At 46.1% G+C, this 60,948-nt stretch overlaps 1 pseudogene; it reads right to left on the reverse strand.

Moving 5' to 3' along the window:
- Positions 1–30,675: 30,675 nt before the first annotated feature.
- LOC129148153 (transforming acidic coiled-coil-containing protein 3-like) lies at positions 30,676–36,013 on the reverse strand (annotated as a pseudogene).
- Positions 36,014–60,948: the final 24,935 nt, after the last annotated feature.

Genomic DNA, 60,948 nt, shown 5'->3' on the forward strand with positions numbered 1-60,948 from the left:
GGTGTTTCACACTCAGGGACTGTGGGCAGATGGCCTCAGGTTCCTCATCCGTGGGCCTGGGAGGTGTTGAGCTGCATAGTACCTGAGCTTTCACCTAGCTCTGCCATTCAGGACTCCAGGAATGAAAAAGGCAACGGTTCCATCTATAAGATCCCAGCCTGGCCCTGGCGGTGGCCCATCGCTCGGTGCCCATTCCCCATCCTTCTGCCTTTGGGGCCTCATTGTCCTTTGAGGGACCTCTGCCCTTCTCAGTTGGTGGTTTTAGATGGGGCTGGCATTGCCCCCAGCTCCAAGGTGAGCACATGACCCAGATCTGGCCAATCAGAGTGGCTCAGCCGTGAGCATGTGACTCAAGTTAAGCCAATGACATTCAGCCCTGGAACTTTGGCTAGGACCTCTGGGGAAAAGGTTCTCCCCTTCAATCAGGGTTACTAAACTGGTAAGGCAAAGGACACCTGGGTCCAGCCATGCCTAAAGGCGGCGCCTGGATTTTTCAGCCAGAAAACGACCTTTGGCCCAGCCCATTTGAACTCAGTTTTTAAGGCTTGCGATCAAAATAACCCTGATTCACACTCTGGATCCTATCCCCAAGGGAAGACAGGGAATTAGGGGGGAACCCCCTCTCACATCCCAACACATAGGCCAGGACATTAGTGGCTTCAACCAATTCCAGGAGGTCAGAGCTGGGAGAGCCGCCACACTGCGCAGAGGAATAAACTGAGGCCAAGAGCGTGGACTGGGCTTCCCCAAGGCCACACCGCACATGGCCAGACCAGGACGCGTGCCCGGTTCAGAGTTCCCTCCTTTACGTGCTGGCAGCGGAGCCTCAGCCACGTTGCACCATCCGAGGAGCATGGAACAGCATCCCTCAGACACACACCGAACCCAAATGGCCTTCCTCTCCCAAACACACCATCTGAGCTGCCACCCTTAGGGACCCGTCCCTCACTGTCTTCTGTCTCCGAGGTGTACTTACAGAAGCATAAACCCAGAGAAGGAATGGCACTGGGCTTTCTGGAGGCGACGCAACGGAGGAGGTTGTAAGTCATCGTTGGGTAACTTTACGGATAGGGAAACTGAGGCGAGGAATGGGACCGGGACCGGCCTCTCCACTCTCGCGGGGATTTGCAGAGCTGGCACGTCTTTGGGAATGACACCCAAAGGGAAGAGGGAGGTGGGAAGAGCCCGGGAGTCAGATGGTGCCAATCCTCCTAAGTCACCCGAACTCACATGGGTCTGTTGGAAGCCTGAGGGCCACAATCTGGCCAGGCCACAGGCTCCTGCCCAATCCCCCCCAACCACCACCACCACCTCCCTGCTCCTCTGAGAGTCTAAAGAACCCAGCAAGCTCTAGTTACTCTTTCTTTGTGGGGAGAACCTCATAGTTTGCCCTTAAGAAATGGGTGTTGACATGTCTTCACATTATTAGAGAACATGGCCAGCCAAGACGTAAACCACCACTTTTATTTATGGTATATTTCCCGGAACTCAGAGAAATGCCATGCTCATCTGCATAGACCTCAGACCGAAACATAATGCATCATAATACTTCCAACGGTACAGTCCATAAAACTCGCCCTCCCTTATAAAAACAATACAGGGAATCACTCACTCTCTACATGAATTACTTAAGAACACCCCACCCCCTCGTCCACATCCTTTCAAAAAGATTTCTATTTTCCTGGGAAGAACTGTTTCTATAGGGCGCTCTTTGCAGAGGCTGCTGGAACAATTACAATGGGCAAGAGAGAAGTTACAGCGAACCGCTCTATGAGAGAGAAACCCATCCCAGGTCACCTTGGAGCAGAATGTGTTCTACCCGTGAACTGTCACCTTCTTGTTGAAGTTCCATCTTTCAAGGTGGGTGATAGAAATAGAGCAATATTGTAAACAGCCTAAGGACAAAGACCATATCTAGTTTCCTCAGCATTGTACCCAGGGCACATAGTAGATGCTCAATAAATACCAGTTGAAGAGGGAGGGAGGGAGGAAGACTGGGAAGGAAGGTGGAAGGGAGCCTGCATAGAACGTAAATGCGTCAGTGACAACTGCTACAATAATGCCGCGTAACGAATGATCCCCAAAACTCAATGACTTAAGCCAGCTCCTGTTTTTATAGCTGCTCGCAAATCCGCAGGTTGGCCGGCAGGTCTTCTGGCCTCAGCTGAGCTCACCCACATGCCTGACGGTCAGCTGGCTGTTGGCCGTTGGGCTGATGGCCTTAGTTGGGACAACCGGGCTCTCTCCCACATGCATGTGTCTTCCATGTTCGGGCCTGGGCACGTTTTCTGGCTAACCCAGGAAAACATGCTGACTGCTGAAGTCCAAGAGAGCAAGTGGAAATAGGCAAGCACTTTTTCCAGCCTCTGCCTGCATTGTTGCTAATATCCCATTGGCCAAAGAAAGTCACATGGTCAAGCCCAGAGGAGGAGGGGCCAGGAGTTATAGGACAGAGGGCATGGGTACAGGTAGGGTATTAACTGGGATCATCGATGCAACCAGGCTACCACAATACTGGTCCCCAATTCCCACCAGCCCCCGTGCACCCCAAACCCAACCACATTCAAGGAGCTGTAAAGCCCATGAAGAAAGAATAGAAAAACAGAAGCCTACTGACCCCATTGTCCATTTGGGGAAAGTCAGGGCCCAAAGCCAGGCTCTCCTGAAGTTCTGTGACAGTTATTTAAACCAGCGGTTGCATATCTTAATACCTACAGGGGACGGGCAGGTAATAATTACTGAACCGGACCAGGCAGGGGAGGAATGAACCAAACAACACTCCCTGTCTCCCAGGGTGGCTTGGCCGCCACGCAGCTCAAGCCAGCAAAGGCCTCCCAGCAATGCAGGCCCAGGGCTGGGGCTCCACTAATTATTTCAAGAGAAGCTGCAAATAGGCGTTTTGAAGTGAAATCGTATTTTCAGGGTAGGCGCTATTTTTTTTTTTTTCAATTGAACCACATTCTGGGGCCCACCTGCCTGTGGGCCTGAGTGTACCAGCTCTTATTTCAAACACCGTGTGTTCGGGATCTCAAGCCCAGTCTTGAGCGCCATGACTCTGCCTCCCCTTGGGTGAGAGGTCAGGTGTTTTCAGAGCAAACGAAGGCTGGGGCTGTGTCTGTCTTGCTTAGCAGTTTCTCCCCGGCCCAGAGCAGGGTCTGGGATGTAACACCGGTTGGAAGGAAGAGAAGGGAGGGAGGGTGAGGGGAAGAAGTAAGGCAGGTGTGTGGGGGAGAAATGAGCATTTAGGGGGCATCTGCTATACATTATGCAAGCATTTTATATACATACGATGGGCTTATGTCTCCCCAAATTCATATGTTGAAACGATAAGCCCCATTGTGGCTGGATTTGGAGATGAGACCTTTAAGGGGGTCATTAAGGTTAAATGAGGTCATCAGGGTAGGGCCCTAATCAGATAGGACTAGTGTCCTTAAAGAAGAAAAAGACCTCACTCTCCCTCCCCTCCTCTCCCCTCCCTTCTGCTGTGTGCCCAGAGGAAAGGCCACGTCAGGACAGAAGGTGCCGCCTGCAAACCGAGGAGAGAGGCCGCACCAGCAATCAGTGCTGCTGATCCTGGGCTCCCCGTCTGCAGAACTGTGAGTACATGCATTTCTGCTCTTTAAGCCCCTTGGTCCTTGGTGTTTTGTCATAGCTGGCTTATACAATACACAGTCCCGTTCCATTGAAAATGTAGAAAAAGCCCGGCCACTGTGGCTCCGAGGTGGAGCATCGACCTACGAACCAGGAGGTCACAGTTCGATTCCTGATCAGAGCACACGCCCAGGTTTCAGGCTCCATCCCCAGTGAGGGGTGTGCAGGAGGCAGCCAATGGGTGATTCTCTCTCGTCGCTGATGTTTCTATCTCTCCCTCTCCCTTCCTCTCTGAAATCAATAAAAATATATATTTTAAAATAATAATAATAGAATAAAAGGTAGAAAAAGACCCGACTTAAGTAAATCCCCAACCCAGAGAGAACTGAACACCTTACATTGTGTATTATTTTCCAATTTACAAGCCCCCCGGGGTGGAGGGACAAATCTTTGCCTCCATTCCTCAAACGAAATGATTGGGGCTCAGAGAGGCTGAGAGCCTTGCCCAAGGTCACACAGGACTTGGACAACACTCTTCCGGGGACATCCCAGCATGTTAGACACCAAAGATGTGTTGAACGAATGAGTCCCATCAGTGAGATCATCTGGTTCAGAGGTCATAATCACTCTGGGTTATACCGCCCCCTGGAGGCTGCCTTGGGTTGGGTTCTCCAGAAGCAGGTCCCAGGGTAAGACTGTCAAAATGATCTGTTTGGGAATGTTCCTGTGACAAACTAGTAGGTACAGTCACACACAGGGCAGCCTTTGCTCAATTCTCTAGGGAGTGCTGGGGACGGTGTGGGTCCCATGTTAGAGGTGACCAGGCCCGAGGCAGGGAGCTGGAGCATTTTTATTATTATTATCCCTGACTGTGACACTACAGAGGCATTCAGAAGTGTAAGGAGGTGCTATTTGGTTGGCAGCGATTGGGGGGTGAGGAGGATGCTGGCATACAATGCCCAAGGGCCAGGGATGCTAAACACTACACAGCACCTCACCCAGGCCCACTCAACGGAAAACTGCCCCACTCCGGATGTCAACAACGCCCCAACAGATGAGCGCTTACCAACCTCCAAGTCCTCGTTTGACAGTTTTGCAATTTGAGGCCCAGAGAGGGACAGTGACTTGCCCAAGGCAACACAGCAAAAAAAAAAAAAAAAAAAAAAAGACACAACAAAGCTGGAGACAGGGGCGCTGGTCCTTTCACAGCAGAACCTTGAGTCTTAATTCCTCCTGAAACCTAAAAGAGAGCATTCTCAGCTCCAAGTGCAAAATCCCTCCTGGATTTCTCGTGGGGGTGAAGAGGGATGAGGCATGGATCCCGTCCTCTCTGGGTGAAGCGGGGAGAATCAGACTTGAAGACATTAGAAGCCAGTGCTCAAAGCAGATGTGCACACGAAGCTAAGGGAGACGGAGTTTTCACCAGACAAATCGCGCCCCGCTCCGTTTAGACATTAAAACGAACTAACTTAATTTCATGCCATATGCAAATCCTCACCAGCTGTCGGCTCTGTAATCACAGGAGACTTAATGTAATAGCTAAACAAGAACAAAAACGCGGCCGGTACAGGCTCTGGGCAAGTCCGCCAACAGCGGGCGTTGTGTTCCCCGGAGCTCAGCTCGGGCAGAGCATCCACGCAGACATCTGGGCACCCGCACGCCTGCCATCGCCGGCACAGGAACGCCTGCCGGACCCATAAATAACGGCCAAGGCCTGATCAGGCCCTGCGTGCCCTGAGCCTCTGTGGACCGTGAACATCTCTCTCCAGACCCCACAGCTTCTCTCCAGCGGTCAAGGTTCAGATCTGTCCAGCCATCTGGCCCGAGCGCTCAGAAGTAGCCAAAAGATGTCCCTGGCTGCCTGGCCCCAAAGGGGTGGGGACGGCTGCTCGAGGGGTGAGGGGCGGGGGTGGTCCTCCATCCTGGGCACCCCACGTTCCTCTGACTGCTCAGGCCAAACATAACAGCAAGCCTTCATCAAGTGCTCACCCTGGGCCAGGAGCCAAGCTCACCACCCTCGGTGAATTCTCTCAGTGTTTTCCAAAGCATGCCTAGGTTGTGGGTTCAATCCCCCATTGGAGTTTGTACAGGAGGCCACCAATCAATGTTTCTCTCTCACATCAATGTTTCTCTCTCTCTCTCTCTTTCTCTCTCTTCCTCCCTTGTCCTCTCTCTCTAAAATCAATACACATATCCTCAGGTGAGAATTAATAATAATCCTACCTAATAATAGACAAATATGCAAATTGACCGCACCTTCGCTACGCCCAAGCCATGCCCACCAGCCAAGCCATGCCCACCAACCAATCAGGGCGAGTATGCAAATTACCCCAACAAAGATGGCGGCTAATTTGCATATCAAGACAGCATAGAAAGAAGCCAAGAGCTGCAGAAGGGAGCAAAGCTGCGGAGAAGCAAGCAAGCCGGGGGGGGAGGAGAAGGGAGGAACAGAGGCGGGGCCGGGGGAGAAGGGAGAAAAGCCGGCAGGCTGGCGGAAAAGGCGGGGTGGGGGACAAGGGAGGAGCAGAGGCGGGGCCAGGGGAGAAGGAAGAAGAGCGGGCGGGCTGGCAGAGAAGGGAGAAAAGCAGGTGGGCTGGCGGAGAAGGCGGGGCGGGAGACAAGGGAGGAGAGCAGGCAGGGTGGGGTAGAGTGCAGCAGGAAACCCTATTGCAGGATTTTCCCTGCAATGGGAACGCTAGTAATAACAATAAACAAGGAAAATACCTAGACTAGCAGAGGTGAAAAGTGAGATCGTTTCTACATGCATTTTTTTTTTATGGCGGAAAAACAGGAAACTGACCCAGATTAGAGCTTCAGAGGAACATCTTCATGAAGTAAAAGAGGCGGCTTTTCAGTGAATCTCAGAAAAAGAAAAGGAAAAGGTCTGTACCAATGCGATCGTCTTAGCGCGTGATGTGGTGCCGGCACTGGGGGGGCCCTGGCTGGTTGTGCTCAGCATCCTCCCACCCCCACCTCCGTGGAAAGCATGCCGGCCATGCTGGGTGTGACACGTGTCCAGCCGTGCTCCACGGGGCCACTCTCCCACTACCGTCTCAGAGCAGCTGGAAGGGCTGGAGGTGGGACAGGGAGGGCCAGGCTCAGAGGCCTTGAAGGAGCCTGCTCCCTCCTCTCCATTTCCAGCTGTTGTCTGTCAGAGAAGCCATGGGGAGAACCTTAAGGAGGCAGAGGCTAAAAATGCTGAGAGAATTGCCAGTCACAAAAGACCAGCTCTTGTATGAGTCCATGCCTAGGAAATGTCCAGAACAGAGCTATCTGCCGGGGTTCTTGTCCCAGCCTTACAAAGCGTTCAGCAATCTGGAGAAAGAGGCTGATGGGTAGATGATTAAGGAGTTTGGAGACGAAAGATAGTTTTGAAAGATAGCATTGGGGGTCAGAGGATCTTCAGCTGAAGGAGCTAAAAAGACTACCTCCTTGTCTAGGACCCTTGCTTTTATTAACACAATTTGTCCTAAGGCAAGGTAGAGATATACACTTCAAAGGGTAAGGTTTCAAAGGGTAGAATTGACAGAAGCATTGTCAGTTTGGGGAATAGCCTGCAGCTGTTCAGGTGTCTGGCCAACAGGAGGCAATAAAATGCCCTGAGCTGTCTGGCAGCAGACAATCCTATTCAGGTTTGGGGGAAGTGCCATTTAGCTGTTCCAACAGGTAATTACCATATTTTACTGCGTATAAGACGACTGGGTGTATAGAAGATTTTCCTGGGTTAAAAAGTCGTCTTATACGCCGGAAAATACGGTACATTTGACTCAACCCTTGTTGAGCTCCCCAAGTTTCACCAACCTTTTGGTGAAACTCTTGTAAGTATGACATGCTGGAATTGGTTCCCGGCAGCTATCCATACAGACGGAAAATAGATCACCAGCGGCCGAGGGAGGACCGTGTTGGAGACATGGGGAATGATCACTAAAGGGTAGGGGATTTCTCTTGGGGGGGTGATGAAAATGAAATCCTAAAATGGATTGTGGTGATGGTTTCACAATCCGGGGAGTGTAATGAAAGCCATGGAATTGTCCTCTTGCAATGAAAGAATTGTGTGCTAGGCGAAGGATATCTCGAGAAAGCTGCTATTAACAAACGAACAAAGTTGCCTTGGCTCTCAACTTAGTCCTCGGGCTCCTGAGCTCCCCCAAAGCCGCCACCGTCTCTCTGACTAGGGCTGCCCTCACTTTGAGAATTTCTTAAAGAGCATTTTCTCAGCACCTGAAAGAAAGACCCTTTGATGTCCCTCGAAAGCCCTCCTAGGAATTCTTATCTATTTAAAAGAGGGGAGCGCCATTAAAAGCTTGGCGTTCTTGGCTAGCCAAGCACCCATGTTAATGTCCTTGTCTCGCGTTACTATGGCAACAGAAAGCTCCAAGGAGAGCTTCTGGGGTTCGTCCAAAAGGGACTGCAATCTGGACCCAGGGTGCAGTGCAGCTTGTCTGTGCAGTGGCTCCCCGCCCTGTCCGTCTGGCCGATGGACCTGCCGGAGGGGCCGCCTGGCTGATGGACCTGCGGGAGGGGCCGCCTGCAGCCCTGGAGCAGGGAAGTCTGAGAAAGTGGGGGAAGGAGGGTGCAGAAAGGGCTCCTCGAGGGCTGTGCTCCATGCAGCCAAGTGGCCACCCTGAGCCTCCATCGCCTGCAGGTCACATCTTCAGAGGCCGCGATGTTAAACGGCATCGGGAGCACCTGAGCCAGTCTCCGAGGCCCCAGGGCCATTGGTTTTGGCAGAAGAAGGCAGTGTCTCCGGCCAGTGAGAGTGACAGGGCCTGAAAGCTTTCATTCAACAGCCGGGGGGAGAGGCGGTCAGCCACTGGGCGCCCACTGCTCTCACAGGCACGCCTCAGGCCTGCAGACGTCATAGGGAAGGACTGAACGCGATCCCAGTGCCCACCAGTCGGTAAATGGGAAACAGGTTCTAAATGGAATACTACACAGCAGTGTAAAATTAGTGAGCCAGAACGAAGTATGTTACAGTGGATATCAATCTCTAAACCATAATGCTGCCCCCCCCCCACACACACACACCAAAAACTGCGGAAGGATGCATGGTGTACATATAACATGTGAAAACATGCAGAACATTGCAATACATTATTTAGGAATATACACATATGGGTAAAAGCAAGAGGCCATTCATGGATAGAATAAGCATCAACTTCAAGGTCGTGGTTACCTCTGGATTGGACCCCTCCGGCAGGTCCAATGTCAGAGGGGAAGGAGTGGCATTGGTAAGACCATATGTGTGTTTTTTTTTTAACTGGGTGGCAGGCACACAGGTACCCATTGTATTGGCTGTGCCTTCTGTGTGTCTGAAATATTTCATCATTCCATAGAAAAATATCTATGTACAGTCGTGCATGGGTATTTTTCTTGTTATGTGTGTCTTCTGTTATATCTATAATGATCCGTCTTGCTTTTAAGGGATAGAGTAGTTGGTGGTTATTTAGCAAGAAAAAACAGCAGTTATGTTTGATTTTTTTTTTTTTTTGAAAGTAACGACTTGCTCTGAAAACACCACTTAGGTGCCTGTCTGAGATCTTAATGGATTGGGGACTTAACGGAACTAAAATCAGTTCAACACAGTATGATGTGTGCAACGTCCTGAGTCCAGAGCATGAGCCATCAGCCCAGCGGCACCCACACCAGAATTCTATGACTTTCCTGGCACCCTGGTCCAAGGCTACATTCCAGCCTGGCATGTTGCAGATGTTGAAGCTGATTTGTTTTCAAAGGACATTGGTTCTTTCCTGAATGAGTAAAGATATTATGTATGTGGCCCAGGAACTCCCTACACTGGGAAGGCTGCCTTCTCCATTTTGCCAGAATTTTCACAGCAGGTCACGTATGGGATCTAAAACTCAAGGCCAGGAGAATTCACACACCTTTTTTCTGGCCCATATTTTTCAACCCTGAGTACCTCCTTCAATCTGAGTAACTTTCTGGGCTGGCAGATAAAGGAAAACGAAGGAGAGACTTTCAAGGCCCTTAACCAAGCTGAGAGAGTTTCACTGTCTAGTGTCCCATCCCCACCCTGCTGACGGGCTGTCCATGAGTCACCCAGAATTTTGCACCTGGATTTATGAAATCCATTTTCCCTGAGACAGACTAAGCAGTTTATAGAGAACCAGTATCATTAGGTTAATGATTCCTCTTAAATTATTACCCACACAGACCAGATAATCCCACAAAGGGCGCATTAATGGTGGGGAGTCCATTGCTGGCTGTTCACAGTCCCTGGGGTGACCTTGGCTTAGGTAGATGGTGCCCCCTAATAAGAGCTGGCTTATCGAGGTTGAATCTCCACTCCGTAATAATCCTCCATCAGCCACTTCGGGGATCCTGCTACAGCGTGGGTGTAATGCCCCAGCCCAGATGAACATCACGGCTGGGAATGATTTTCTGTCTCGTTTCATTCTTGGCCGTGACTTTTCATTTCGCATTGGCGCCTGATTTATTTATCTGTTTATGAAGTGACCCATTTGGTTCGAAGCGACAGTGATGGGCATTTGATCAAATAGAGCCGCAAATCTCATCTCCCACCGTCCTGCATTTGTATTCCATCATTGCTCAACAAAATAGAATTAAGTTGGGGAGGAAGCAGGCACTGGCGTGCATTATGCATTGGCTTCATTTCATTGGTCTTTATGCTCTCTCGTGGGTCGGCAGGTTTTTTCCCATGTCACCAGGTGTGTCCCCAGAGGAAAGCAGTTCCATTTCTCATGCCCGAGGAACTGCATTCTCTACTCTGATTGGCGTGGGTGTAGAAAGTTGGCACAACTCTCTAAGGGACATGGATCTCATGAGCATCACATTGTCTTTAGCCAAGGTGGTTCCCATGGGGCAACACTTTTCCGTAGACCAGTGGAGCTCTGGGAATTCTAACCTCCTTAGAATCAAACCCATGGGCTCGCCCTGACTGGTTTGGCTCAATGGAGAGCGCGTCGGCCTGCGGACTGAAGGGTCCCAGGTTCGATTCCAGTCAAGGGCATGTACCTCGGCTGCGGGCACATCCCCAGTAGCGGGTGTGCAGGAGGCAGCTGATCGATGTTTCTCTCTCATCGATGTTTCTAACTCTCTATCCCTCTCCCTTCCTCTCTGTAAAAAATCAATAAAATATATTTAAAACAAACAAACAAAAAAACCCCATGGGCTCAGTTCATCCTATAAGTCCTGCTGTTCCTCACCCAGCCAGGCAAGGGGTGGCATAGAGCAGACAGTATTAGTAGCATCATCATTAGCAAAGTGATCAAAAATGAATTTATCAAAGTTCTTGCCAGGTGCCAGGCACTATGCTAAGTTTTTCCATGTTTATTCCCATTCTGTATATGAAAAAACTGAACACAAGACAGAACTGGCATTCAGTTCTCATCTGTCCACCACCAGAGCGAGGCTCTTAACAGCTGTGTGTTTCTGATTCACAAGAGGCTTCTTCCTTCCCTGCCAAGGAGGAAGAGAATGTAATTCATATCTACTGGGCATACATGTGCTAGGAACCTTTCCACCTTGTCTCATTAAATTCTTAAAGTCCTCCTGAGACTCAAGTATTAGCCCATCTTGCAGGCAAGGAGGCTGGGGCTTAAAGAGATTAAGATAATCTGACTCTAAATCCAGGATAATAATGCTACCCAGCCAAATCCAGGGTCTTCAGAGGAAAGGTATGGTGGCAAAGCTTGTAGAGCCGGGGGTCCAGGTGAAAAGTCCTGAGATGACCTTCAGGGCATTCATAAATTCTTATTATGCCAAAAAAAAAAAAAAAACCACAAAAAAATTACATGCATGTGTGCATGGGATTATTTTCTAAGGAAAGCCGCATATCTCTGATCAGACACTTAAAGGTTGTCTAAACCCAAAATAGATTAAGAGATAATGGCCTAGAAGACTGGAAGCTACACTGAAGACGGTTTCTAAATCCTTGTGACTTTAAGTGATCAGATACAAATACTGTATCTGCATGAGCTACTATGAAAAATACAAATATTGATGCTCATCAATAATTTCTGTATCGCAGGGGTTTTGTGCTGATTAAATGAGCTAATCTATGCAATACGCTTATAGCAGCGCCTGGCACTCAATAACGGGTTGCTATATTCACTGTTGTTTTTGCTTATAGAGTTGTGGATAAAAGGAAAGGCTGACTCAGTAGCTTGAGGACTTTGGCATTGAGAATGCTTCTTTTCTTCCCCCAATAACACAGCTTTGACTCTTGCAAATAAGCCACGGGTACATGAATCTAGGTAGTCTCAAGTGTTCTACTTGTCTTGACTTCTTAACAATTGCAGCGATTGTTGCTTCAGCTGCTCTGCCATCAAAGAGCCGCAAATCAGCTCCAAGAGTGTAGGAAGAGCTCAGAGACTTCTAGCCAATATAGCAGCTGAGCTGACATCAGAGCCTCCTCAGCACTCTGAACACACAGTTCTGGATGCAGCATAACATCAAAAGCTTCAAATACATTGCTTGGATCAAAAACAAAAATAAAGGAAAAGAGAATCCCCGGTGTCAGAAATGACAAGCAAACTAAATGAGCCTGATGTGCTATCAAAACTGCACACACCTAGAGAATCATCATAGCAATGCCTGGAGAGGAGCTGCACCCACAGGATGGGAGCTGGTAAAACCCAAAGCAGGGAACCCTCAGGGGCTTTCCGCTCGTGTAAGGGACGCTAGAAAGCTCTCCTCACTTGCTTAAGCACATGGTATGCAAGTGAGTTGACCAAGCCCAGACCACAGGTGGTAAAAGATTCCCTGGGAGAAATGTAAATATCAAGGCTTTGCCATTGAGCTTCTTCAATCTTGGCACCCTGGGAATCCCAAAGAAAAAAAATTTCCACAGAAGATGAGCTCACATTTAAAAATGATAAAACCCATAAGGAAACCAAGCCCCCAGAGTGTCAAAAGATGCAACTAATAGAGGAATTCAAACATAGACACTATGAGACCTGTTCATGCATCTCTTTGGGGTCATTTGAGTTAAGGGAAAGAAAATAGAGTCAACAACAGCTACGAGCACTCATTAATTATAAGACACAAAGAGGGTATGAAGAAGATTTGTGGTGAGCAGTAGCTTGTCACCTGCTCAGTCTCTGCCTGCTCGTTTCAAGGATGTGATGCAGGGGAGTGAGAAAGGGACACTTTTACACTCATGTAGACTAGTACAGTCCTCTTAGATTTTCTAGAAAAGGCCAGTTACCAATATGGGTCAGAAGCCTTAATTTTTTTTTACACACACTTTGGAGAAATCCAAAGGATTTATTGTAAAAAAAAAAATAATGGCAATGAGCAAAGATTAGCTACAAGGATATTTTTTTCAGTGCTGAAAAATTGGAAACATCCTAAATGCCCAGCAGCAAGGGATCTGTAAAATAAATGAGGATCTATCCAGATGTTGGGATTCTAAGCAGGCATTAAAATGGATGCTGTAGAAGAATGTTTTAATGGCGTGGAAAGATGTTCATAACGTTGTAAGTAAAGAGACAGACTTTTTTTTTTATAATTGCATGGACAATACAATTCCACTTTTATAAATATAGGATACATACTGCGGTTTAATATTTACTTGTGGAAACTTAGTTGTGAAAAATAAACATCATTCTGGAAACAAAAGTCACAAACAGGATTATCGTTGAGTGGCAATACATTTGTCATCGATGGAGAGACACCACTGGCCCGACTGAAAAAATGAAAATTGTCTTCCATGGGAAGGATACGGACATTTTGGAGACAGTGACCTGAAGCAGAAAAGGGCACAGCCCCTCACAGACAGAGATTTGATGGTTTCCTGAAGTTCTCCACATCTGTCAACATGATTGTGTGGAGTGAAGGTTCTCCCTGTTCATCGCTCTCCGAGTGTTTCGTCTCATCCGCCCTTCTGGACACTCTGGCTATCAGTCTGCGTGAAGCTCGATTGGAAGTCATTGGTGCAAGACTGGAAGTTCCCTGCAAGACTGGGTTATGAGGTGGGGCCAGCTGAGGTCCAATGATGCTCATGGAACTACAGGATGTGTTTCTGTCCTCCTTCATGCTTGTTTACATTGCCCACCTATGTTCCTCTGTGGATTAGTCACAATGAGCTACATGGTTACAAAAGGACCCTAAACTAGTAGCTTAACACAGAACTTCTTCTTCCCAAACTGAATGCCTGGTGCCATCTTACAACTATGCCATCGAATATGCACAGCTCTGAAGGTTCAGGCAGCAGGGGAAGAGAGCGTGGAGGTGGCACACCGGCCCTCAAATACCTTAGGGCAGAAAAGACAGGCACCATTTCAGCTTGCACCTCATTGGCTAGAGTTAGTCACATGGCAAGGCACTGGGAAGCACATTCTTCACTTGTACCAGGAAGTCTGCTAAGCCGTGTACAGAGGACACTGCTGATCCTGACCACCCTCTCTGATGAATTCTAGTTTTAACACGCTCACCTCGGTTGGGAATACTGTCCCAACTTGAATTAATCTGAAAAGGAAGTCTGTGCATTGTCTCTACAGGAAATCCATTCACACAAGGCCATGGGCTTTTGTCAAATAAGTGGATGATTTTCCAAGTCTTAGGAAGCTCTCAAAAATCCCTTCACCAACCCTCCCGCGGACACCTAAACCTCCTTTTCCAGGGAGAGACCCAATTCAGAGAACAAATCCCTGTGTTAAGTGGGCCCAGGCTGCTTAGCCCAAAGGCACAATGGAGTCATCAGGGCCCCGGGTGCTTTCCGTCCTCTTATGCTACCACCCTCCAATGGCCCCAGGATGGCGGCTCCTGCTTGAGACATCTTGGCTTCCCAGAACTGCATCCAAAGGCAGGAAGAGACGTTTCTCATTGGGGCAACAACTTTTATCCAGAAAGGACACCTTTTCCCAGAATCCCCCCCACCAGGCACGCTTGGCTTACACCTCATTGCCCAGTGGGAGCTGGACTTTGAAGGCTGAGGAGGAGTTCACCATTTAGACAATCTAAGGAAAGGCAGAAGTGAGTGAATGAATGAATGAATGAATGAATGAAAAAGACAACATGAGAAGGTACTTTAAGAAAAAACATGCTAGTAAAAGGGCAGTGTCAGCTTTGTGAGGCCCTACCTCTTGACATCATGGGTAGATTCCTCCCAATGTATGGCTTTCCATCACATCACCCGTTCTTTAGAATGGCCTGCAACTGGCCAGGGATTGCACAACTTTTGTGTCAGGTTTCCCTTCCCATCTGCAGCCCTCCCAGCAAGCAGCAACAGATCTGTAAACACTCCAAGGGCGCCGCTTAAAGACAGCCCTTTGTGAATCAAAGCGTGCTTCTGAAACACAAATGGATGTAATCACCCCTAATTTGGTTTGTGGGTTTGGATTTGGCTTGTTTGCTTTATTTAGACTGTTGTGAATCCTGTTGTAGGCTGAGCATTAACCGTCTCAGCCAGGAGTGCGCAATGCTTCTGTTATGCTTTGTTTTGTGCAACACCACCAGGTGTGATGCGAAATGAAGGGTGTTATTTCCCCCACCCCCAATGATATAAGTTATACATCAAAGCGAGTATTGTCCTTCAAAATCCTCACCTTTGGAGGGGAATGCTTTTTGGACCACTGTGCCTCACGTACCTGGAGCCCTGGCAGCACCCCTCCTCCCATTCCTTTCCCTTAAGAGCCTGAGGGTTCTCCAGGTCAGGAATTGTGCTCTTTGATTTTATATCTAATGTAGCACAAGATTGGACCCTCCTCATGCCATCCTCTCCTCCAGGAGTCTCTCCATTTCAGCTGACGGGCAAGAATGGAAACAAAGAGAAGAGGGTCTCAGGCGTGAGGTGATGGGGGCTTGGACTAGGGTGGCAGCAGTGGGACTCGGGAGAGGTGCACTAGTTTGGAGGCCGCCACTCATTGGCTACATGGGATGTGACAGTGAAGAAAACACAGGTCACTTCTTACAATTTGTCACCAAAACGCTTCGTGACCCTTCAGAGCTCTAGCCACACTGTGTAATCGGCGTTGTTTGTTAGTGTTTGTCCGTCGTCTGCCTCCTAGGCTGTGAGCTCCAAGAGGGCGGTGGGTTGCAGAGGGCCCAGCACACGGGAGGACCCAATAAATATTTGTGGGATAAGTAAAATGGACATCTCCCCCTGATAGAAGCCACACACGGACACACACTTGCTGCATCCGGCGGTTGACCCCCTAATTTGGCTCTTAAGTTTGAAAGATGGAAGTACTGAGCAGTCCAGGCATAGAGACGTAACTCTTCAGACTCACAGAGACATCATGGCCTGATTTAGGGCTGCATTGAGACTCGGCAACTGTCTCACCCAGGGGTTTTCCAGCTTCGGAGCCAGGGACACTTTTGAGAACCTGATGGAAGCTCTAAAGCTTCTCCCCTTCCCCAAATGCACACGTGAACAGAATTTTGCACAGTGTTGTATCCCTCTCCCCTCCATCCACAGTTTCACTTCCCAGGGTTTCAATTACCTGCAATCAACTGCAGCCCTAAAAATGGAAAATTCCAGAAATAAACAATTTATAAGTTTTGAACAGCTCCCCATTCTGAGTAGGGCGATGAAATCTCACTCCATGCTGCTCCATGCCTCCCAGGATGTGCATCATTTCTTTGTCCAGCTTCTCTACACTGTACATACTTCCACCTGTTAGTCACTTCATAGCCTTCTGGGTTATCAGGTGGACTGTTTTGGTATTGTAGTGTTTGTATTAACTAGCCTTTATTTTGTTTCCTAATGGCCCCAAAGCCATTTACATAACTTTGAATTCAGTATATTGTTATAATTTCCTATTTTATTATTAGTTTTTGTTGTTAATCTCTTACTGGGCCTACTTTATACATTAAACTTTATCATAGTTATATATGTACTAGAGGCCTGGTGCACGAAATTCGTGCACTCAGGGGAGGGTCCCTCAGCCCAGCCTGTGCACTCTCGCAGTCTGGGAGCCCTTGGTGGATGTCCGACTGATGGCTTAGGCCCACTCCCCATGGGAGAGGCTCCTGCCCCCACAGCTGCACTTGCCAGCAGTGAGCCCAGCTCAGGGCTTCTGGCTGAGCGGCGTTCCCCCTGTGGGAGTGCACTGACCACCAGGGGGCAGCTCCTGCATTGAGCATTTGCCCCCTGGTGGTCAGTGTGTGTCATAATGACTGGTCGTTCTGCTGTTCGGTCGATTTGCATATTAGCCTTTTATTATATAGGACAGGAAACAACAGAGTATACATAGGGCTCAGTACTATCCACGGTTTCAGGCATCCTCTGGGGGTCTTGGAATGGACCCCCGCCACATGGATAAGGGAAAACTGCTTTTCAGAGACTTCACTGGCCATACATGGACCACCCAGAGTTCCTGGTTAAGGATTTCTGATCTCTACTCCAACACTCTAGTTTTATAAATGTGCCAGGAAGAGGAAGTGACTTTCCCAAGATCACACACCTGGACAGAAAGAAGGGGAAAGAAATCCTTCTTTGAGCTGTGGGTGGTTAGGATTATCTCATTTTTTCCAGATCCCATTCTGGGCAGAGATGTCCAGCACATTCATCCAGAACTGGACTTTTTCACTTAAAATTCTTTGTTTGGAAATTTATCTTTAGAAATTTCTTTTGAACCAAAATCTCCCCAGACTAGATTTAAGGCTTTGAGGAGAGGAGAGCTGCACACTGATGTGTGTGTGTTGGGAGGAAGTAGGGAGAGTGTTTCTCTTGTTAGTTGGGGGAAGTATTTTTCTTTTATTATTCTCTTTTTACTGTTTTCCCAAGGGTTTTCTGACTCGGATGTGAACCAGAGCTCGGTTCTGCTCCATAGGATTAGTTAACAATCTTTGCCAGTGCTGCATTCTCAGTGGGAATCAGAACCCTTGCAAAACACTGAATTATTCACACCAACCAGGTCACATTTGCTGATGGAGCAAGTAGAATTTTGTGTGTCAAGGAAAGATTCATTAAACTGAGTGATTCCGTAAAGCAAGCACCACTGGGGTCTAATTTATTGGTGCTGCTTGACATCCGCCTCCTCAAAGCGATGGGGGCTGCCACTGAGACAGTCGATCTGGTAACTCACAGAGACTGAGCCCATTTCTGGCTGGGGCCAAGACACACATCTCATGAGGGTCTGCCCCATGGCTAAAGGGGAATCCTGTGGATCTCAATGATGGGGGAAACCACTATACCTTTTGAGAATCAGAAGTCACCAGATAATTGTTTTTCATACTCTCCTCCCCTCCCCTCCCCTCCCTTCCCTTCCCCTCCCCTCCCTTCCCCTCCCCTCCCTTCCCCTCCCTTCCCCTCCCTTCTCTTCTCTTCTCTTCTCTTCTCTTCTCTTCTCTTCTCTTCTCTTCTCTTCTCTTCTCTTCTCTTCTCTTCTCCTCTCCTCTCCTCTCCTCTCCTCTCCTCTCCTCTCCTCTCCCCTCCTCTCCTCTCCTCTTCTCTCTCTCTCTCTCTCTCTCTCTCTCTCTCTCTCTCTCTCTCTCTCTCTCTCTCGCCATGTGAGAGAATGGGCAAATGAATTAATGAATGCAGTGAATGCATACAACCTGGATGGAGCCTAACCTCAATTGCTGGGAGAAATGCAAATACATGTTGCTGTCCATGGTCCTAAACATCCATTAAGCACAACCATCCCCCGCTCCTCCCCATTCATCTCCCAGGGAAACCCTGGTGACTTCATCCAAACTGATCCAGGACATCTTACTCAGATTTTGAAAGAGGTATGAGAGTAGAGAATGAAGCAAAAGAAAGAGTGAAAGAAAAAGACCATGAGAGGCAAGTGTGCAGGGCCACAGACCCCTAGAGGCGATCGGAACAAAGTATGACTGTTGGATAGGTTATACCAAGGCACTCATGGTTGTTTAGTTGTTGTGGCTGGTTTCTTTCTATATTGATGAATCTTGGTGAACAATTCGGTATTCTTTTCTCAGCTGTAGGACAAATAGAATCACCAATCCTGCTCCATTCTGTTGCCATGCTTAGAAGGGTCAGGGAGCTCACCACTTTATAAAATCACCTAATCCCATTGGTATAAGAAACTTGGTTTTTGAAAACATTTCTTGTATCAGACTCAGTCTGCTCTCTTGTAACCATCACTCTCTATTCCCAGTTTTGCTGACCCTTGTACATGACAGCCCTTCAGACAGTTAAAGTCCATTCTCGCCTCCCCCGCTGGATCATTCCTTCTCCCGCAGCTCGCTCAGCCACTCCACACTTGACCCTGGGACTCCTTCTATGCTGCATCAGCACATTCAGACAAAGCAGCAGGTGGCCCATGAATGAACCTGCTGAGATGGGATTCTGGGCTAATGACAGCACCTGTTCAGTTCCAAGCAGTCCCAAGTGCTGCCCAGTTAGAGTCTGTGAGCAAGTGCCCTGAATAGGCCCAGGGGACCCAGTATCCCAATTAACCTGCTTTCATCCCAGTAATTTGCCCGTTTTTATGAAAGTGCATGTGCATGCACTCAGCACCTGGGTGTTGAGAGGGTGGCCTGCTGTTCATGTTGGCTTGTCTGCAGGCAGAATGCTCTCACTTTCTCTGGGGACTGCAACCCAATTTACAAAGAATAAACTAAAAATATTTGAAATCCACTGTGTGGATCTCACTTCTTAAGCCTCCCTACTACTCACCAGGATCATGCGGTCCTGGTCAGCCCCTCAGGGGGGTCTGCAAAGAGTGGTGTTCAAAGCTAGAATACAAGCTTTGGATGTTGAAATGTCCAGGGTGAAGCCCTGCTTTCCCTGATAAACTATGGTAAATACTTGGAAAGCATTTTCCCCACCTATCGCCAGCCCCCTCCTCTGAGACCTGCAGTCAAGTTGGTTCTGTTATCTGCACTATGCTCCTCCCTCTGCCGCTGGTGATTGGACCAGGCAGATAGACCTGACAGCAGATGAACCAATAAGACTGTCCTTCCCAGAAGGTTGCAGCTAAGATTGAGAGCTGCTGGCCTGTCTGTGCTGTGTGTTGGCAGTGGTGTAAGCTGGGCAGCCAAGGCTGCACTGGAGAAAAGCGGTGTCTTCCTCCAGGAAGCCAGTCTGTAGACAGGTTGAGAGAGAGAAGAACGAAACCGAAAAACAAAGTTGAGGCCCAGGAAGCACGTGGCAGAGATAGAGACAAAGAAACAGAGACACCCCCCTCCCTTCTACCCCCTCCCTTAAACCTTGGGTAGCAGGACCCCTGCCCATGCTCCACACCTGAGGAAAGTTTGCATTTTAGAATGCCTTCTTGCTTTCCTGGAAACTCTCTAAGTCCCCTCTCTAGAGCCTGGAACCTCCTGGGTCTGGCCGTGCCACCTAGGCAAGACTCCCTAAGCCCAGATGAGGGCCCATTTCAGCTCCGGTCTCTGCTCCTCCCCTGCAGGGATCCTTCATCCCATGTGTCAGGTCGACCAGATGACCCAAAGATTGGGGTGGTCCTGGGCCCTGGGGCCTCATTTCTTTAATGATGCTGCATGCAACTGGTCCGCAGAACGGTGTCCACACGCTGATTTAGATCAACTCACGTTCCTTACACAGGCAGGAAATCCCTAGAAAACATTTGCCCTGGGGCCTACACACCCTAGTGACAGCCCTGTCCTGTCAGATTCTGACAGCCTTCCATTTCCTTCTTCCAGTCCTTCTGGAGGCCCTGGGCTCAAAAGGTATGCAGTGCCTCCCTGTAAATTAGACTGTTTGCTTCAGCCATTTGGAGGAACTGTTTCCTACAGTCCTGGCAGCCCAATATTCTCTTGACTAACACAGCACCATCCACTCATCTGTGGTCCCAACCATAACATGCAGTCTTTTATCCACACAATGAACATTTATTAAGTTGCCATTGTGGGGCAGGCACAGATGTTACAAAGATTCCTACCATCCAGACCCTGCTCCGAAAAAGCCCAGGAACTGGTGAAAGAGACAGAAACACATCAAAAACAGATAATCACAATAAAATAGCCCTTTGAGTTGGGGACCAAACAAGGGTCTTAGAGGTCTAAGATGGGTTCTACTTAGCAGAGCAGCAAAGACTCTGCAGAAAAGAGGGCATTTGGTTTGGGTCTGGATGGGCACATAACAGTTTTCTAAGTGCTAAAGGGTGAGAACAGGATTCCAGACGGTATTTGCTAAGGCACACGGGTGTAAGAATGCAGAGACTGAGGAAGAACTGGGGGTCCCATGGTGCGAGAATATAGGATTCATACCACTAAGTTCACCAACAAATAGAATGAACCTCCGCTAAGAACCAGGTACCAAGGTTATAGGAATGAACACTCTAGGCCTCACCCATAACTCCCTGGAGCCTCTACTGCTTGAGGGAGGAACTCAGGTGATGATGTTCCCTAGATCCTCCCCTGGAGATGCTACCTTAACACCCTGCACTTCCTGGAGTAGCATCCATCACTCCCTATCTCTGTTGTCTGTTGGTGTGCCATGCTCTCTGGTTAGCCTGTGAGCTCCTTAAGAGCAGAATGCTGTCTGTTTGCCTCTCCTGCATCCCCTATGCCAGTTTCTGGCACAAAGTGGCCACTCAGTAGACACGTGATGAAAGAATAAATGAATGAAAGGCTGGTAGGGCCAGTTTGCAACTGGTCTTTCCTCTTTCCTAAGCCTCTTGAGGGGGAACTATTACCATTGCTTGTATTCGATGCAACAAGGCAGGGTATTTTTTTTAAAGCAGTGGTAATTCCATTACCCTAATGCAGGATCAAATTAAACGCAGCCCTCTAACACGAGTTATTAGAATGCTTTGCTTCTCCCACTGGCGCTTAGGAGTCGGCTCTCCTCCTGGGCCATTCTCTTCCTTCACTGACTGCTTATCAGGAACGTTCAAGACCATTGGCATTGAGAGAGCACATCAGGTTGGCCCTTCTATTTCCGAACACGGCAAGAGAAGTGATTTGACCTTTCCTAAGGAAGTTGGAACCCCGAGCTTGCCCTGCACCGCAGTGATGTCTGGGATTTCTTATCTCCGTGTCGGGAGACCTTCTCTCCAGCCGGACAAGAGTGAAGCCGGGAGAGAGATGGAGCCTATCTGATGTCATTCCCTCCAGAGAAAGTGCTGAGGGGAAGGTTTATTAATAGCGCAGACCAGCCCTGCCAAAGGCAACTGTGAGGAGGAGGTGGGAAAGCGAGGGGGCGAGCACTGGCCTGCAGGGTCACAGTGAACTCCACTGACATTTAATTTCCTTGACAGCGTGCAGAGAATCCCGGGCTGTTGTCCCGGAGCGGGGTGTGGGGTGAAAAGGAGAAGATGGCCTCAGTCAGGAAATGGAAAAAATTGACTGACCCAGTAGCCAAAGGGGACAAAGTGAATCACCTCACGGGTAAGGGCAGGTCTCAGTAAGTCTCCTGTTTGGCTTGGAAAGATAATAGGTCTGTTGCCATCATCTGGGCTACCCTTGGCAATACGATTCCAGCTGCTACTCCCAACAAGTGGTGGAGTAAGCAAACTATGTTAAAATGGTATCATTGCGCCAAAACAGGTTTGGCTCAGTGGATAGAGCGTCGGCCTGCGGACTCAAGGGTCCCAGGTTCGATTCCGGTCAAGGGCATGTGCCTTGGTTGCGGGCACGTCCCCAGTGGGGGGTGTGCAGGAGGCAGCTGATCGATGTTTCTCTCTCATCGATGTTTCTAACTCTCTATCCCTCTCTCTTCCTCTCTGTAAAAAAATCAATAAAATATATTTTTAAAAAATGGTATCATTGCATTGAATTTCAGATGGTGGGAACAGACCGGTTATCCCAGATGGTGGCAACAGACCTATTATCTGTTTCCCTCACCCTGCCCTCCAGGAATCTGCACCGGACCTCGTGACTAGTTTTGGCCAATAGAACACAGCAGAAGCGATCCTGTGACAGTTATAAGCCTCAACAGACTGTATACCCTCCATGCATTCTCCCTGGGAAAGTTCCCGGCTGCCAGGTGAACAGCCTGGGCTAGCCCATGAGAGGAAAAGAGATCATATCACTCCAAAACAGTTACCCCAGCTGAGGCCTCACATGTGAGAATCCTGGACATAGATGCAAGAAACTCTAACTTAGCCCTAGCCGGTTGGGCTCAGTGGATGAAGCGTCGGCCTGCGGACTCAAGGGTCCTGGGTTCGATTCCGGTCAAGGGCATGTACCTTTGTTGCAGGCACATACCCAGTGGGGAGTGTGCAGGAGGCAACTGATCGATGTTTCTCTCTCATCGATGTTTCTAACTCTCTATCCCTCTCCCTTCCTCTCTGTAAAAAAATCAATAAAATATATTTAAAAAAAGAAAAAAAGAAAAGAAACTCTAACTTAACTGAGCCCAGCCTAAATTGCCAATGGCAGAACTTTAAGCTAAATAACTGGTGGCTATTTTGAGCCACTGGATTTTCAGGGCATTTTGCTAACCAGAACTAGCTAATTCTTATTCTTGTGCAGGCACCCACAGAGGACAGGAGGATTCGCACTTAGATGAGACGATACGAGAGGGTGGGGACCATGTTTTCTTGAATCAACCCAGTGGGCACAGCAAGTGATACAGAGCAGACGGTGAATAAATCGTGCTGTATTGAGTTTGAAGTTTGTGCTGGAAACGGGGCGTCTCCAGGAGGATGTTCTCATGAGAATTTGCCCAACTCGCCTCCTGGAGTAATTACCACTTCAGTAAGAAGGACTGGCAAGATCAATTGAGCTACTTGAGTTTCATTTACAAAGGTGTATGGCCTGGTTAAGAAGAAACAGCTAATAGGTAAGCATCTCTACTGTACACACTCCCTTCCCCACAAAACTGCTCCATCTGCCACCTACCCAGTTACCAACACCCTAGAGTCATTTTTGACATCCCATCCCCTCTCCTTTCAGTCTCCAGGTCCTGCTGCTTATGCTGCTTAAATATGTCTCCATCTATTCACCTTTTACCATCACCCTAGTTTAGACTTGCATGACCATAATCAACTAGTCTCTTAACTAGTCTCATGATATCTAACCATTCTTTTTTTAAATTTCTTTATAGATTAAGTTATTACATACGTGTCCTCATCCCCCCATTACCTCCAACCCCCCCCCCACTCATGCCCTCACCCTCCTGTTGTCTGTGTCCATTGGTTAGGCCTATATGCATGCATACAAGTCCTTTGGTTGATCTCTCCCCCTTACCCCCACCTCCTCTACCTTCCCTCTGACCATTCTTATAGAGAGAAATGGAAGAGCCAGTTCTCACTTCTGGGTTACGTGATCTTCTGGGAAGCGGATTGGAAGTAAAGGTGAGCAGTAACTCGTGTCTGTATCAGGCACAAACATGGGGTAAATTCATGAATTGGTAGTTCTCCTTAGACTTCAGTTGTCAAAGGTAAGATCTGCTAAAAATCAATAAATGTTGATTTACCAAGGACTTGTACCAGACACGGGGCTAAGGGCTTTACAAGCCTTATCTCACTCACCTCAGCCATGGGATAAAGTAGGTTCTATCACCATCCCCCCTTTTCGGATGACAGTTCAGAAGCACAGAGAGGTTAAGTAACTTGCTCAAGGTCACTCAGCTAGGGGGTTAGGCTAAGGAAAATCATTTTGCTTGAGTGTAGGCTATGTAGTCCTTACCTCACCCCCTGCTATGAAATGTAGGGTATGGGAAATTCAATACAATGATACCATTTTAACATAGTTTGCTTACTTATAGATAAAGATCAAGACAAAGCTTCACATTCAGATAATTAGCCTAGCCAACAGAGAGCAGGCAGGATCCCAATCAATAAACACAGTAGTTTTTCCTTCTGAGGCTATAATCTCCAGTGCATGATTCTTGCCAAGACATAAGCATTCTATTTCCTGCCACCAGACTCCTAAGAGTGAAGAAGTGAAAATTACATATGCAGTTAATGTGGCCAATTAGCACACCTCTTCTCTCTTTGTTTCTACAGGTAAGATTAATGTTATTTCCCCTCATATTGACTAGCCTCTGCTATTAACCAGCCACTTTCCCTGCAGTCCTACAAACTTCGCCACCTCCTGGGCCCTCATCCATGTGGCTTCCCTGGCCTGAAAGCCACTTCCATCTAAATCTGTCATTTAAAGTTAAGTTCACGACCCACTTCCTTCTGTCTTGCCACATCTTCCCACTCTAAGAAATATTACATGTGGCTCAGTGCTCTCTCCATTCCATCTTGTACTGATCGAGATATCTGCTCCACACATGTGTTTTTGTTTGGCTTGCATGGTTTTGGTGCACAGATTTTTTGTAAAAAAATGAATGAATTGCCAACTTCCAAAAATCATGAAATTTCATGTCTAGACCCAACCTTCCTGAGGCCACAAGATTTGATAACTCTTAGCCATGTTTCTGCATGGCTACAACCATCCAGAATGGAATAGTGCTTCCTCAGTCAGGGTACAGTAGATGCTGGTGTGCCCCCTGCACCCCATACTCCCTCACCACCTATCATTTCTGTGCATCCAGCTGGCCAACTGACTTCCAGCCACCCACTCGTCCGATTTTTTGTGTGAATTCTTCCTCTGCCTACCCAGCCTGCTCTGTCTCATTGGAGAACCGAAAGTGCTGAACACACCTACTCACCTCCTCCCAGGAGCAGCTCTCAGCAATGACTGCAAGGAGTTGCTGAGTCTCCCTCATCATCTAAATGTTTCCAAGTACTAATGTCCTGGTTGTCTGCCTGTCATCTCGTGGTGCTTAATGCCCCAAATGTAGTGGCTTAAAATACTGTATTATCTTTCACTGTCCTGTAGGTTACCTGGGTGGTTCTTACTAGTAAGCTTCATCTGATGTCAGCTGGTCCCTAGGTGGCTGCATTTATGTGCAGGTTCATTTAAGCTTGACAGGTCAGGAAGGCTAGAGTTAGTACTGGCAGGGAGTTAGTGTCAGAAGTCCACTAGGAGTGCACTGGGGCTGTATTGGTCTAAGAGTGAACATTCCAAGAGACCCAGGCAGAAACTACAGGCTTTCCAGAACCTGGCCTCAGAAACCACACAGTATCCCTTTCACCACATTCTATTGGTCAAGCAAGTCACAGAACCAGTCCAGACTCAAGGGGAAGAGGATTGGACTCCAGTTCTCCATGGGAGGCATGGTGAAGAGTCTGTAGCCATCTTTAATCTAGCACCTGGTCTATTTTAACAAATATAAGCACTGGCTGCCATTTTATCACTTAAATCACATATTCATTCTTTTATTCAACGTTTACTGAACACCGGAGAAATGACATGAATCAGACATGGTATCTGCCCGGGAGAAGCTCATTTGGTAGAAGAGTCTGGGACAGTAACAAATTGAAGTCTACCTCCACGTTCATCATGAATCTTATGTGGTTGCATGTTAGAATCACCTGGACCTTGTCAAAAAATATGAACACTATACTAGAGCAGTGCATCTCAGCAACCCAGGAGCCTTCAGAATGCGGCAGAGCCTTGCACAGCAGTGGTGCAAGGCAGTAGGCATAAAGCCGCCTTGGGTATTTGCTAGAATTCAGATACTTGGGCTCCCTCTCCTAAAATACTTGGAGTCATAGCCCTCGGGTGGGATAGAGAATCTACATTTTTATTAAAGATTCTAGATGATTTCAGTGTGAGTGGCCCATGGACCTCGTCTTGCTATATTTTCCAAACACCACATTTTACAGGAAGTGAGTTGTTGGGGAAATTGTGTGTGTGTGTGTGTGTGTGTGTGTGTGTGTAAAATCTATATAACCACCTGTGATCGGTTGAATTTAATTGGACTAAAGCTGGTGTTGATTGCATATGTTTAATGTGATTTTTCACTACTCACTCCCCTAGCACAGCCTTTATGACTGAAAATCAGCATTGAGCCCAACCTTGGCTGTCGATGTTAAGGTTTATTTTAAAGGCATATGACAGCTGGAGCTGCTCATTCTCTACTTAAACGATTCTACATATGGACTTAGGAGTTTAGGGGCAGCATGATAAAGGAGTTTAGGTTGCATGATAAAGGAGAATTTCCGCCACAATTGGGCAGCTGTCAGTTGGGTTTAAAAACTCAGTTGCTGGCTCTCATCATCAGCTTGGGCAGATTATGTCACGACCCCAGGCCAGCAGAAGGCTCTCTACCCAGTAAAGAGTCATCAAGGCTGCTGTAAGCATGGATGGGTCTCCGTATGTGAAGTGGGAAAAGGTGCCTCTTCGCTCAGGCAGAAACAGCCTTTCCTGGCTCAATGAGTGGTATGAAGGCTGAAGAGTGAAGGGAGGAGGCTCCTAAAATCCAACAAAGCACAACTGGGGTGTTCTTAATAAAAGAAGGGGGAGGGACGCTGAGTGCGTTCACTGCCATTGGCAACAAAATCTCAGTGTGTGGGCTTTGTATATGACCACTCACCCTCTCAGTGAGGCATCCCTTATGCGGTACACAAGCCGTACAACTACGCAGGACAGCCACGTGGGAGTCCATAGTATAAGTCTTATTCAGGACCCATGAGTTTGAAGAGCTCCAAACATCAAATTGGAGGCTGTGAGTACTGGTGGATAAATGAAAACACGGCAGCAATACCCTGTTAGGACAGATGAGGAAGCCCCTTTTGTGAAGGGTGACCGCAAGGAGAGAGACCTGTGATAGACAGCATTTACCCCTGAGCAGCTGCGTGAGTTTCTCCCCAAGGCCACAGTGGATCACTTGAGCTCCATCTGAGAATGTGCTCTCCATCAGAAAACAGCCTGTGGAGGTCTGTGTCTGTCAGGAGAGACACACTCAGGACCCCTTCGCCATCTGGGGTACTGATACCTCAGTAGTCCTTTGAAGAACTGCCTCACTTCCACTCCAGTTTTAATGATTTGGGTGCTGATGTCCCACAGCAGCTCCAGAGATGAACAAATGATCCAGGCTTCATCATTCAAGTTAAATATCCCAGGAACAACTTTGCTTTGGAATTCACAGCTGACATCCGCCGAAGGGACATCTTAATGTTAAGAGTGTAGCCACTAAAGTGAAATCCTAACTACAAACAACTAGCTGAGTGACCTGGAGGGTGTTAACTCTTCTGGGACAGACAGACTCTGAGATGGCTCCCATAGGACCCCCATCTCCTGGTACTCATGACTTGTGTAACCCACTCCCCTTGAGTGTGGGCAGAACCTGAGACTGGCTTCTAACCAATAAATATGATGAAGATGATGGAATGATGTCACTTCTATGATAATGTTACATAAAACTGTAATATATCTTGCTTGAAGACTCACTCCTTGGCTTGGAATAAGTAAGTGCTGTGTTGGGAAGGTCATGTACAGAGGAACCGAGTGTGGTCTCAGTAGGCAACAAGGAACTGAGACCCTCAGTTATACAGCCCACTAGTAAAGGGCCTCTGCCAATAACCATATGAGCTCAGAACCAGATCCTTCCCCAGTCGAGCCTCAGATGAGACCACGGCCCTGGACAACACTTTGATTGCAAACTTGTAAGACCCTGAGCAGAAGACCTAGTTAAATTATGTCTGGACTCTTGATCCATGGGAATGGTAATATAATAAATGTAAGTTTCTGTAAGCTGCTAAGTGTGTGGTAATTTGTTATTCAGCAATAGAGAACTAATACACCCTCCCAGAACCAGATCAGAAAGACAGTCATGTGGTTGAGAGTAAGGTCTTCAATATGATATCAAGTACTCTACTGATTGTTGTGAGGCTTAAAAGAAGATATTGTAGGGACGTGCCTGGAACACAGTAGGCACTCAATAGATTTCACTTTCCTTCTTCCCCTCAGACCACTGGCAAAAGTTGGCAACCTCAGAATGTCATATATATGGGAAGTGTTCAAACTGAACCCAGGACCAGGATCATACCAGGAAAATGCCAGCAGAAGTTAAAAAGCCAAGCTGCCTTTGTGAAAGGTAACGTCATTTTATATCATACGGCTTTAAGAGGCTGTGCACAAGGCAAAAACTGTTTCATAATCCTGCCATGTAAACCAGCTGGGATTTTCCTTCACATAAATTGGATTTTGATTTATATGTCAATAAATGCCCCCAGAAACCTCATCATTTGAAAGTTCATCAATCTCAACTGGAACTGCAGATACAGGCCTAGAGGAACCTCCTAGGGAAATAGGGTCCTCGTTTACCAGCCCCACATGCTGATGGGGGCACGGAAAGGGAGTGAGAGGCAGGAGAAATAGGGTCACCTACCGGGGCTTTGCAGTGTCAGACTGAGGACTCAATTCCCTAGAAGAATCCAAGAGAGCCTGATTCTTTGCAGGCCTGCATGAAGGTGTGGCTATGGCTGGAGCAGGCAAGGAGTGGCAGCTTGAGAACAGGGAGATGGGGAGGGGTGGGTATGACTATTACTGAAAGCCAGGACGTGGGGTTTGGGTTTGGAAGCAAGAGAATGGGATATCAGAGCTGAATCTTTGAAACAGCATTCTAGCTGCAATGTGGAGAATAGGATGGAGAGGCAGGGAGATAGGTGTAGGGTACCACCGCCGTTCTTTGATGAGCAATAACGGTGCCCTGGATGGTGATGGCAAGTGGGGATGAAGAGAAGAGGATGAATGTAAGAACTCTTGGGGGATTTGTTTTGGCAAGATTGGTGACCTGATAGGACTGGGCAGAGAGGACTGCTGGGAAGACACTGGTCTCTGACTTAAGTGAGAGAATGATGGCGGCATGTAGAACTGGAACTGTGGAAGAGAAGTAGCACAGTCAGTAGCCAACCAGAATAGTCCCCAAATTTCACTGAAGATAAAAAAAAAAAATTCAAGTCAGGAGGACACAGCCTGTAGCTGGGAGAAAATTACCCCAAATCGGCTACTTCATGCATTACACTGTGCAAAGCCCCTGCCACAGACACTTCTTAGAATCTCCTCTCTGGGAACATTATGACCCAGCTACAAATGAGTCACACCATTCCCTTAAAACCTAATAAGGTTCTTTCTATACAAGCCATGATTTCTTTGACTCTTCCAACATAAGGGATTAAATTGATTTGGTTGAACGTTTTACTGAACTAAGGAAGTATCTGGCTGACCAGTACAATTGACAAATATGTGATATGTGCTTGGGAGCTTGTCAATTCCATTTTTATTGTCCTCCCTTAATTGAGGCCTGTATGGAGTCTCAAAAGACTCCAGTAATTCTGCCCTTCAATTCATCCAGCACACGGCCAATTATCCAACATTTTAAGCTCAAGGGATCATTGTGAGGACTAAATGCCATGATGGGTGTAAAGGATTTAGCACAGTTTGGGGTACCAAGGAAGACCTCAAATTTCCCCGTTATTGCCATCATTGTCATTGCTGTCAATAATATAATCATTGTTATTATACAGTATGGGGCTGATCATACCACTCTCTTGCTCAAAAGCTTCCATGACTCCCCACTGCACATAAGAGAGAGTCCATATTCAGCCTGGTCATTAGTACATGACATCATCATACCTGTGCACGTTTAATTGCTTCAACTCTCCAATATATACCCTATATTTTAACCATACAATTGTAGGTATTTACAACATTTTGCCAAAAAATAGGGAAGGGAATTACACATGAATTAGACATTCTCTGCCTTCATGAAACCAATGCACTATTTATAGATTAAGACACCCCTCTGAGAGTTGAGAAAGAATTAAATGCTGGGCAATGGACAACTTTGTAACTAACTAGGGATTTGATTCCTGGCCCACATGGTCCCTGATAAGCAGGAGGGAAGTCTATAGAAAAATCTTCTCTCCTAGACCCAGGGCATTTTACATAATCATCATTCAGTTTGGGGGCTGGGCACTGTTATTTGGCATATATTATATAATTTAATGAATCACAACGCTATGAGGTATTTTTGTCCTTATTTTACAGAAGAGAAACCCAAGTCTCAGGGAAATTAAGTAACTTGCCTAAAGTTACTCAGTGAATAAATGGCAATGCCAAATATATATTTTGCTTTCAGAGAGAAAAGGAGAGGAAGAGAGAGATAGAAACATCAATGATGAGAGAGAATCATTGATGGGCTGCCTCCTACATGCCCCACTCTGGGGATCGAGCCCACAACCTGGGCATGTGCCCTGACCGGGGATCAAACCATGACCTCCTGGTTCATAGGTCGATGCTCAATCACTGAACCACACCAGCTGGGCATGTCCATATATGTTTAACTACAAAACGCATAATACTTTCAAGACCACTGGAGTAGCTTTCAGGTTCATATTGTCACTGGAAGTCACAAGACACGTATGACAGGCTTAGCAGGCATGAGGTTTACTTCACTTTTAAAGAACGGATACAGAATAAAGAGCAGAGCAGCATTTTAGGCTAATTGTATCATAAAGGCCTTGGACATTCAGAGCCAACGCCCAACATCCCAATCACCATTTTGGTCTTTTTTTTTTTTTTTTTAATTTAAGGAAAAAATTTATTTGGTGTCTTTTTTAAAGCAACCTAGTTTCAAAACAAGTTGAGGTCAACAGAGAGAAGAAAGAACCTGAAACCTGAACTTCTCCAGCTTGGAAACGAGGTCATCCCAGATTCTGGTCAGTTCATCGTTTTCTTTAGTCCTCTGCTCGTTGGTTTTTCTCCAGTGAGTGGATGTGCACCTGCCCCTTCCCCAGGCTCGCCTGGAAGGCCAAGCCCTCCCCTTGGGCCTTGCTCAGGCCTGAGCGATCTCCTTGTTTGCCCACTTAAGTTTCTCTTCTGTGTTGGCTGTCAGCTCCTTGTATCTCTGGCTTCCTTTTTCAGTTTTTACTATGTAATCCGCAACGCACTTGTTCATTGATTCTTCATGGTGCGGTAGCTTTCGACCACCTCCTTCTGCTTCTCAAACCACCTGAAGTGATCAGAGAGAGATTTTTTTCCATGGGGTTCAGGTCTGCAGTTCTGGATTCCGGCTTCGGCAAGCTCCTTCCGTTTTTGAGCCTCCTCCATCACCTGGTGCAGATCACCTCAAACCGGGTGATCTCCCCCCATCTCCAGGTTCTTCACGCGGAGGCCTCACACCTGTTCTTCAGCAAGAGGTTCTCCTCTGGACCGCCCGTTCGAGATCCATCTGGCTGGACTGCAGCGCGTCCAGGATGGGACACTGGGCGGAGGGCACAGGAGGGCAGGTCCTACACGAGGACACCTGAGCGCCGAGAAAGTCGAGTTCCGGGAGCAAGTCTCGCGTGGACTTGCAGCGGGAAGATGCCCGTGCGCGTGCCTGTGCGCATGTGCGTGCCTGTGCGCGTGCGCAGTGCTGGTTCCAGGCTCCCGCGCACGCCACTTTCTGCCCAAGGTCCTCAAGGAGCTGGTCCATCTTCTGTATCAGGACTGTTTCCTCAGGGCAAGTCCTTCATCTAGGAAGTCCCAAAGGCTGCAAATGACCCCCTGGGCCGGCGCTAGAACCTTGGCTGGTGTCAGCTGCGCCCTCACTCAGGCCTGCCCGGGGCCTCGCTCCTCTGAGGAGGGGGCGCCGACTCAATAGCCGAGGCGCGGAGGGCCGCTCGCGGCTGGACTGCCAGTGGAGCCCATGTACCCGAAGAATTTTGGGTTCCTTCCTGGTCCCCGCGGGATCTGCACCACAGGAGTGTCACCGCTGAGGCCAGACGCACCAGCTCGGAGGTGAGCACTGCATCATGGGCCAGGGCTCGGCAGCGCGGCCCCAGGCCCGGGACTACTAACTAGTAGTACAAGGGGCTGCTCTGGGGGCCGAGCCTCCCCGCTACCCCTGTGAACGATTGAAGTTCGGGGCATCCAGCCTGTCCCAGGCCAGGTTGGAAGACCCCAGGGAGAGGGAACGGCCCCTCGCCCGCCTCCAGTCTCCTGGAGGGAGGTGGAGGTTGGTCTGTCCCCCAGTTTCCTGGGTGAGGCGCCTCTTGCTGGCGGTGGTCAGAGAAGTGAACGTCTGGGCCACTCCTCTTAAGAGTCGGCCACGTGGCCCTGGGCCTCTTCCTCCTGCGACCGGCCAGGACCGGAGGCGTCCTTGGCGGCCAGGTCCCTCGGGCAGGTCACCATGGGGGCGCGTCCCGGGAGGCCCCGCCAAAGAAGCAGGGACCCCGTGCGAGCTTCCTCCCGGGGTTCAGTGCAGGTCCTCTGCCCTGGCTTGGGATGCCACCAAGGGGCTTTTAGGATTTCGGAGATGGGTATAATGCTTTTGTTTAGCTAAGGAATAAGAACGAACGTTTCCTCCAGGGCTTGCTCAGGGCTGTCAGACATTCGTCCTGGAGATGCCACTTGGTTTTCCGGTCTCCCCGGTGTCAGAGGAGAGCTTGGAGGGTCTCAGGGGGGCCAGTCGATCCCACTGGAGCACCTATCTTTAGAGGCTGGCCTCACGTCCTTAGGCGGAGGTTGGCTTTGGTCACTGCTGGCTTCTGGAGAATTCCATTGGTCTTTTTTTCTTTTCTTTTTTATGTCCCCTTCCTTGGTGACGTGTTAGTTCTCTTTCTGGGTCCAGATTAATGAGAGTTTTCCAATCCAATGGTGTCATCGAGAGCAAAACAAGGCTCGGGTTTGCTGCTCAAGCTAGGACTTCAAGTCCTGTGCATCTGTGGATCCCCCAGAGTTGTCTGAAAAGTCACCCTCATAGCTTTAGCTTTGTCTATGTTCTTGGGTAGCAGGTTTTCTTTCTGCAATAGATAAAGAACATGTGATCTGGTAAGTTTCGGTGGTGAAAACAGGAAGTTGCACTTTTCTGTACTTGAGTCACTAGTGGATTTTCATCATTGAAGACATGCAGACTCATTCCGCAGGGTGCCCTGTAGAAAGCCCCGGGAGCAGGAGGGGCTGAGTCCCCATTTTGGACCGTCTGTGGGTCACCTCAGCATAGGGAAGCTGCAGGATCTCGGGTCCCTCAGCTTGAATGCCTCGCTAGTGACAGAGTACTTGGGGAGAGCATGTCATGCTCCCATCCTTCAGCAGCTGCATCCCATAAGCTGTAGGTTACATAATAAATAATCTCCACAGCCAAGTCCAGTGTGCTCAGGGACATGGTTGGGTCAGTGCCAGCATAGAGCCAGCCCCAGCAAGACCCTCATTTATCTCTAGTGAATAGATTGCATCCCTGCCATTGATACCAGAGAGTCCAGCTTTTCTCAAGTGTCCCTGAGACTGGAAGAAAGACTTACAGTTCCCCTTCCTTCTGATGATGATGATGATGATAACCAACACTTATTAAGACCCCACTATGTGCCAGCCCTGTGCTAAGCTTCTTATCTGCATTATTTCAGTTAATCTCCACAAACCAATAAAATAGGTCCAGTTATTCTCATTCTTGTTCTATAGGTAGGGAAACTAAAGCTTAAATAGAGAGGTTCAGAACTTTCCCTAAGTTACACCTCCAGAAAGGGAAGGTGCCAGGGTTTAACCCTGGTACATTTAACTCCCAAACTGGTGTTCTTATCAGTCTACAGAACTGGGTAATGGATTCAAAATGGAGTTCATCCCTTACAGTTAAAATGGTTGTGTGCATGAGTCCTAAATCCAACAGTAAACCAGTTAAAATGGGAATAAAACACTGATCAAACCAGAAGATTGTTTAACTTGGTCAGGTACTTAACTGAGTTGACTCATTTCACTTAAAATAATTGAGCTAACAATTGTGTGTATTTATGTTATTATTCTTAGTTACAATGATTAACAGCTTTGCTCAGTTTTATCATGTAAAAGTCCTATTTCTGAAAGCTTTCTCTAAGGTGTTGCACTATGTTGTGAGACTGGGGAAAGTGGAAGTAAGCCAAGGCGATCGATTGCTTTATCTCAAGAATCCCATAACCTTGAACAAGATCCCATGCATTGTGAATCTCTCATAGGGGTCAGAAGTGCAAGGATTTCCCAATCCTGTCCTGTTTTCCTGCCTGCCCCCCTTGGGTGGGAACACACAGTTTCCCCAGCACACACTGGGAAATGTTGCTACATTCTTCTCATCTGCATGCTCCTCTTGGTCTCTCTCCTCTCAGATTTAGGGCTTTTTTTTTTTTTTGGCCTCCATCACTCCTCCCCCAGAATCCCAGAACCCCATCTGTAGCACAGCAGACATCAACAGTACAGTTACCCAGGGGATAGGCACATGGACTTCACTTTGTGTTATGTAGGCCCAGCCTAGCCACTATCGAGTACATCAGCTCAAAGTAGTGATATACAAAGGATACTGGAACAAAAGAAATGCAAGTACACATACACACACACACACACACACATACACACACGCACACCTATAAAATGTTTTGGGGTTTCATCTATCAGGATGCCTTTGAACAGCTATCATAAACATAAAAAAAATGTTTACGATGGCGAACAGTGCACTTTAATATCTCCTGAATAATTTGTGTTGTCAGGAGCACCCATTGCAATATTTTCTCATTTTTGTCCTCTTCGCTTGCTGCTGACCACTCCAAAAGAAATGAGCTTCCAACTGCATTAATAGCTTTTTCATCTTCCTGCCACTGCTCCCTCTAAATGGCTTGCCGTTATCTATTTATGAAATAAACTGCTGCCTTTCATGTCTCCCAAACTCTACTTGTGCCTGGCGAGATGAGAGAAACCTAATCTCTCCAAGGGGCTCTCCAGATTCCTGTGTTGCAGGAGAACTTGGTAAGCCTGGCTCTGTGTGAAGATAATGGAAATGAGATAAGCCCGGACGTCTTTTTGTCACAGAGGAGCTTCCACGGGCTTCAGTGTAACGTGCTCCAGTTGGCAGGTATTCACCAGTTGGATGAAGCCTCTTCTGGATTTGTAATTCTTTCCACCTCCTCCCTGTGAGTTCGATAGCCACCTGTCTCTGTGCGAAGCCATGTACCGGTAACATGGCGAGTAACCCAGAGTCTAATAGATGGTTCCAGTTCCAGCTCTGCCATCTCCTAGCCATGTGACCTCATGCAGTTGTTTCGCCTCCGAGTCTCCATCTCCTCCAAACATTGTTGCCATTTAATAACTTTATTATCCCCACTTCACATTTGGGCAAATGGATCCAGAGAAATTCAGTAGTTTGTTCATATTCACACCTGAGTGTGAGTGGAAAGGGCAGGAGTTCAATCCAGTTTTGTCTGATGTGAAAATTTGTGCTCATTCCAGGTAGGTGGCCAGCACCAAGAGGGCCAGGCTTTGTCTGTCTGTTTCTGCTGTATCCCTGAAGGGCACCAGGCCCATAGGAGGTACCCAAGTATAAATCTTAATGAGCTTTTACAAAGTGGCAGTCATTGTTTTAAGCATATTTCCTCATTTAATCTTTACAAGAACCATATAAGCTGAGTACTGCTATTATCCTCATTTTAAAGATGAGGAAATGGATGGATGGATGGATGAATGGATGAATTATATTACTCTTTTCTAGATTAGCCTGAGCATAGACATCTCCTAGGTTCTTATTAAAAACTAGAGGCCCAGTGCATGGATTCGTGCACCGGTGGGGTCCCTCGGCCTGGCCTACAGGGGATCGGGCTGAAACTGGCAGTCCGACATCCCGAGGCATGTAGTAGTGCGTGAAGCGGCAGGCGGCTGGGGAGGAGCCCGAGCCCAAGCCCGGCTGAGTGCCGCACCACTCCCGCTCATCCTGGCCCTGCTGTGCCTGCCTCCGCTGCTGGGTAGGCTCGCTGCCGCTCCACTGCGGTCTCCGCATGCCCATCCTAGGGCAATACTGTCACACCCATGACCAAGAAGTGGCCGCAGGCACAGGATAGGCTTGCGCAGCGCAGCTGTGCTCACCAGCCATGAGCCCACCATCTGGTGCCTGTCGGTCAGCTGAGCGGCACTCCCGCTGTGGCAGCGCACTGACCACGAGGGGGCAGCTCCTGCATTGAGCGTCTGCCCCTTGGTGGTCAGTGCACATCATAGCTACTGGTTGAACAGTCGAATGGTCGCTTAGGCTTTTATATCTATACTAGAGGCCCGTTGCACGAAGATTCGTGCAATAGGCCTTCCTTCCCCTGGCTGCCAGCACCAGTTTTCCTCCGGCACCCGGGACCCAGGCCTTTGCTCCGGCCGCGGTGGAGAAGCCAAGCCTCTTCAGTCTTCAGTCTTCAGGCTTGGCTTGGGTTGGAGCCTTCAGTCTTCGCTCTGTGCCTTCATATGCAAATTAGCCTGCCATCTTTGTTGGGTAAATTTGCATACTCCTGATTGGCTGGTGGGTGTCAATTTGCATATTTTTCTTTTATTAGTGTAGATAATAGATAGATAGATAGATACATAGATAGATGATAGATTAGATACCTGATTTCCTCACAACTTCCTCTAATCCTGAGGATTCTCTTTCAGTAAGTTTTGGTGGGCTCCAACCCTGGAATATGTATACAATAGAGTTCGCTCAAGAGACCTGATGAGTTGTTTTATTTTTAGCTAAGGGTCTGGTTCTCAAAAAAAAATTGGGGTCCTGGGCTGATGATCATGCACAGCTGCTGAGAATGAAGCCAGGTCTTGTAATTTGAAATGCACTGGGGAAGGAGAACAGGTCTTGGAGTGCAACTGACCTAGATATGATTCCCCCTCATAGCTGTCTGATGGGCATGGAGTTACAAAACCTTGCTGAGTGTTAGTTTCCTGAATTGCGAAGCCTGAATAATCATCCTTTCCTTGATAGCTTGTGGTCAAATTAAGCATCACTATATTTATGATGCCTCTACAATATCTAGAACATGGTAGGCATTTAACAAATGATACCTCTGATTATAAAACATTTAGGACACATATTGTACAAAAAAGAAACTTTAGAGCAAGGGAGACTTCATGCATTTATTCAGCAAATATTTATTGAGTACTTTGTACTCAGACCAATGAATGCAGCAGTTAACAAAATAAAATTCCCTGCTCTGTGGGGCTTATAGTTAAGTAAGAGTGAAACAGACATCAAAATATATGCATAGCAAATAAATTGTATAGTAAGATAGTGTATTAGAAAGCAAAATGTGCTTTGGAGAGAAGAATAAAGCATGGTAAGGGGGAACAGATATGCAAGGAGAAGTTAAAATTTTAAGAGGATGGTAATGTTACATCTCATTGAGATAGAAATGTCTGAATAAGACCTTAAGGAAGCAAGGGCTTGTGCCTCCCATATTTGACATTTGAATTCTAGCTCTTCTATTTATGTTCTATATGAAGTTGGGAAAGCCATCTTATTTCTGAGTCTCCATTTCATGATCTGCAAAATGGAAGTAGTGGCACCCATTTCACAAAGTTGTCAGATTTCATAACAATGTATATTAAGTTTTTGTGTGCATAAGATATTTTTAAGAAAACTGGATAAATAATGGCTAACAATTATTAGGCAATCTATCTACTTACCAGGACCTTTCCTAGGCATTTTATATGCAGTATTTTATTTTAATCCTCACCATAGTTCAATGAGGTAGGTAGTATTATATTTCCATTTTACAGATGAGAAAATTTAGGCTCAGGGATTTGAAATGACTTGCCTAACCAACATCACCAAATGAGGAAATGGTATAACCAGGACAAGAATTTGGGTCTGTCTGACTCCTAAATCTACTAAACTCCTTCCTCACTTACTGGCTGTATGACCTTCCACAAATCACTGCCCTAAGCCTTCATTTCTCATTATTTATAAAATTGTTTTTCCGTCAGATGTCTTGATTAGCATCTTAACTCAATCCAGTATGGCCTGTATCTGGGCTGTCTGATAGGAAAACACGGATGCCTAAATTAAAAAAGGACATAAAACAGCATCCTGATACACTCAACAGATTGATTTCATCTCTAATCCAATTTTGATCAGTGGCAGAGACTGCCTGGTGCCCTCTACTGGGAAGGATTTTAAGATCACAACTGGTCTGAGCAGGCCACAGTGCCTTGATTTGTTAGTGATGTCTGGCATAGATGAAGAATTGAAAAGTAAAGGTCTATGTGATGCAAAAACAAAAGTCACTCCTGTTGGTCCTAAGTGCAAAATCCAAGTATCCTTGCAAAATTAAAACCTGCCCGCTTATTTTATTTGGTCAAGGCAGAGAGCAACTTAACTTGCTTGCTAATGTGAACATGAACTTTGGAGTCATCCTCTCCATTCTTTGGACATTATCTAGTTCTTGACCTCTTTCCATTTATTCAATGTCTTTGGCAACATGATAAAGAAATAAAACATTGTTTTCAACTATTTTTGAATTGAACATAGAGGGTAAACCAAAGATACCTTCTTGGTCAGAAAGGAATCTGGTTCTCTCTAAGATCACCACATGAATGACAGCCCAAGAAAGGCAAAGAAGAGAGTGTTTTTCAAACTGTTGATTGAGGGACCCATGTCCATTTCAACAAGTTCCAAGAGCCTCCTGATTTACAATACAGCACATCAAGGAGACCATAAAACAGAATGCCAACCAGAAAATACACCGAGGAAGCCGACTCCTTTCTAATATAACTTCCAGATGTGACAGGCTGTATTACAGCAGTCACCTCTTTTTTTGTTGTTAATCCTCACCCAAGGACATTTTCCCATTGATTTTTAGAGAGAGTGGAAAGGAGAGAGAGAGAGACAGAGAGAAATATCAACGTGAGAGAGACACATTGATTGGTTGCCTCCCATACACGCCCCTAACAGGGCTGGGGATTGAGTCTGCAATCAAGGTACATGCCCTTGACTGGAATTGAACCTGCGACCCTTCCGTCCATGGGATGGCACTCTATCCACTGAGCCAAACCAGCTAGAGCATAGTCACCTCTTAATTACCATAGATGAAGGCAGCCTGGGACACTGGTAAAGTGAAGTAAAGGAACACCAACAACAATATCTATTTAGCCTTGGAGTTCAGTGCAAAGGCTTGATAGTTTCAGACAGACCTGGGTCCAAATCCAGTTTGGACCACTTCCTGCTGCGTAACCTTAGAAAAGTCATTTCACCTCTCAGAGCCTCAGATTCTTGATCGCATAAGTGGAAATAGTGACATATCTTCCCCCTAATGTATTTCGAGCATTAAATGAAATAAAGAATGCATAGCACCCAGCAGAATGCCTGCAACACAGTAAGCCCTCTCTCAGTGTGAGTTGGCTTACTGTTTTTGAGATGATGGAGGAAAGCATATTTATATTTCCTAATGAGTGTTATGCAGACAAATATTGAAGTGAGTCAGAATCCCCATATTCAATTGGAGAAAGGAAAAGCTGCTAGATCAGAAATCTAGTCCTCAATCTGTTCTTACTCGCTATTCAGCCTGGTGACTTTTGCCCCACTTCTCTGAGACTCAGTTGGCCCCTTTGTCACATAGAAAAGGGCAGCACAGGGTCTAAGACATGGACATAGGTTTCAAGTCCCAGCTCTTCCTGTTCTATGTGACTGAGCCTTGGTTTCCTGGTCTGCAAAATGGGGATGATGATAACAAGACCAGCTTCCCAGTGAAAATTAACAAAATAAGCAATAAAAAATGTGAGCAATATTTATTCTTAGCTTATTTAATAATAACGTCATATAGTTATAATTTTATATTTTAAATTAGAATAAAATTTTTGAGTAGATTTTTTAAAAATTATATCTGTATTTTACCTTGCTTCAAGAAGCCAGTGGCAGCAGCAGCAGGATGAAAGGAAACCAAATCGTGGTGAACAATTTGCCCCTGATATGCCACATGCAGGGAACTGAAAATGGCCTAAATGTTGGCCAGTACTCAAAGACTCTCCCTCCCTCAAGCATCTCATTTTCCTCTCTTCTCCAAAAGCAACCAAGATTACTAAAAATGTTTTTAAATGTAAATGTCTCTTTTTCAGTGCTCTGTAGTTCCAATTCTAAGAAAAAGCACAGCTCCTATATCAGCATTAATTAAACTGCCAGCTAGTAACAGTCCCATTACTCAACCAAATAAATCTAATTCCTATCAGTTCGGCAGGAATCCCAGAGCCACATAAACCCAGGCTGGAGTTTTATATAACCTTAAAGAACTGTTGATAGCTTCTGGAGTCTTTCCTCTCCCTACCCATCTTGCAATATCAAGGTCTTCTCTGAGTTAATGGGAGAAATAGCTTCCCTCAGCACTTTCCCCATCTGTCTTAATTTTTAAAATTATACTTTTATTAAACCCTTAAGGAAAATGGACTTGCAGAGTTCTCATTAAACAGGGAACTATGCACTGCATAAAACAGAGAGATGAAATTTTTTTAAATCTACCCTTACAATTTGCCTTAATGAATTTTCCCTCCGCTGCTATATTACAGAGTGTGCAAATAAATAGAGCACTTTTTGAGTGGTGGATGGGCAAATGGATATTTAAGCAGCCGATAATAGTTCTTGCAGCCTCCAATTGGGATCTTTCTTCCTAGTAACTCAGTATTTGGTGCATTATGGCATAGTCTTTTCTCCCTGGAGACTGACTTAATGCCGGGGTGGGAAGTCAACTCATCCCTGGAACTAGGCTCGGAGGAAGAATCGCTTTGATACTACAGCCTCAGAGGGAGTCTGCTCTCTAGAAGAATACACAATGATTATTGAGAACTTACTCTTACCAGGCATTTTCTAAGTTCTTTTCGTTTTATCAGTGGTTATCAGCTGTGGTAAATTGGATTCTTGTTCCTACTCTACATCCTCCCTCAACAGAATTGTATACCCATGCTCTTTGGCTTCTGGGTGGAGTCCACTTCCTTGCTCCATTGGTGCCGAGCTTAGTCATGTGACTTGCCTTGGCCAGTGAAATGTGAGAGAAGGTGATAGTGATACAGTTCAGTTTCAGGAGGCACCACATTTTTCTGATCTCTTGCACTCCTGCCATTATCATAATAAGGGCATGCCCAAAGAGCTATGGATCCTGGATGAGACACACAACCTAGAGTGTCTGGATACATTTTTATACTCAACTGAAATTGGCCAAACCTTTGCCCATCTGCAGACACAGAAGTGAGAAAAATAAATGTTTGTTATTGTAAATCATTGATATTTGGGAGTTGTTTCACAGCATTATTGCAGCAGTAGCTGACCAATGTAACAAATGTGCATCAGAAGCACTTGGGAACTTGTAAACAATGCTGATGCCTAAGCCCCATCCTAGAGATTCTGATTGAGTTGATCTGAGGTGACCCAATGCACCTCCCCACTGATTCTAATGTGAAGCTAGGGTGAAAACTACCAATCTACATTATCACATTTATGTATATTTATTTATTTATTTTTAAATATTTTATTGATTTTTTTACAGAGAGGAAGGGAGAGGACTAGAGAGCCAGAAACATCAATGAGAGAGAAACATCGATCAGCTGCCTCCTGCACACCCCCCACCGGGGATGTGCCCACAACCAAGGTACGTGCCCCTGACCGGAATCGAACCCGGGACCCTTCAGTTTGCAGGCTGACGCTCTATCCACCGAGCCAAACCAGTCAGGGTTGCATTATCACATTTAATCCTCTCTACAATCCTGTAAGGTAGGGCTTATCCACCCCATTTTACAGATGAAGAATCTGAGTGTTGCCCTGACTGGTTTGGCTCAGTGGATAGAGCGTCGGCCTGCGGACTGAAAGGTCCCAGGTTCGATTCCAGTCAAGTGCATGTACCTTGGTTGCGGGCACATTCCCAGTAAGAGGTGTACAGGAGGCAGCTGATCGATATTTCTCTCCCATTGATGTTTCTAACTCTCTATCCCTCTCCTTTCCTCTCTGTAAAAAATCAATAAAATATTTTTTTTAAAAAAATCTGAGTGCCAAAGACAGGGAGTAGTTATCTGAAGACTTTCCATCCAGTAAATGGCAAATCTGGGACTCAAGCCCAGGTCTGTTTAACTCAGAATTTAAAAGTAGGTAGGAAAATTGCTAAAAATGTGTGTATATGGCCCTGCTATGCCTCTATAATTAATTCTCTGGGATTTGGAACTATGAGCCTACTTTTTCAACTGACCTCTGTATAGGCAGAATTCTGAGATGACCCCCAGGACATTCACCAGCTTGTGTACATACCTTATACTTTTGCCTGAGTGTAGATTAGACCTGTGAATATATATGATGGATGTCACTCTCTTGGATTCTCTTTTTTTCCTGATTGGGTGTTTTCTGCTCCCTTATCTTCCAAATTGCTTATTTCATCCTCTGTTTCATCTACTTTACTGTTGCTTCCCTGTAATGTAGCCTTCATTTCAGTTATCATATTCCTCATTTCTGACTGGTTCTTCTTTTATGTTTTCAAGCTCCATTTTGTGTTTCCTGTCTCTATGTTGAAGTTCTTACTGAGATCATTGAGTATCCTTATAACCAGTGTTTTAAACTCTGGTAGATTGCTTGTCTCCATTCTGCTTAGTTCTTTTTCTGGAGTTTTGTTGTCCATTCATTTGGGACATATTTCTTTGTCTCCTCATTTTGGCTGCCTCCCTCTGTTTGTTTCTATGTATTATGTAGAACTACAACATCTCCCAGTCTTGTTAGAATGGCCTTATGTAGTCGGTAGATGTCCTTGTAGGGCCCAGAGATGCAGCTTCCCTGATCACCCAAGCTGGGCACTCCAGGTGCACTGCCCTAAACCCCTCTCCCAATGTGGGTTGTGTGCACTGTCGTGTTGCAGTTGAGCCTGAATTGCTGTTGGCATGTCAATGGGAGGGATTTACCCCCTGGCCACTTGGCTATGAGGGCTGGCTGCAACCTCTGCTGTGGCTGCAGTGCAGGGGCTGACCCCACAGAACAGGACTCACTTCAGCAGGGCTCTGGTATCCAGTGAATCTATCCCTTGAGTGTGTCTCTGGTGGAGGTGGTTGGTGTGGTCCAGTGTGCTGGCCCTGAGGCCTCCCGGGAGGAGAAGGCCGAGATCAGCTGCCACCTGTGCCCTGCCTGGGGCCACCCGGCATGAGCTACAAAGCCATCTGCAGATGGTTGCTACTTGTGCTGGGCTTGGAAGTGCCCAGGAGAGGCCAAGCTGCAAACTGAGGCCAACTACCACCTGTGCCAGGCCCAGGGCCACTTAGCAAGAGGTACAGGGCCAAGAACATATGCTGCTTGTTTGGGATTTGTGAACCTTTGAGGGATTTTAGAAAAGTCCGCAGCATGACCCAAGATAGGTTGTTTATATGGAAAAGCCACTGGAAACAGCGTGTGTGGGCCTGCAAGTTGGGTTGGGTGGGTGAGCAGTGTTGGCCAGGTTGATGAAGACTCAGATATGGTGCCCACCTGCTGGCTCTGTAGGGGAGGGCTCAGCAAAGGAACACTGGCTTCTGCCAGCACCTCTGTCTGGGAGAAAGCTGGCCCTTCAGTCCTCACCTCCAAGCCAGACAACTCAGTCTTCCCCATATGTCCCTAGCACTTTTGGAGCTGCTACCCCAGTGCTGGAGCTCAGCCAGTGAATGCGAGTAAGTCCAGGTGGGCCCTTTAAGAGGGATGCCTGGGACTCCAGCAGCCCTCCTTCTCACACAGCCACAATCCCCAGTGGTTTCCACAGCCAGAAGTTATGGGGACTTCTCTTCCTGGCACCGGAATCTTGGGCTGGTGGGCCTGGTGTAGGGCTGGGACCCCTCACTCTTCAGAAAGGACCTCTGCAGTTCAGATATCCCTCCGAGTTTTTAACTGCCACACATGGGTGTGGGACCAGTTCATTCTGCGTGTCCATGCTTCCTACCAGTCTCATCTTGGTTTCTTCTTTATATCCTTATTTATAGGACTTCTTTTCAGCTAGATTTCAGCTAGTTCTCAATGATGGTTGTTCTATAGTTTAGTTGTAATTTCTATGTAGTTGTGGGAGGATGCGAGTACGGTGTTTACCTATCCATCTTAACTGGAAGTCATCCAAATAGTGTAAGTGTCAGTACCCCAAAACCTGATCTGACCCTGTTGGGGTCTTGGGCCAAAGTTCACCAAGCCATGAGGTCCACTAGATCAGCGGTCGTCAACCTTTCGGACCTCACGGACCACCAGTGGTCCGCGGACCATCAGTTGGCAACCACTGCTCCAAAGGTTTCCTTAAACCAGCGGTCACCAACCTTTCAGACCTCACGGACCACCGGCTAGCGACCGCTGCACTAGATGAACCTGCACATATCCTATAACTCTGCAGGCAGCGATGTTTTATCTATACACCACCAGCCTTCCCAAGGAGGAAGCTTTGGGTGTGTGGCCAGAGAGTCCTGGAGTGGAACCTCAGCAATGCCTTGTACTTGTTAACCTTGGATGAGAGCTGCGGTACTTCCCAGAGCCTCAGTTTCTTCATCTATACAATGGGACAAGAACAGCACATGTGAAAGTTTATTGAAGGGACAAACTAATGGGCTCAGTGCAGAGCTAGATATTGAACAGAGGCAATATGTAGTGATTTAGCACTTGGCCTCTGGAAAAAAGAACACCTAGGTTCAAAAAATAGCCCTGCCACTGACCAGCTGACTGATTTCACAAATTTCCCAATATCTCCCAGCCTTGGTTTCCTCATCTGTGAAATGGGCTAATACTGTAACTCCATCCTGTGGTCACTCTGGAAATTAATAAAATGATGCAAGAAAAGGAGTAGCAAACTCCCTGGAGCAGAATGAGTGCTCATAAATGGCAACTCTTATTTTGCAAACACAGATGATGGCTTTGTTATTAAGCATTTGGGTGGATAACAGGCCAAGATGAGGGTCAAAGAATCGATCCCATGGCCCTACAGCTGAGTTATGATAACAAGCCACCCAGGGCTTAAACCCACAACCTCGGATTTGGGAGCAGACGAACCTCCCTTCCCCCACAGGCCACCAAGTCTATTTCCCTCTGCAGAGACCTGGCAGCCACGTGCACCAGTTCTCAATTCATTCCAGTACCATTCCCCCTAATATCTCCCTGGGGGCTGATTGATAGTGACAGGAGACAACCGATAGCTGTGTGACAGAATGTTTACTACCAGCCCTCTAGGAAATGATTACTTTGAGGTAATTTTGAACCTCCAGACTATGATGCAGTGTTTCATATATTAAACTGCAGCAAACAGTGTGTAACAGTCTTACAAGAAGACCTTGTATTTCACAGCTTACTGGGGAGGGAGCACACAGGGACAAATTGGTTTCAAGGGAAGGACAGCACAGAGGATTCAAGCTCTTTGCATCCAGTCTTATTGAAGGAACAGAGAACTAAGCTTTGAGTCTACACGGCAATGCCCATTTTATACCCTGGGACTGCCCTGGGAGAGACCCCCACACCCAATGCCACTGAGACCCCACATACCATAATTCACACTACCAAGGCTGGAGGACCCAGCCATAGCTGCCTCCAAAAACTGGATGAATTTCTTCTTCCTCTCCCATAGTTATTATCTAAACTTCTTTACAAATCTCTTTCATATGAATGTTTCCTAAAGTTTAAACATATAAACCAATGGAACAAAATAAAAAGTCTAGAAATAGACTCACATATATCTAATCACCTGACCTATATCAAAAGTTCACTGGAAGCAGAAGGAAAAGGATTTGTTTTCAAATACTGGTGCTTGGTCAATTTGATATCCATATGGAAAAAAGATTAATCTTGAACCCTATCTCACACCATACACAAAAATCAATTCCAGATAGATTGTTCAGTTAAATGTGAAAGGTAAATAAAACATTTAGGTAGAATACAGGGGAATGTCTTCAGGACCTTGGGGTAGGCAAAGATTTTTTAGGTGGGTCAAAAAAGTGCTAACTAAAGGGAAATACTCATAAATTGGACTATAACTAAAATCATTGATAGTAAGAAAAAAAATACCATAAGGGAATGAAAACCAACCAGTATAAGTCAGATATTTGCAAATTCAAAAAGGAATTTTATCCAAAATATAAAAAGAACTCCTACAAATTAGTAATAAGACAGACAACACAAAAGAAAAATTTGCAAAAGATATGAACAGGAAGTTCACAAAAGACATGTCCAATTGGCCAGTAAATACATGAAAAGAAACGTCCTTAGACATCAGAGAAATGCACATTAAATCTACAGTGTAATATCTCTCACTGTTACCATAATAGGCTAAAATTAAAAAGACAAAAAACACCAACTGTTGGAGCAATTGGAATGCTCATATGTTACTGGTGGCAGTATAAATGAGTATAAACACTTTATAAAATGGTTTCACAGTATTTGCTGAAACCAACCATGTCCATTATCTTTGATTCATCAAATCTACTCAAACACAAACACATATATATTTACCAATATATATGTACAAGAATATTCATAGCAGTTCTACTTGTATTCGCTAAAAACTGGAAGCAACCCAATGCTCATCAACAGTTGAATGAATAAAGTAACTATGGTATAGTCACACACTGGAATACTACACTAAAATGAGAATGAATGAACCACAACTACATACAGCAACATGGATGAATCTCACAAAATGTTGAATGAAAGAAGCCAGATGCAAAAGAATACATACTTTATATATTCTTTATGTAATTCCATTTTGTTATATTTGTGTTCCATTTATATTTCTATTCTAGTTATATATATAAAATATAACTTTATATAATTGTGTTTATATAAAAGTTAAAAAATTAGCAAACCTAGCCTGTGCTTTAGAAGTCAAGATACCTGGGGAATAGTGACTGAAAGGGGGCTCAATGGGATCTTCAGGGGGAGCTGGTAATGTTTTCTGTCATATTTTAGGTAGTTACAAGAATATGTTCAGTTTGTAAATATTTAACAAGCAGTATATTTATGCTTTGTGTGATTTTCTGTATGTGTTATTCTACATCCAATGATGTAGAACACTAGAATGATGCTGGTTGGCAAAACAAAAACAACAACAGCAACAACAAAACCATAGAAAATGCCCACTAGAGCAGGGTGGGGGAAGGGAGAAGAGCTTCCATTCTTAAGTGCCAAGCCCTGTGCTGAGTGCCTTTGCACACATCTCTTCTTTCAAGCCTTACCTCAGCACGTGAGTTAAGTTCTGTACCATCCCACGAGGTAAGTATTGCTGAGGAAACTGAGGCACAGATAGGGGCCAGAACACATACCCAGGTCACGATGGCTCCAAATCCATGCTCCCAGCCTACATGGGTAGCCCATAGGGTGTGGAGGTCGCTTACTATGTGGGAGCAGCTGTTATTCTAGGACCCTCTATCTTGGTGACCTCCCCGCAGAAATGTGGAGGCCACAGCTGGCGAGAGAAGGCTGGGCTTCTCCAGCCGTGCACACGTTGCCCTCCTGCTCAGCATCTGTGCCTTTAAATTGGCATGGCCCGCTTCACAGCAAGGGAAACGTCTACAGTGTTAACAAGGCAAACTGTTAATTAAGACAGCAGTACCTTCAGGGGATTTTAATTTGGGGTAGGCACCAACTAGGATAAAGAAGACATTCAAACCATTGAAATTGTGCAGATTCAACACCCAACTGGCTACCATGCAGAATTTAATAAAGATGACTTCTGCTTTCTAATTATGACTTCCAAATGCTTTACAAACAAGGCCTTTGCTGCCTCAGAAGGGTTCAGAGTCTGAACTTTGGGTGCTAATAACAAGAAAGGCAGGATATGTGAGGCAGTGAAGGGAGTGGTGAAGAGGTAAGCTGCCCTGGTTCAAATCCTGGCTCCCCCACTTACTAGCTATGATAAGTTACTCAGCCTTTCTGAGTCTTAGTTTCCTCATCTAAAAAATAAAGACAATGGGTTTTTGAGATTATTAAATTAGAATATGTGTGTGATGCTGGGTCCCAGCTTTATTTTTATGATTCTTTTTGTTTTAATTATTGAATCTTTTCAGCAATTCTATTACTGCTTTTTGGGTTGTTTTTTTAGGGGAGAAAACTGAGGCCCTGGAACTTCAAGTTCATTCAAGGTCACACTGCTCATAAATGGTAGAACAGGATCCAAACACAGAGTCCAGTCTAAGTCTAGAGCCTGTTTGCTTAGTTCAGAAATTATGAATCATTTGATGCGTGTAAATCACAGAACCCAGTTCAGGGCACGCAGTCTGTGCTCACTCGATTCCAGAAGCCTCTCTGAGCCAGACTTGGACATCTGGACTCTTTCCTGTAGGTAATAGGGATTTTTTTCCCAGAGGAATTGGATCAGAGGTCTACATGGTCACATGTATGATTTGGGGAGATAATTCTGTCACCCATGCAGGGCCAGAACAAGGTTGAGGCAAGTGAGGTGCCCACTTCAGGCACACAATTTAAGTGTAAAAAAAAAAACAGTAATCAAGACAAATAAAAACAAGTCAGTATTACTGATATTTCCTTTTGCCTCAGGCTCCAATGTGGCTCAGCAAAACACTATTAAATACAGCAAATCCTGTATTTATTTAAAAGTTTGATTTTTTTCACCATACGTTTTTTGCAGTAATTAAAAAATATATATGGCATTAAAATATGATTGTTCTTGCCCGGCCGGTATGGCTCAGTGGTTGAATTATGAACCAGGAGGTCACAGTTTGATTCCCAGTAGGGGGCATGCAGTAGATGATTCTCATCATTGATGTTTCTCTCTCTCTCCCTCTCCCTTCCTCTCTGAAATCAATAAAAATATATAATTGTTCTTTATTGCTGAGTTTTTCGGTGCCCCCTTAACTCTGTGCCCAGGTGTTGGCCCTTCTACCATGACATTTATTCATATTTCTTCAGGGCAAAACCTTGTCCAAGTCTCTGGATTTGCATTTGTGAAATGGAAATTATTGCCTGTCTCTCAGAGTTGCAGTGAGTGCTAGCAGAGATCCTGCAGGTGAAAGCCTTGCTCTGTGAATGATGAGTCATGTGACTCATGGGGGATGTGGTCTGTTCTCATGCAGTAAGGTCACCCCACAATGCCCTTGACAGATCCAGGTGGCATTCAGGATTTTCCTTCTAAATCTGAATCCTTGGCCACACTGTTCTCCATCCTATTCTCTCCTCCACTACCTTCTAACCCCACTGCTTGCCCAGTAAAGACAATCATAGGGTGGCTTATTCCTAAAAAATTCCAGGGTCATAAAATCCTGCAAGAATTCACTATAAAATGGTCTTTTGGCAAAATCCATTCTGAACCAGGTACTTGAACACATGCTGCTCCTTCCTCTGGTCTTGAGAAACCATGTGTTGTTTTTGGAGGCCTGGAGAGGGCTAAAATATTCTTTCTCTCAGGGGAAATGAAACTCGGCCTCATACACTGCATTTGGGACTGTTTCCAACCCCAAAGTCAGGACATTTGCTGTTCTGATTGTATAAGCCCGAGTCGGGTACACACGCTGGGCTTCTGAATCTATTTACAAGGAAATCAGCATAATGTACAGTTAATATTCAGAATGTGATTAATCTAGAAGCCCCACTCCATATTCCAATTACATCCACGGCCCCCACTGTGTGGGCTGGATTTTGCTTAAATGCATGTGGAGTCGATGGGAGCACCAGATTTATGGAGGCTGCCAAAAGTCTGGCACTCCAACGGTAATAAGTTGTATTCCTATTATGTAGTAAGCAATAAAAAACCTTATATTTATTCTGTTGGATTTTGAGAAACTCTTGGAAAGATTCTAGGCTGCCGGAACACAGTGACATATTTCACAAACAAATGTCCCCACTGCGGTGTGGCTGTTTAGAGGAGCTGAAGCCACCTTAGAAACCCTGTACTCAGTTCTCGAGGTCAACCAGTGTCTTACCATGGCTGGTAGCTTCTTACTACCCTAAGCTGGATACCTGGTTCTGTCCTGCTGGAAAACAGGCTGTGTGACATTGGGCAAGACCCTCAGACCTCTCTGAGTTTCTTTTTCTGCGTCTGGAAAATGGCAACAACAACAGCAACCTCAAAGGTTTGTTGCAAGAATTAAATGAGCCCTGGCTGGTGTGGCTCAGTTGGTTGGACATCATCCTGTGCACCAAAGGGTTGCCGGTTCAATTCCCAGTCAAGGGACATGCCTGGGTTTCGGGCTTGATTCCTGGGGTGGGCGGTGGGGGTGAGGGTTGGAGCAGGCAGCTGATCAATGTTATGCTCTCACATCCATGTTTCACTCACGCATGCGCGCACTCTCTTTTTCTCTCTCCTTTCCTCTCTCTCTAAAAATCAATTTTTAAAATATTTTTTAAAAGACAAAAAAGAATTAAATGAAATAATGAGCCCGCATGTGTCTAGGCCAGTGCCTGGCACATAGTAAGCATATGAAAGATAATTTTTAAAAATATTTCTAAAAGAGGAAATGGAATTTAAGATGAAAAATGGATCAAAGTTAATTTTTTCAATTCATGCAGGCATTATTAGAACAGCGTGTCCTCAAAATCTGGTAACAATACCACTGAAGGGATGTGGGGGATGATTTTTGATGCTACATGGGTAGTGATTTTTTAAAGTTGTGCACTTATTTTAATGTGTCTTGAGAAAAAACAAACATATCAACCCCTTGATTTCATGAATAGTAATGCTTAGGCCACAGCAATAGAGGGCTGACTATTAGTACAAGTCTTTTTAAAAAATAATGTTCTAACTAAAGATAGGGCAGAAATTTTGAAAGTGATACTAAAATAACTGGGGTTTGGGAAGCATTGTTCTGGAAAGAGAAAAATAGTGACATAAATAAAATTTAGGAACTGTGAAGGGTAAGATTGAGTCATCCAGGGTTATTCAGAATTTTCAGCTGGTTTCCACTGCCCATTCCCACCCTCACCCCCACCCCCCCACCCCCACCTGCAGGAAAAGACATCTGTAAGCAAGGCACTGAAAACAGCACCATTAGAGAGAGAAATGCGAATGTTCTCAAATTTATTTCTTAAGGAAATAATTTGCCAACTTGAGTGTTTCACCAAGAGTTCAGATTAGTTTCCAGCATCCCTGCTAACTGATGGCCACCCAGCACCAACGCACTGCAGTGTGAACTGCAGATCTCCAGCACCATGACGTGGTTGAATTAAAAGCACCCTGGTGTTGAGAACCTGAACCCAGGGTGGAAAAAGAAAGGAGAGTTGGCTCCAGCTCTTTCTACCAGCATGCCAACAGCTCGAGAGCCGCTAAGGCCATTGTCATCTGCTCTCTTAATTACGAGTTCCTGCTCCCTCCCTGGAAGAGAAAGCATTTCAGGCTGGAAACTGCAGAAAGACAAGCTTCTGAGGCAACAAGCATGGGGTTTGGTTGGTTGGGATGCATCCATTTTTACAGAAATTTCGGAAGTTTTCTCATGCACATGGAAAGAGGAGAAGCTCTTTTCCTTTGGCAAATGCTGAGGAGCTGAAGGCTTTTCAGATTACCAGTGGCTGGGGTTCTCACTCGGAAACTGTTGGTAAGATTCAAGGGTCTGTGGACAACCTGAAATGATAGGCAAATCAGTGTGTGTATGTGTCTGTGTGCATGCACTTGCACTTGAACATTTCTCTGGGAGAAAGGCCTTGGCTTTCATTAGATTGTCATGGGCTGGTTCTGGTTTTATCAGCTGTTTGGAGCTTCAATGATGTGGAATCTTAATACAAAAGTCAAGAGGCGGGAAAAGGGTTCACCAGTTGAAAGTGGAAAAGGTGGTTTGGGGTGAGGCTGGAATAGAGAAGGAGGTTGAAGAAATATTTGTGAGCTCTGGCAGTGTGGCTCAGTTGGTTGGATGTCATCCCATGCACCGAAAGGTTGTCGGTTCATTTCCTCGTCAGGGCATATACCCGGGTTGCGGGCTCCATCCCTGGTAGTTGGTATATATGAGGCAGCCAAATTCGCTTTTGCTTCAATGTTTCTCTCTCTCCTTTTCCATTACTCCGTCTTTAAAAATCAATAGAAAATATTTTACAAAAGAAAGAAATATTTGGGTGGACTATGAATCCCCTTCACAGTATTGGTAAATTATAATAAATGAACGTGAGTCATTTTGAAATTATTCCTGGGGTTGTTAGACTGTACTTTGATCTCCACAGCTCTCTAGACTGAGCCATATGGATCCCTGCATTATAGCATTACATAGGCACTTCTCTCCAGATCTCATCTCTTCTACCAGATGCTAATCCCCTAGAAGGTAGGAATTCTGGCTAATTACACATCATATCCTCCTCCACCTCCCTCGTTGGCGCTTGGTGAACACTTGCTGGGGGAATAACTGCCTGTCTTCAGGAGTCACTGGTCAAAAAAGCATGAGTTGCAGCAAGACAGATGTGGACTCAAATTGGTATCTCAGCACATAGTAATGAGGTTTTCTTGGGCAAGTTACTTAGCTACTCCCATCCTCAGTTTACCATCTGAAAAATGGGTATGAACGTTCCTTGTTTATATGGTTCTTGGATGATTAAATGAGTTGGGGATTTCATGTGCTTAAAACTGTTCCTAGCATATACAGGGCATGCAGCCAATCATGGTTATTGCTCCAAAAGCCCATTTGTTTGAAAGACTGACCCTACTTAATTGTTTAAAAATCATTTAGGGTCAGCATCATAAATCTCAAATGGCCACTAACTTTAATATTATTTCATCAAATAAAGATTTGATGAGAGCCTTCTACATGCATTCTGAGCAGCAGCAATGATGCATTGCTTGCCTTCATAGGTCTCGTGGAGGCACAGGGAGGGGTCAGTGCCCTTTACAAGCTCAGTGGATGTTATTCCTAAGAGGGAGAGGTAGATGCCATGAGTACTCACCTAGACAGAGAAGGCTTTCCAGATGAAAAGACATGAGAGAAGAGGATCTACAAAAAGAGTTGGAGAGTTAGCTAGAGAAAGAGGATTGTAGGTGAGAGAATACCACGTGAGAAACCCTGAGGCAAGGAAGAGCTTGGTGAATTCAAGGAACCAACAAGACAGGAGTGGGATGAAACAAGGAATTCTTCAGGATGTCCTGGCCTAGGGTCTCACACTTGTAGTGTCTCCTATCTGTTCTGCACATTACCTTTCTCTTTTCCATTCTCCTCACAGCAATCAGAGAGATTATTGAAAAAAATAACTTGGATCCTGCTGCTCCTCTTTATGGCTCCCTGCTGCCAGCAGGATAAAATCCCAAGTTCCTTTTCTTACCCAAAAATGCTTTGCTGACCTCATCTATGACCTCATGCCACACCAGGCTTGCCTGTGTTTCACCATGCACTGCATCCTTTTTCTTCCTCCTTTGGGCCCTGCTTGCTTCTACCCCAGGGCCTTTGCACCTGCTCTTCCATGTGCCTGGTATGCTTTTCCTCCAGGTCCTGGCCTGGCTGCCTCCCTCTCTCCATTCATATCTCGCTCTGCTGTCTCCTCAGACAGGTCTTCGCTGGATTGTTTAGGAAGATGCCACTGTTGTTGTGTGCCACATCACCCTATGCTTCATTCAGGTACTTATTTCCTTGGTTTTCCTGCTTGCTTCTTTTATATTTATATTATAATTCAAGCTCAGTGGGAGCAGGGACTGTGTTTGATTCATCACTGGGGTTCTTCAACCTCACAGTGAGTATGTCACCTGTGGCAGAGTCTCAGGTAAATGTCACCTCCCATGCCTTTTCCCTGCATTGCTTCTCCCAACAAACTCACTTCTTTTTTCATACTAGCTATCCTGGGGACTCACCCTGGATATAATCACACTTCAACAGCAGCAAATGTGCGCCTACACAGTGTTGGTCCTACTGTTGAGCACCCAACATAATGAATAAAAGCACACGCTCCAGGGGAATCCTGTATTGGATTTTAATCCAGGCTCTGTCTGAACTTGGGCAGATCTGTTCACCTCTCTAAGCCTTAGTCTTTCCGTCAAGAAAATGGGGCCCATAACAATACCTGCTCTACAAAAGGATAGGGAGGAAAAGATGAGATGATTCAAAGTGCTCTGCAGAGATGGACAAAGTTAATCCTTTGCACTCGCTTGCTTTTTTCTCGATTCCTTTATTCTACTTGGGATTTAATTTTTTAAATACCCCAGATTTTACAAAGCGCGGCAGTAGAATAAAAAACTGGAGTTTCTTTTCATACGAACTTATTTATTTGGATTTTTTTATATTTCAAATTACTGATACATTCAAAGAGTATAAAAAGAGCTGTTACCGATGCTAACCGTGTCGAGTCACACTCGACATCCGAGTGCAACAGGCAGTGGGTGCCAAAGCACCCTTGAACTAGGGAACCCACAGGGCTCAGGTAGACTGTCAGGCTCCCTAAAGGCCTGAATGACTGAGCTGATGTGGTGGTGGTAGCCATTTAATTGGTGACCACACTCCCACAGAGTCAGTCTCTTTCTTTAAAAGGAAGAGATTACTAGTATATATCTAGAGGTGTAATTTTTCAATCCAGGGTTCAATGGTGAGAAATAGAGCAGAGGCATAAAGTCAGGTGGCTGTTGCTCAGTAAGCAGTCGCCATCACATTTTCACAATGGAAACACTTGGCTGTCGGAATCAGACCTTATCGTAACAGTGGAGTAGTTCTTCTCCCAACTCTGCAGTCACTGCGTTTCTCCAGCAGCATCAGGGCATCATGGTATTTGCCCCAGTTGCCATGGAAAACTTGATTTCAAATCCAGAAAATCCCCGACTAATTGTAAGGTCCAGGAATTAGAGATTCTGATTAATTGAATTTTCCAGGCAATTGAGTGCTAATCAGAAAATCACTTGCACTTTAACTGCTCTGGCTGGCTATATTTCAGTAAGTTTGCTCTTACTCTGAACTCTGGCTCTATCGCTGAGGAACTTTGTAGCCTTGGGCAAGTTACTTCATGTCTTAGTTCTCTATTATCACATCAAAAATTACCTCAAATTTAGAGGCTTAAAATAACCCACACTATCTCCCAGTTTCTATGGGTTCAGTAGTCCAGGCAGAGCTTAGCTGGTCTTCTCCATGTACATCAAGGTGCCTGTGGGCTCTGTTCTGGAGCTCTGGGCTCTTCCCCCGCTCACAGGGCTATTGGCAGGATTCAGGTCCTCGCAGTTGTGACTGAGGTTCCCATTGTCTTGGTGCTTGTCAACTGGGCTGCTCCCAGAGGACGTCTGCGGCTCTTTGCTGTGTGACCGTCTCACATGTTAACTTCCTGAACATTAACTTGGTTAGTGTTCACCATGACCCTCTGAGGTAGATGCAATTGTTATTCCTGCTGAACACATGAGGAAACTGAGGCTAAATGAGGTGTTGTGGTTGGTACAAGGATATCTATCTAGCAAGTGGCAGAGGCCAGATCAAAGTCAAGTTGGTCTGGTTTCGAAGCCTGTGTGTAGAACCACTACATAATGTGGCCTTCTGTTGTCCATGCCTTATTAAAAGTTGGTTGAGTTTTATTTTGGAGTATATTTCTGACACACTGGATGGAGAGGTTCTTATGAAAAGGAGCCACATCTTCATTATATGTGTCCCAGGTCCATAATATAAGTTCTGGCACATTATGGGTAACTAGAAATGTTTGTTAAATGGATGGATAAGAGTTGGTGAGTGGCAGATATTTGGATGGATGGATGGATGGATGAAGGAAGGAAGGAAGGAAGGAAGGAAGGGTAAGATGGGTGACTGACTGGGCAGAAGATGATGGATGGATGTTATGAGGGATGGTGTACGTGGTTAATAGGTAAGTGAATGGATGGATAGATGGATGGGTAGGTTAGATGGATGACTGGGATGGTGGATTGGGTGGGTGGTAAGTGGATGGATGATCGATAGATAGATGGACGACTGCGGTTAGTGAATGAGTGTGGTGGATACCCATGTTTGAAAGGGTATGGGTGTATGGAAAAATAAATGGATGGAGAATAGGTTGGGTATTAGGTGTCATATAGAGTGGGTGGTGGGTAGAGGGATGAGTGTGTAGCTGGGTTGGTGGTGAATGGGGGTGGGTGTGCCATAGGTGGGCAGAAACAGATGATAACTTCTCTCCCATCTAATAGTCATATCTTCCTATGCATTTTCTGTTTCATCTGCAATCATCTTATATTGTATATATCATTTATCTACAAGATTCAGGCTGGCCTAAATTCATCATGGAATTGATCCCCATAAAAGTATATTCAAATTTAAGAATTCATAAATTGCAGGATATCACAGGGTTTGGCAGATACCTGTATCTCTAGAATGGAGTAAGCTGAATAGGTGGACAGCACCAGATCCCCTAGGACAGTGATGGCGAACCTATGACACGCGTGTCAGCACTGACACACGTAGCCATTTCTGATGACACGCGGCCGCATGCCGAGGATGAAACATTTGCTGCTCCTGAGGATGAAACATTTGTGACTAGAGTCTTGGAGTTAGTTTTTTCCTCAAAGTGACACACTACCCGAGTTGTGCTCAGTTTTTTGGCGAAGTTTGACACACCAAGCTCAAAAGGTTGCCCATCACTGCCCTAGGACAAATCCCCTGCCCAGTGCAGCCCAGAGCCCTGGGTGCTGAGGGCTGCTTCAGCTCCTACCTGCCCGCAAAGGAAAGGAACTTTGCTTTTTCAAGAGCTGATGGAATCTCGCTGACAGAAGAACTGTGAGTAGCCCTCCCAATACCAGGGGTGGGTAACCAGGTCCTGTGACATCGACTAGAGCATTCTGTGCCACCCCACTCCATTCCGGAGTCATGTTCTGTACCTTGATATCATTTAGGAAGTGTGCAGTAACAATAATAGTGTAATGAGGATAGAGGTGAGCCATCTATTCCCTTTACTGAGGTCACAGCTCCTATCAGGTAGCCCAATCCAGTAACTGGACCCTCCTAATCAGGAGGTGGGCGTTAGTCAGTTTTACCACATTACAAACAACCTCAAAGTCTCAGTGACTATAGGAGTTGGTTCTGCTCACAGGTCTGTAGGTCACTTAGGCACTGTTGGGCTCAGATGATCTTGATCCAGGCTGCCCGCGGGGTTCAGATCTGCTCCATGAGTTTCCTCCTTCTGAGGTGAACAGATTCCTGGGGCACATTCTTCTCGTGGCAGATGACAGAAACACAAGCACATTTCTAGCCTCAGCTCCCATCACTTTCTGCTTCACATTCTGTTGACCTAAGCAAGTCACATGGTCAAGCCCTCACAAATGCCATGGGGATGCTCATTCTTTCTATTTTACTAGGAGGCACTACCTGATCACATGGCTTAGGAAGAGAAACGCTGAAACAATCATCTGGGCTCATCTGGGCTATTCCAAGATGGTGATGGCTCCTCTTGGCGTAGCCCTGGCATCCTGTGTTGGCTTTCCAATGCCCCCGTCACACATTTGTAAATAGTGCATGTATGTACAATTTTAACAGCTATTTTATTATTTAAGTATGTTTTAGGGTCATTAATTTTTTTTATTAAACTCTCCTCAAATTACCCAGTTTGAGGTTATCATCTGTTTCTTGAAGAACTCATTTAATTCATTGTGCATTTGAGTCCGTGCTCCCTGAGAGCCTCCTTCGTGCCCAGCTTGGGATGGATAAAAATCAGATGGACCAAAATAATGCCCTCTTCTTGCTGAGCTCACACTCTCTGTGCATTGGGGCTAATTTATCTCTATGTGCATTATCTAATAAATGGTCACAATTATCTTTGGTAGGGGCTTCTATTACTGGTTCAATATAAAGAAATTAAAGCTCAAAGTAGTCAAGTGACTTAATCCAAAGTACTAGTAACACTGAGTGTTTGGAGGTGAAAGAAGCAGGATTCGACCTCAGGTCCACCTGACTGCACAGTCTCTTAATGACTGGACTTGATAGCTTCATGTTGTAGAAAAACAAGTGTTTTGCAAATATAGGCTCATTTCATCATCATCTGAGCAATAGGTTCAGTTTATTGCCCATTTTATAGATGAAACAACTAAGTATCAGGGAATGGAGTCCAACTTCCCATAGTACTGTAAGTAGGAAATTGCACAGTGTAAATACAAATCCAGTTCTACCCATCTCCAAAACGTGTTTCTTCCCAACCTCACTGCCAATCAAATCTACTCTCTAAACAAGACTGTCCTGAGCTGGTCCCAATGGAAATTCTGGCCAGCTCTGACCACAGCCCACTAAACAGAGGTCAGCCCTCCACTTTCTACTTCGTCTCTCCCCTAATAACCTGGCCCCTCTCCAGGACCATGCAATTTTTCCACTCCCACGTCAATTGCATTTCAGGGCCGTCTGTCAACCATGCTTTACAGCCCATTCGATGAAGAGCAAATCTGTATTGATTTCAGAATAACTCAAGCTGTAAATTACAGGTCATGATTGGCTTGGTCACCCTGAGATGATAATCTATCGACTGTACCAGGGGTCTAAATCTGATTATTACCCCCAGGAAACACAAAGGCACGGTGGCCCAATGCCTATGTAAAAAGGAACTATTAATTTGTCCAACAACTACCTGCAAAAATGCATACCGCATCATTTAGAGCTGACTCTGGTCTTTGACAGGTCAAAGTCTAGCGGCTTACTTGGACCATAAAATTAAGTATGAGAACTGACCTTGAACCATTTATGTTAATAGTAGTGATAATAACAATGACACAACAATAACTAATAGCCACTGACCACTTTGCATGCACTATTTCATTCTAAAGCCACACAGTAGCCCTGCTACTTAATAGCTGTGTGATTCTGGGCAAGTTACTTAGCTCCTCTGACCTGTTTTCTCATCTAAAAAAACGAGGGATAATAGCAACACCTCCCTTAGCATGTTGAGGGAAAGGTTAAATAAAGTAATTTATATAAATTGTTAAGATCAGGAGTTAGGTGTATACTTACCCTTGTTATTCATGAAGAAATAGAAGCCCAGAGATATTAAGAGACTACTCAAGGTCACATAGCTAGCACAGGGTTTTGTCGGGATCATGGGGCACTGTTTTTAAAATATGTAATTGCCAGCATTAGAAAATGGAGCCGATAGCTTGTTTCTCTTGAACGTTTGAAAAAACTGGCAGCACTAGGCCTGCATTTCTTTCTACCACACTTCACTGCTAACCAAATCTATTCTCTCAGGTCAGTGCCAAAGCCCGGCCACAGTTTCTTGAGCAAAATCCCCCATATTTGAGGTTGTCTAATGTGCTGGCTCAAATGCCTGAATGCCCTGCATCAGATTATGCTGACCAGCAGCTGTTTCGGTTACTTGGAGATCTGTTCCTGGTTAGCCCCAGTCCCCACCATTCCCTGTTGCCCTGCACTTGACCCATTTCTCTCATTCACCATGCCTGTCTGTCCCCTGTAGGCATGTGAGATTGTGGGGTAGATTAGCACACTCAGGTCGAATATCAAATCCCTGAGGCGTATACGATTATCATTCCCAGTTTATAGACACAGAAACAAGTTCAAGGAGACAGTGACTTGCCCAAGGTCACACAGTCAGCAAGTGTCAGAACAAGGTTTCAAACACAAGCCTACCTACTCCCAGAGAGAGCCAACCTTCTTTATCCTTTGTGGAGGTTCCTTCCCAGGCTCACAGGCTAAATGAATATCTGCAAGCAGAGACAAGAAAGGAAAATCAGTGTCAATCTCTCACACTGGGAAGAAATATAAAAAGAGAGAGTGCTCAAGTCCGCTTTCAGATCTCACAGGCTCTCCTGCAACGACTTTTCGGAGAACAAAGGGCTGTTTCCAAAGGCTGATGGCTCGGACAGTGCAAGACCCTTATCGGCAAGAGCACAGCGCTTAACATTTGTCCCCGTTCTGTGGCCATCGTCAAGAGGCTTTCACATTCGGTTTGCTGTTTTGTGTTTTTTTTTTTTTTCTTTTCATTCTTCAGACCTCACAGGAAAGCAAGAGGCAGGGAGGGCTATGGCTGACAGCAGCCCCACACCCAGTGGGTGGCAGTGCCAAGGCCCCACTGTCCTGCCAGCTCCAGTGACGAGGTAGCTTCCCCCACCCCAGATAAAGCAGCCAGGGAGAAAGATTTCATTTTCTCCCCTCTGGGAGCTGACAGCTTGGACAGTAGCTTCCAAGGAACAAACTTTATTCTCAGGAAGACAGGCCCGAGCTTTAAATGATCTCATGAATATTTATCATTTTTCTTCCTGCTTCTGCCTTAGCCTCTGCCTGTGGATGCCTCATTATTGCTCTGCAGAAGCAGCTTGTCTATACTCTGGGATGCCACCAGGTGGCGATGTTGTCTGCTGAATGACGAAGATGGTAAATCTACATTAGCTCTGTAGTGTATGCAAGGGTCCTCAAACTTTTTAAACAGGGGGCCAGTTCACTGTCCCTCAGACCGTTGGAGGGCCGGACTATAGTTTAAAAAAAAAAACTATGGAGAGGAGGGAGGAACCAAGATGGCGGCATAAACAACTAATCTGATGCCTCACACAACAATTTCAAAAATACAACTAAAAGACAAAACGTCTTCCACCCAGAACCATGGGAAAGCTGGCTGAGTGGTAGATTTACAACTAAGGAGAGAAAGGAGCACAAACGCTGATAAGCTGAGTGAGGTACGGAGGCACGCGAATCGGGCTGGCGGCGGGTGACTGGGTGCGCGGCTTTTCTTCAACCTAAAGGGAGACAAGCTCCCGATCACTCTGAAATCCAGTTTCTGGGGACACTCAGGGGACCCAGACACCTACGGGGAAAAGCTGGACTCTCGGCCATCAGGTCGGAAAGTGAGAGTGACTTTTTTGCAGAGGTGCGCCCAGCAATCATTGTTTTACTGCGCTGGAGCGCGGGGCGCAGGGACTTGGAAACGTGGAAAGGCAGAGACGGCTGACGCCAGCCATCGCCGTTGGCCACGCCCCAGCCTAGTGATGCCCTGAGACGCCGCCCTGCCCTGAGACCCCGCCCCGCACATTCTACAAACCCGCCCAGGCTCCACACAGTGGCTTTTGCATATAAATGGCCTGTTCTGTGGCAGCTCAACCAAATTAACTGCAGCTCCAGTCAGACTGTTCCAAAACCGCCCAAGCAAAGGAGGAGAAA

Source organism: Eptesicus fuscus, chromosome 23 (assembly GCF_027574615.1).
Source record: "Eptesicus fuscus isolate TK198812 chromosome 23, DD_ASM_mEF_20220401, whole genome shotgun sequence".
NCBI classification, from domain to species: Eukaryota; Metazoa; Chordata; class Mammalia; order Chiroptera; family Vespertilionidae; genus Eptesicus; species Eptesicus fuscus.